Source organism: Scomber scombrus, chromosome 18 (assembly GCF_963691925.1).
Source record: "Scomber scombrus chromosome 18, fScoSco1.1, whole genome shotgun sequence".
In the NCBI taxonomy this organism is placed as follows: domain Eukaryota; kingdom Metazoa; phylum Chordata; class Actinopteri; order Scombriformes; family Scombridae; genus Scomber; species Scomber scombrus.
Window position 1 is genome coordinate 24,652,530 of NC_084987.1, and position 72,089 is coordinate 24,724,618.

The 72,089-nt window shown below is 36.9% G+C and overlaps 5 protein-coding genes and 1 pseudogene across 6 annotated transcripts in view; all 6 read left to right on the plus strand.

Annotated features, from left to right (window-relative positions):
* Positions 1–5,651, plus strand: part of mpp2a (MAGUK p55 scaffold protein 2a) — a 7,165-nt gene extending 1,514 nt beyond the window's left edge. For both annotated transcript variants that reach the window (XM_062439099.1, XM_062439100.1), the window contains exons 5-13: positions 1–101; positions 629–748; positions 835–966; positions 1,123–1,225; positions 1,666–1,734; positions 1,841–2,002; positions 3,139–3,341; positions 5,169–5,297; positions 5,475–5,651. The exon at positions 1–101 is cut by the window's left edge and continues 7 nt beyond it. In XM_062439099.1, the coding sequence (XP_062295083.1) occupies positions 1–101; positions 629–748; positions 835–966; positions 1,123–1,225; positions 1,666–1,734; positions 1,841–2,002; positions 3,139–3,341; positions 5,169–5,297; positions 5,475–5,651 (1,196 nt within the window). The remainder of the gene's footprint in view (positions 102–628; positions 749–834; positions 967–1,122; positions 1,226–1,665; positions 1,735–1,840; positions 2,003–3,138; positions 3,342–5,168; positions 5,298–5,474) is intronic.
* A 7,404-nt stretch (positions 5,652–13,055) lies between these two features.
* Positions 13,056–20,379, plus strand: LOC134000056 (all-trans-retinol 13,14-reductase-like). Its single transcript, XM_062439363.1, has 12 exons — positions 13,056–13,221; positions 14,706–14,888; positions 16,235–16,373; positions 16,588–16,690; positions 17,337–17,532; positions 17,624–17,821; positions 18,175–18,294; positions 18,445–18,583; positions 18,853–18,962; positions 19,214–19,380; positions 19,982–20,141; positions 20,231–20,379. Exons 1-12 carry the CDS (start codon positions 13,056–13,058, stop codon positions 20,377–20,379), a joined length of 1,830 nt encoding a protein of 609 aa, XP_062295347.1.
* A 7,450-nt stretch (positions 20,380–27,829) lies between these two features.
* LOC134000057 (uncharacterized) lies at positions 27,830–28,523 on the plus strand. The gene is made up of 2 exons (XM_062439364.1): positions 27,830–28,013; positions 28,103–28,523. Exons 1-2 carry the CDS (start codon positions 27,868–27,870, stop codon positions 28,521–28,523), a joined length of 567 nt encoding a protein of 188 aa, XP_062295348.1. The 5' UTR covers positions 27,830–27,867.
* Positions 28,524–30,458: 1,935 nt separating this feature from the next.
* LOC133999800 (echotoxin-2-like) lies at positions 30,459–33,862 on the plus strand. Its single transcript, XM_062439116.1, has 3 exons — positions 30,459–30,567; positions 32,757–32,938; positions 33,028–33,862. Exons 2-3 carry the CDS (start codon positions 32,793–32,795, stop codon positions 33,446–33,448), a joined length of 567 nt encoding a protein of 188 aa, XP_062295100.1. The 5' UTR covers positions 30,459–30,567; positions 32,757–32,792; the 3' UTR covers positions 33,449–33,862.
* A 2,326-nt stretch (positions 33,863–36,188) lies between these two features.
* LOC134000058 (interferon-induced very large GTPase 1-like) lies at positions 36,189–40,511 on the plus strand (annotated as a pseudogene).
* Positions 40,512–62,424: 21,913 nt separating this feature from the next.
* On the plus strand, positions 62,425–67,281 carry LOC133999777 (interferon-induced very large GTPase 1-like). Its single transcript, XM_062439083.1, has one exon. It carries the CDS (start codon positions 62,454–62,456, stop codon positions 67,215–67,217), a length of 4,764 nt encoding a protein of 1,587 aa, XP_062295067.1. The 5' UTR covers positions 62,425–62,453; the 3' UTR covers positions 67,218–67,281.
* Positions 67,282–72,089: the final 4,808 nt, after the last annotated feature.

A 72,089-nucleotide genomic window follows, 5' to 3' on the forward strand; every position in this document is an offset into this window, starting at 1 on the left:
CATTCAAGGTAGAGGGTGGTGAGCTGGTGATAGCCCGTATCCTCCATGGAGGAATGATAGATCAGCAAGGACTGCTGCATGTTGGTGATATCATCAAAGAGGTAAGGAAGACTATTAAAGGTACTCTGTGGAGGGTAGCATCCTGTCACAGTATTCTGCTAATAGACAGTTGGTTGCAATAATGCACCAACAAACGTAGCACCAACAAAGGCGGTGAAGAAGAAGACAGATACTGAACAGAAACACTGAATGTAAATATAGCCTAACTTTACCTTGTATGACTTTTATTTACCAAGAAGTTTTGATCTGCCATCAAACACTATATTTCCATAATCAAGTGTTTTTAGATGAATAGTTCAAGGTTGGCGGGGAAAGATGCTTATTTGCTTTGTTGTTGAGAGTTCGATAAGAAGACTGACACCACTATAATGCCACTATTAAGCTAACCCTAACTCTAACCCTAAACCATAAATACTGGAAGCAGGGAGAGACAGCTGGCCTGTGTCTGTCCTAAGTCCACTATTAACTATGAAGTATACCAAGGCACTGTCCTGGGCCTTGGGTAAACTGTCGCCTGCCATTGAATCTGGCGTGGCAATTCATAAAATTTCGTCCACTGTGCCGGCAGGTGAATGGCCGAGATGTGGGCCAAGACCCCAGAGTGTTACAGGAGGAGCTACAAGCAACCAGTGGAAGTGTGGTATTGAAGATACTGCCCAGTTACCATGAAGCAATACCACCAAGACAGGTGACACATACAAACACCACAGACACATAGTAGCCACACATGGTCATACTCCAAGGCATAAATTATGAATCTTCACTTTTTTCCAGGTGTTCTTTAAGTGTCACTACGACTACGATCCGGCCAACGACAACCTGATCCCTTGTAAGGAGGCGGGGTTAAGGTTTGAGACAGGAGACATCCTTCAGATAGTCAACCAGGACGATGTCAACTGGTGGCAGGTGGAGTACAGAAGCAGCATGTGTGCCATTTTCACTTCTTTGTGTTATTTTGAGGATTCTACAGCAGATAGAAAGCAAATTCAGATTTTCTTTTGATTCGAATGCAAATGCTTGTTATGAATATGTACAGTATGTGTGTGTTTGTGTGTTATTCAGGCACGTCATGTGGAGGGTGGAAGTGCGGGGCTGATACCCAGTCAGATGCTGGAGGAGAAGAGGAAAGCATTTGTAAAGAGAGATGTGGAACTGGCACCTGCAGGTGACCGAACTAGAACAGTTCAAAGACACTGATAATGAATTAAAAAAAGAATATTTAATAATGGAGAGACTTTTAAGTAAAACAGACTATACATATAGTAATGATATGCACAAGTGACACCAAAAGCCCTTTTCAGCTTCAACTTGACAAATATAGTTGACCTGAGTAGCCTCTGGTTTTAGCAACTATGTTATAATGATTTCTTCCCTACAGTGTGTGCCACATCTTTAGTTTTCTGCTGTTTTACACTGCCATCTGGTGGTAAAAGCCAGGTCTGCAACTAAATGTCTGGGAAAATATATAAGTCAAAGCACCTAGAACACCAGTCAGTTTAAGCTCAAAGCTCAAAGTTTTAGCTTTCAAATTAATCTTGCTAATAATAACCACTTATAATAATAAAACTAGCCTTTTTATATCTTTTTTATGAATTTATGTGACAGGAAATCTGTGTACGGGTGTTGGAGTTAAGAAGAAGAAAAAGATGATGTATGTGACCACCAAAAATGCAGGTAACAAAACCTACATTTCTACAGCCCTGTAGTCTAAGTAGGTGCTTATAGTCCTTATATTGCTTTCCTGTTTCTGTAATCCCTCCTGCCTTTTTTCCTTTCTCAGAGTTCGACAGACATGAGATCTTGCTCTACGAGGAGGTGGCCAAGGTCCCACCTTTCAAGAGGAAAACTTTGATTTTGATTGGCGCCCAGGGTGTGGGGCGCCGAAGACTGAAGAACAATCTTCTTCTGAGGGATCCACAGCTCTTTGGCACCACTATTCCATGTATGAAATCTAAATATATATAAGTAGTCCATCACTAGAATCATGGTTAGAAAGGCTTTAAAAGACATTAATTGCCTAACATTTTTTTCCTTTTTATAGTTTTTACATTGTAACTGTTTTACATCGTAAATTACTCAAACAGTAAACATAACTGTGATGTTTTTTTCTAGGAATTCCAGTTGAGCATGACTTAGTTTCTGTGTTTACTGTGTTAGATAGCCATTACATTGTGTAATTACTAGAAAATATAAAATGAATCATTAATTTGTACTGGAGGGAATTTGAAGTCCTTTCAGACAGGTTCAAGTTTTGATGATCTGTCAAACAGACACAGCTACTATAAATCCTTTGTTTCAGATGTTTGCTTTAGTTTTGGTGCAGTGTTGCTCAAAGTTTGGATTATTCAAAACAAACATTTTGAATTTTTGTGGAGATCCAAAAGTTCCTAAAGATACCATATATAGGACAGCTTCCACTGCGGGAACTTTGGGGTATTTTTACGGGCCATGACCGTTGGTGCGTGTCTCCATAGCAGGAAATGCCCCTAAAGGGCAATCTCCCAGAACTTTTACGGGGGCAAAATGAGTCCCTGCCCTGGGGTACGTAATCTGTGCAGCCCTGAAAAATTCCTGGGTGTAGATTATGGTTGACTCTGCGCTGATTGGGTATACTCAAAGCGGGATGTGACAGCAACAGAAAGCGCCAAAATAAGCGCCTATAAACTGTTGCAGAATGATTATGTCACCTCCAGAGTCCGGTGGGTCCTATCAAGGTCCTAGTCGGCAATGGAGACACAATGGCTGAGAGGACTGAGTGAGAGGACATTCCTGTAAAGTTCCTGCCTCCTAAATTTTACCTGGAACTTCTTTAATGGAAACAGGACTCATTTTATCATAAAATCTGTATACAATTATACACATAAGACATCCAAAATATTTATATTTGATGTAATAATGCAACCATAAAAACATGGTTTTGGACATGGACATGGTCTTGAATATTTTTCTCTCCGTAAACAACCTGCAGCTTTACTTAAGAGCAGGAACATGCTAACACAGGTAATATGTGTGAGGCTGACAGATAAAGACTAAACAGAAGGGAAAGCGTGGCATAACTGGGTTTTTGTGTCTGTCCAGACACCTCCAGAAAGCCCAAAAAGGGGGAGCGCGATAGTCGGATGTACGCCTTCACCAGCCGCAGCAAGATGGATGCTGACATCAAGAACGGGCGCTTTCTTGAACATGGCGAGTACGACGGCAACCTGTACGGAATCAAGATTGACTCTATACATGAGGTGGTGGAGGCAGGACGCGTCTGTATACTGGATGCCAATCCTCAGGTAAAACACATACAAACACATATAGTTGTAAGGAATCACCAAAAAGACTAAATAGAATGTAAATGTGTTTTTACAACTTCGGTCAATTTTTTCTACATCTGGCTTCTGTCTATTAGTTACATTAACAGTTTACCACTGGTTTCATTATATAGAATATGGATATATCTATTTTAACTACCAGACAAGTCTAAACAACTATTTTGTGAGGGAGGTTTGGTGGCTGCCACATTGTAATTAATACTACAACTTTGGAGCACTGAATTTAGTTCAAATCCTTACACGCAGCTTTAAAGCTACAATGATTGATTTTCGGCCACAGGAGGGCAGCAGAACATACTAAACACAACATAATAGTAATATGTAATAACTGTTATTCATATAGCAGTTCAAAAAAACTGGTTTCTGAAGTGCTTTACAGACATAAAAACAGAAAGTATACAGTGTGATAGCATAATCCTTAATACATCTCCTTATGAAAGAGAATGAAATGAAATCATATTGCAGGATGTTGCCATTACTCTTATTCATTAGATTTTTGATTTATTGATGAGATATAACAAAACAAAAGTGTCTTTAGTTTCTTTATCGCAGAATGAGTCAGTTTGACATTACAATTAAAAACAAAATGAATACAGTGTTGTTTCAATTACACATGGTCTGCATGGTACAGTGGCTTGACAGCGAAACTAAAGAACAAGATGCAGGTTATACAAATAGCCAGTTGCCTGTTGCCAGTACAGCTCAGGGTGCAACACCTTAAACTCAACCACATATCAACTACTGGAGCTTGCAGATAGTCATTGCCTATGATGGGGAAATTCCAATGAGAAGTACCTACAGTAAATAAACGTAAATAACAAGAAACTTATTTATTGCAAAGAACCAAAGTATCAAAGAATCAAGCATCAAACTATCAGTATACAAAAGCAGAGTCAAACATGCTCCTAACACAAAGGTTCAGAGAGTGACAAAGAGAAGTAACAAAGCTATTTTTATCCTTCAGATTGCTTCCCCCTATTTCATTTACCAGAAGTTCTTAGTTCCATTTAGAGTTTTATCTTTAGATCTTAAAGTGTGATAGTTGCAACATTTGGGTGCAGTATGTTTCTTTCTTGGTATTTCTACCGTCACTGCCTGTCTGGAAAATTAACACATTATGTTCCAAGCACATCTTCCTGTTTTCAGGAACATTGCACATTTATAAAAATATCAAGTAGCAAGTTAATATAAGGCAATGAGTTAATATAATGCAGAAGAGCATATAAACTGTACAGATCAGATATGTACAATTGATTAAACATTTGATTAGGTACAAAACTCAATAAGTGATGAATCTGACACTACAGTCACAACAATAGCAGGACTAGTGTATGCCCATGCAAGATGCCATGAGTGGAAGGCTGTTCCCTACTATGGAACAGCCTTCCATTCAGCATCCAACTGTCAAAATCCAGAAGGGATTTTTAAAGATCAGGTCTGGGCTCATCTCTGGGATAAGATGACCAGTTAGATAATGACAGGTAGTTCCTATGTGTTCCTATGGCAGTTTTCAAGCCTTTAGTTTGTGGTGTTTTTTTAGGTATGATATTTTTGATCCTTCAAAAACAGCACACAACATTTTAAGTATGGTTGTATTTATTTGGTGTCATGTGCCTTGCTCAAGGGCATCTTAACAATAGACACTGTAGCTGAGCACAATGTTACTCATTCAATGTCACAAACCAGGAATGTCCAGCCAGTTGGTTAACCTAAACCCAGTTGTTCAAACTCTCTAAAACACTCTTTCTGTAATTCTAATATGTGTGTGTATCCATGTGCTCATTCTAGTCTCTCAAAGTGCTGAGGACCTCTGAGTTCTTGCCATATGTGGTGTTCCTTCAGTCTCCTGACTTCGAGGTCCTCAAGGCGATGAATCACTCAGCTGTAGAGGCAGAGGTGGTTGATAGGAATCTTACGGTAAGAAGCATTTACTGTATGTTCATACACCTGTATAGTAAAGTAACAATTTTAGCTCAGCCGATTCAGGAAGCTGCAAGGAATTAGAAATAGTTCAAAGATGAATCCCTATGATTTCTGTCTTTTTTCACACTCACATACTCAGCAGTGGGTAAAGTCATGTGTTTTCTGTCTCAGGATGAAGAGCTAAAGAGGACGTGCAACGACAGTGCTAAAATCCAGGCGGCCTACGGTCAGTACTTTGACCTCACCATCATCAATGACAACTTGGATGAGACCTACCGCACCGTCAAAGCCGCACTGGAGACAGTTTCTAAAAACCCCCAGTGGGTCCCCGTCACCTGGGTTTTCTAGAAAGAGGCTATGGAGAGCAGAGGAGGGAGGGAACGTCAGGAACAAGAAAGAAGCATTTAAAATATAACCCTGTGTAAATAATTGATATTCTTATTTAGATTTTCAGATGTTTCGATAGTGATGACATCTACCTTTAACAGTAGTTTAGCATCAGAACAAAACTAATTTCTTGCTATAAAGTAACAGCGTTGCAGGATAACATACAGAATACTTTCTTGTTTTTATCTATTATTTAAACAGGGTTATATTTTTCGGTACAGAAAGTACAGGGAGACTACAATAGAGAATAGAACAAAAAATCTAATTAATTCCTGAATGTCAGAAATTCGCAGATTTTACCTGGATGCATCAGGTGTGTGTGTGTGTGTGTGTGTGTGTGAGTGTGTGTGTGAGTGAGTGTATATGTGTCCCTGTCTGTGGCTGAACTTTGTAGCGAATACTTTTGTATGTTTCTAAATGAGTTGTGCCATTACTGTTGATCATCAGCAGACTTTGTCATTGTTTACATTTCATGAGACAGATCAGCACACTTAATCTGCAAGTTATCGGGGGCGTAGTATTAATAAGCATACCTGAGGTGAGGGTTGTTATTAATGATTGTTTTTATTCAACACTGATCTACTTACCAACTCTTAAACCTAAAAAATGTTTCAAATAATGACAAAAACCAACCATAAAAGCCCAAAACAGATGTTCTAAAACTGTCTATTTGTGGGTCTGACAGTCCAAACCCCTAAAGGTATTCCTTTTTTATAATAGGAAATAAATAAGGCAAGCTACAGTATTTGATAAAAATTTTTAACAATTGCTGAATTTACGCATGCAACACTGTGCATGTGAACAATTGCTTGTTTCTACAACACAATCATGCAGAAGACACAGGAATGTAAAATTAGGTTTTATTGGAGAATGTTTTACTTGACAAACTAAGTGTGAGTGAGTGAGTGACACAAAACAACATACAGAGGTAATTAAAAAGACAAAAAACACTCCAATATGCAGATTAATATTAGTAATAATAGTAATTAGAGGGGGGAAAGCCACATCTAGAACCATCTTGGTGGTCTAATTTGATATATGGAAGTACTGTGATGACAACCAGGTACAGTGGGAGAAAAATCTGTATCATTATAACCAAGACTGTGTGAGAGTTATTCGCGAAAATGTATTGTCAACTTAATTCTCTAGGTCTATCTCATCCCTCATTCAGTGTCTTTGTTTGCCTTTTCTAACTAACTATCTAGCAAGTACACAACTGACAATTTCTTGCTAGCTATGTATCTCCCTAATAAGAACTGACAGTTACTGATACCAATTTAATCATCAGTTACTAGCAGCTACAACTACAGCGACATATGTCAGCTAATGTGCAAATCACAATGATGATAGATGATTAGCTGACTCAGGCTAGGCTGTTTCAGTCAACCCATTCCTTACGTCAATGTTTTACAACCTGTACATATTTCTGCATCACAAAATGGTTTATTTTCTTCTAGTCTCCTAACTTATTTTTAAATTGTACTACCTCAACAAAATGATTAATATAAACCAATGACAAAATCACAATTGGTAGACGAATGCAGACATTAATGAGCTTGTTTTGTTTTTAATGGTCATAAGCCAAAAACATTGCCACTGCTAACAGTTAGCTTTTACTTCAGGCTCTCACCAACCACGTAATGGTTTTAAAAATTATGAAACGTAAATTAGCATCTCGTGGAATACCCAAAGCCTTCATTTAAGTAACATACGTTCTTTAATTAGTGCTGAGGCAGTCAGCCATGAAGCAATCAAACAACAACATGTTGAAACAAAACTACCTACCAAGTGTGAAACAGCAGATTCTGAGGTTATGTAGCATCTCACAAGCTTAGAATATCTAAACGTGAAATCAGTCAGATAAGTTGAAAAGAGATCAGTTTATACTCGTGAACACAGTCCGTTTTTTTGCCAAGTTCTGAGGACCGCCAATATGGTTTATAGAGGTGGCATTACAGTACATAGTTTCATACCCCTCAATATTAAAACACACATACACGCACATAGAAACTTTGTAGAGAAGCTCTATTTTATTACAACGTTGTATTTCAGAAATAATTCTGTTCAACACACATCTTTTTATTTTGTAGTAATTATAAACCTCTTTGTTGTATTTATTAACTCAGTTGTAAACAGTTTGTAGATAGCATGTAGATACACAGCGATATATAGATACTGATATAGTAGGTTCTTGCCTAGTATTTACAGTATGTGACACTTAAGTGATAACTTTGAGAATGTCATTAGTAAAAACATGTGCATGGTATCCCTTGAGTGAACAACACAGCAATCATGGAGAAGGAAAAGACATTTTAGAAAAGGCAATATAGTGCTAGAAACTGACTAAACTGAAGCAAATAAAAAAGTACGAAAGAAATTAAATTTCAACAAATTTTCTTTTATCAGATGTCGTGTTGTACACTCTTAGGCCGCCATACATGTAACACTGTCTATGGTGCCAACTGCAGAAAGCTCCTTGAGCAGCTTATTTGTACTTTTATTGTGGCAGCTACTGAATACTTTTGATGCAAAATGAATTGTTTTAGCGATTAATGTAACTACTGACAAATACCGTACACTTAGACCAGTTGTTTTAATTCATATCTGATGACAACCTTTGGTCATTTTTAGTCAATCAGTGTTTCTAAACCTTAATTTTTTTTTAAGTGGCTTGAAAATAGCATATCATTGTCTGGCAGCTATATTTGAATCTCTGTAACCTGGAGTGTTTGGTATTGAGATATGCCACGTTTGTTAATCTCTCGAGGACATTCCAAAAACTCAACCTTTTTCTATGAAATCTCATGAATGCAATAAAACCATTTTAGTCACGGTATCTTTACAAAATGATGTATATTTAAGTACAACAGTTACAAAGATGTTGTCTTTACCTGTTTTTATTCACTCCCTAAAAACATGGCACACTGACAATTTACTTTTTGAATAAATGGCTGCTCATGTAGATGTAGAACATGTAGCCAACAGAGCAGGGTTAGGTTTACTGTACATATGTTCATTGTGTATGTACTAAATATGTACCACTGAAGGGTTTCATTCCAAAATGCTGGGGTTAGAAATTGATACTTTAAATAGGTACTCCAGTAATTTAGTACTGCTCTTTATATTTGTAGTGACTCACAAGATACTTTACAAACATTTAAAAAGTATGATCAAAAGTATAGCATGATTGAAGCAGCAGAGGCTGAGTTATCCTGACTTGTAGGAGCTAGTATGGGTTAAGCTACAGAAGCAATGCATCCTACATTTCCCATAATACAGCTCAGTAGCATCTCTTCATTAAACACCTCCATGCCTGCTAAATGCTGTCTTTTAAACTGGACAGCCCCAGTTTTTAATGTAAGCCTACTGTTTTAACTCATCTATAAGCCAAGATTACCCTGATAACATCACAATGACATCATCTGGGTTATTTTTCTTTTGACTTTAAAAAAAAAAAAAACTCACCTCAGAGCAAAAAAGTCATTATGCAACTGTTTTCACAGACTGAATAGTAATCCCCATGAGAAATAACTTGTTCTTGAGGTGTAACATTTGTGGAGTTCTCCTTTAAATGTAAAGGTCTGTTTGGTTTTTTTTCAAATATAGCTTAGTCCTATCACTGTTAATGGACTCAGTTTCAAATGTCTAATTGGAATGTAACTCTGTGGTCAACAATAAAAACTTTTACCTTGTGACCTTTTTCTCACTTTTGGTCCGTTGGGCGATTGACTGAGATCCTCAGAAAGCTCTTCTGTACAATGATGGGTATTGTTTTTAACTAGTTGTGCAGAAAAACCATGGCACTTGTGCTTGGCATATGATTAGTAAACTCTCTGCAAAGTGAAATTGTTGGTTGCAGAATCAGACTTTATTGATGCTTGTGTCTGTACTTAATAAATGAACAATTTGCAAATTGAATTAAATAAGTCATGATTTTCTGCGTCTTTTCACAAAAATAATTTTCTGAATGTAGTTACACTTATGTTATGTAAAAGTTCAAATCACAAAATAAAATATATAGAGCTGTCAAGAGATGCTCACAGTGACTTTATCTCCTCAGGAAACTGAGCAGCCTTGGAGTCAGTCAGCAGATTTTAAAACTGGTGTATAAAAGAAATTGTTGAAAGCGTTATAACTTTTCAACTTCCTGTCTGATACTGTCACGATGAAAATTCCACCTTGGTGAACAATAAAGCTTTATTCTATAGGCAGTGAAACAAAATAAATCAAAATAACTGCTAACATTACACATTCATATGAAGATGTACCCTGACCTGAGTAGCTAGGACGGTGGTAGAAGGCAGACTCAGACTCTGGTTTGAATGAGTAAAAAACTGATTTATTCAGTCTGGTGTAATAAAAAAGAATGTGTGACCTAAAAGTGAAAAGTTAACTGGCTTAACTCAAAATACCCCAAATAAGGCACGCTCATGTGCACACAGCTACACCATCATACTCTAAATTCTGCTCTGAATCTCCATCTCACCCCTTAAATAGGCCCTTCACTCTATTAGGCAGAACTATATCTATTGCAGGTGTCCTTTACCTTTTACCAACTGGCACTTAACAATGCTACTTATATCAGTCAACAATGTTGACTGCACACACACCATTCACAGAATACCCCTCATAAGCCAAAACAAGAACACATCATATAGATACCAAACCAAATATTTAGCTAAGTAAAATAAATCCCCTGATACTTAGTCTAACCCACTGACACCACTGATCATGTCACCAGTGTATAAATACAGGAAGTAGTTGGGTGTTTCTTACTTTTGTTTGTTGAGCACATGGTGGGTAAGTAACAAAGAAAGACAATGCTAAACTTATGACACTCAGAACTAAACCAATAAACAATAACTGAACTTAATACATACAATACATACTAACAAACCTATGATAGTGTGTGTCTACAAATGATTGGTTTCTGATAAAATAATGGCTTAACAATTAACAAGCATAGTTCAATTAATTAATAATTAGTTGGTGTTGATGGTGAAAATGGGGACAAATGGTGTGTGCCATGATAATATTGGATAAAACGTACTCGTTAGCTTTCTGTTAACAAGCTAATTTTACATAAACAGGTCCTTTGTATATGGTCCTTATGAGCTGCGAGCTTGGTAACATTTGTCCCATGTAGCTATAAAAGAGTGAAGTCACCCTAGTCTATTAACATTGAATTAGTTAACCCTAATGTTCAATTATACAACCCCAGACGTCACCCATTTGTCAAGAAATTTTGCTGTGACACGGATGTTTCCTCTTATTTTGCAGCCCAAGTATGAATGTGCCAAAATGTGCCGAAATCTGTCAGGTAAAATATCATTCAACACATTGCTAAAGTCTGTGATGGGCTGTTATGTTACTGAAAGACTGACAAAGACAGAATTACTGTAAGAATGTGAAGTCATCTTAATGTATGCATACATTCCTGCTACGTTTTTATAATTCAATTAATGTATTTTGTTTATAAGTGGTTGTTGTTTTACATAGGGATTTCCTTAAAAGAACTGCCCCATTTAAATCCAAAAATCCTATTTTTCCCTAAATGTTAATCATCCATTTATCATTGTCAACTTTATGTTGAATTGTTTGTTTGCATATAGACAACGTTTTGCCAAAGGCATGTGTACATGCACTAACAGACTGTAGGTTAATGGGTCAGTGACAAATAACGGTTGGCAAGATGAGCGATTCAAAAATATCTCAATCATTTTTAAAAGCAGCATCAGGTTTGTTAAAATGTTGTAAAATGTCAAATGTTTTGTATTTTTGTTGGTTTTGTCATTTGAAATGACATTTGCACCATTACACCTACAGTGTATTTATGCAAATAATTACTTTATTTAAAAACAAACATTTAAATGTTTCTTGATTGATGATTCCCCAGATTAAATGTAATATTTAGAACAATTGTATTCCATTACCTTTATTTAATATAAAAAAGTTATAATGTAAGATCATGCCAACTAGTTGATATGGTGTTTTATTGAGAATTTACTGTTTTTAAGCAAGTTGAATTATTTGGTCCAAAGTTTTTATAGACATTTTTGCCATAATCCTCTAATATATTCTCTCAAAATGGATTAAAAGCAGACATTTTATACTGGGTCCACAAAAAAAGAATGTGTGCAAGTTATTCATATGTTTATTTTCACATTTTAACCGCTTTGAATTTGACTAAACCCCATGGACACAATAAACATCATTAACCCTAATATAGATAAAAAATTAACTAAGAATGTAACAATAAGATACTGTCTCCATTTCCACTGTAATCAGTACTAAATTACATAGTGCATTTCCAGGAACCTACCAGTCACATGTCAATTCCTATCTAGCATATTATAGGAATATATATAGGATTTTGCACCCGTGAAAATAAAGTGTTAATTAGATATTTTACATTTTTATACACTGGAAATAGCCCACCAACACAGTGGGCCATTACACACTAATACAATTTTATACCTTACACATATTTTAATATTTCATGTATCTTTGCCTTACTCTCCTTTTTACTGTAATTTCTATTTTTCTTTTAGCTCACACTCACAGGTTGGCCACTGCATTTCACTGAACATCTTTTATGGGCATGTGACCTTTTTAAATTTTGAAAAATATTTCGACATTGTGCTTTTCTCTGAAATATCCACCCTCATGGCTTCTGGAAGGCTGAACTGAAAGTCATACTAACATACATGCACCCACCTCAGCTAACCCGGAAAGCCAAGTGGCCCTTTCACAGCATCTAAGCTCTGAAAGCATCTTTGTTCACAAGCATGCAGTTAGAGTGAGACAGTAAGATGTTAAGAGGAGACAAATTCATCCTCAGGCTATTCAATAATGAGCAGCAAATTAGCGCTGGTTGTGCACACCGCTATGAGTCGAGTGTGATTAATTGATGAACAACCAGTTCTCTCTTCTCTGGTAGTCTCATGTCTTCGGTGTGGAGAATGTGCAATCTGCTCTCTTCTTTGTGAAATCAAAATTTCCAAAATGTCATGTGTTGTATGTCCTTTTAAATTTTCAATCATAACCTTAACAACCATCTATCCCCCTTTTCCTTGGCTCCACCCCTCACTTCAACACTCTCCGTATGCAGTTAAACACATTCTTTTTGATGGAATGTCTTGTTGGAGGACAGCTTTATTTATTCTTCTCTTAACGACTGTCTTCTTCATCCTTCACTCATACATTCTCCTCATCCCTTTTCAATCTAGACTAGACCTCCAATCTACCTTTTTTCCTGTTGGTTTCCTTTCTGCTCTGCCATTTGTTCCCCTCCTTACCCTCCTGCTGTCTCCAAATAGCCACCTCAGTTCCCAATAGTGCTTTATAGTACATCTCTCCTCCGCCATGTGGTGGTGGCTGCTGGGTATATTGAGCTGTGTGCTGCTGGCGTTGATCGTCATCTTCTTCTTGACCACCGGGCAACGCCACAAGGTGTTCAGTGAGAAGTGCCTAAGGCCACCAGGACCAATGGTCACTGACAGCAAACAGAGGGATGAAAGGCTGAAGAAAGGTAGGAAAGGTTTCTGATACTGTGTCTCCTGAGGAGGAATGGGTTCACATTCTCCCACAAAGCATTAGTCTGGTGCTCAAAGGAACAAAATTGATGGGGTCCAAGATCCACAGCCATCGTTTTGAACAAAAATGTATTTAAAGGCTTATCTGAACACATTATGAAACTTCAGCCATCTGATTTAGTCAAATTAAATGGATATCTTCCACAGTTAGTTTTTTAAAGGAAATTAAATACCTCCCTTGTATTTCGACAGTGTTTCCCTGTTGAGCTGTGGTGGAAGTATAGTAATAAAAAGAGGGACTTTGGCACTAAAAAGAATAACGTTAAAACATTGATTTGATTTGTCTCATTTGGACGGCTTAAGCTTAATATTAGCTTCAGATCAACTTTTAAATACATTTTTACACAGGAGGATTATGGATTTTGTCCGCCATCATTTACAATGTAAGTGCATTATGAAGGGATCTTCTAATGGTCAGTATGAACAGGAGGAATGATTACAGCAAGAAAGCTAAACAGGTTTTAATGTTCATTTGAGCACTTGACTACTGTTTAAGACTGACTTCAAAAAGTGTTATTCTGTCCTTTAATCTGTTTTAAAAGAGCTTTGTATGATCCTTCAACATCCAACTAATGAATGTTGAAGATTCACACCCGTTACTAAACACAGGTGTGGAACAAGGACATTAAATCTTTTCTGAAATCTCAGAAAAAGACTCCTACTTATAACTTGAGATCTTGGTTCATCAAATGTATGACTTTTTCTCTTGTAAAAGTGACTGGCTTAGTACAGGCGCTAAAGGAACCACCAGAGTATCTCGTAAATTACTCCACTAATAATGCCTGGATTGTTATCAAACTTCTACAGTAGTACAAATAGGGTCTTTGCTCATAAATCGATGCATTGGAAAGTTTTTAAGTACATCAGGAGTTTATTATATTAAACACTTACCTGATGGCTTTTACTCTGTTGCTACTGCTAAAGCTGTAAACATCTCGCACAGATCTCTAGATGTGCTGTGCGGGATCTCGCACGACCACACAGTATTTCAGTGGTCGCGCGATATTTCGACAATGTTTACAGCTTTAGCAGTAGCAGCAGAGTAAAAGCCATCAGGTAAGTGATATTAATAAACTCCTGGTGTATTTACAAACTTTCCAATGCATCGATTTATGAGCAAAGACCCTATTTGTACTACTGTAGAAGTTTGATAACAATCCAGGCATTATTAGTGGGATAATTTACGAGATACACTGGTGGTCCCGTTAGCCCAGAGGCCCATTGTGTCATAATCTGTCCATGCTCATATTAGAAAGCTCACTTAAATTCAGCCGTCACAGTATTTGAACATAATCAGTTCTCTGTTGGATCTTTTTGACTGCAGATATATTCTCTGACAGTTGTAATACAATTGAAAAAAAATCATGATACAAATCTTCCAAGACACTGATATTGAACTGTAACCTGTGCTCCCCTGCAGGATTTCGTGTGGACCGTGTTCCCCCTGCTCTGGATGCTGTGGTGATTGGCAGCGGTATTGGAGGTCTATCAGCAGCAGCGCTTTTGTCCAAAGCTGGGAAGAGAGTTTTAGTTCTGGAGCAACATGATCAGGCTGGAGGCTGCACACACACCTTCGAGAATAAGGGTTTTGAGTTTGATGTGGGTAAGATGCCGAAGTACACAAACAAATACCAACATACATATCTGATATTTTCTCTGCAGCTGCAGTGCATCCTTTCCAGCTGGTGGAAGATAGTTATACTGTTTTCAAATAAAGATCCATAGTCCCGTTTCCATTAAGGAAGTTCCAGGTCAAATTAAAGAGGCGGAACATTACAGGAACATTCCCTCTCACTCAGTCCTCTCAGCCATTGTCTCCTTTGCAGATTAAGACCTTGATAGGACCCACCGGACCCAAGCAATCATTCTACAACAGCTTTAATTATCGTAATTGCTCATTTTAGTGTTTTCTGTTGATGTCCCATATACCCGTATACCCAATCAGCACCGAGTCAACCTCTAGCCTCACCCAGGAATTCTTCAGGGCCGCATAGAGTACATACCCCGAAGCAGGGACTCGTTTTGCCCATGTAAAACTTCTGGGAGATTGTCCTTCAGGGATGGTTCCTGCTATGGTAACACGCGCCAACGGTCACAGCCCCGTAAAATTACCCTAGAAGTTCCCGCAGTGGAAACGGCCCTCATGATTCATGTTTTAACCTTGCCTTATATTCAAAAAAGACTGATAACAAAATAAAAGAATAATTGCAACATTTGACATTTTTATAAATTTGCATGACATCTAATTCCTCAAAGCAATGTTAACTAAAAGAGCACAACTGAACCTGAACACATACATTATTGTTGTGAGTTATATCTGAGCATAATGACCCATGACTGGGACGAGGACAGCAGCACAGTTCAAACCACAAATATGTGCTCTCACTACCATGATGTCCTTCAGTTCACTGTAATGTTTAACTGCTGCTACAATAATTTAGAGTTTATCATAGGGCAATAATTGCTTTCTACTTTATGGACACATAATTCATTTGTGCAAATAAACGATCTTGAGGAATGTTCATTCATTCATTCATTCACTATCTCACTCATTAACAATTAGCTTGTCTGCCCTCTGGTGGCCATTAGCAGACAAGGCTTTATCCCTGCAAAACCACAGCACTGACTAAGGTGCTCTATCACAGCTCTCACAGTGGGTGTCTTTGGTTGGTTGTTGAATAGTCTGAAAATTCAAAAAGTCTTGGAAAACATTATTGCTATATTCCAAAACACCAACACAAGTGTTGTTTAATGAATGTGCAGTAAAGGCAGATATTACCTCAATACACAAGGTAATGAATGTTATAACAACTTAACTTTACTGTCAGTTTGTCACATTAGACACTGAAAAGGAAACTCTGAAATAACAATATTCTACCCCTTAAGTTATCTAATACTTGGAACAAAGTTGTTTTAAAGCATTAACTATATGATATTAATTCAACCCAGGAATCCATTACCTGGGCCAGCTTCATGAGAACAGCCTGCTGAAGGTTTGCCTCGATCAGATCACTGAGGGACAGCTGCAGTTCACACGACTGGAGCAGCACTTTGATACACTGGTCTTGGGTCAGCCTGGACAGGGCAGGTAGGGTACATCTTACACTGGAGTGTTGCTGAGTTTCTGTCTTCATTCCTCCTCCTATCTTTGTTCTGAATCGGGAACTATATTCAAGTAATCAACTACAACAAATCCTAACTCATATACATTTTGATTGGTTAATATGTTTTTGCATTTCCACATTTCCTAATCAAAACAATTCACACCATCTCTAACCCATCCCATCCGGTTTCATTCTCAGGGAGTACCATATCCAAGCAGGGAAGACTGAGATGGCAGATAGCCTGAAGAAACAGTTCCCAGAGGAGGAGGTGGCCATTGATGAGTTCATGAGATTGATGAAGGTAGAGAGGGAGGGAGATAAATACAGATGGATATGTGATCAAAGGAGAAAGTAAGAGCTTGCTAAAGAACCATGTCAAAGCCATGGTAGCAGCTAGCTGATACTTAGAGTGGTGCTTTGAGCTAAATGCTAAACATTAACCATGTTTAATGCTTATCATGGTCACAATCTTAATTTAGCATGTAATTACACTAACTTCTACTACTTAGCACTAAACATAAACTGAGCCATCTGAGAATGACATTAGCTTTGCATGTATCTTTCCACAAATCAAAGTATTTGACAAATTAAAAATGTTACCCGCTGATGGAACTAGATGAGACTGAATGTGTGTACCAAATTTCATGGCAATGCATCCAATAGTTGTCAAAACTAGGATTAATATGTAAAGTCTCATATGTCTTAAATCTGGGTCCACTGTTCTTCAGTCTTTTAATGTTAGAACTATCATTACACAGTATTTTTCTCTCATATGCAGACAACATTCAGCTCTATATAGCTACCAATTTATATGCCTTTACTTTCTGATCATTTAAAGTTGTTTAAAACACTTCAAGCACCATATCTTATATAAAAGGTGTTATACAAGTAAAGTTTATCAGAATGTTTATGATTTTTAAATGTGCTTGTATGTTCTCTTTTTGCAGCTTGCTTCTCGTCGGACGCCACTTATCGCCACACTGAAGCTCATACCATACTGGCTGGTTAACTTCCTGATTCGAACTGGCCTATTATATCGCATATCTTCAGTGTTCCAGCTAGCAACAACCAGTCATTCAGAAATGATGTCCAGACTCACCCAGAACAAGGACCTGCAGGCACTATCAGCCTACCTGTTCTATGGTGCTGGACATACAGAAACACATGCGCATCATAGGTCACACACATATTGAACACCCTCTTCACTCTTTTGTATCATGTCATTTTCTTTAAGGTGTCCCTCCTAAAGAGTCCACCTTCCTCATCAACGCTCTCCTTCTTCACCATTACAAGCGTGGTGCGTACTACCCACGAGGGGGCGCCAGTGAGTTTGCGTTTCACATCATCCCTGTTATTCAGCAGGCAGGCGGTGCTGTACTGGTCAGGGCTCCTGTACAACGCATCCTGCTCAACCAGCAAGGGAAGACCTATGGTAAGAAAGGGGAATGGGGGCTGATTGTGGAAAGCAAAGTGTGCACAGCTCGTTATATTCATGGAAGTTGGCAGTGAGATGGTTGTAACTCCGTTTAGATCTTAGTCTTTTGGGGCAAGTCAAGTCAGAGTTACCACAGGTCTCTCTTATCTAAATACTAACACAGTCAACTCCTTTTAATGCATAGACCTTAGACCATAGGATTTGTCAAAAGTCAAACTTGGTTGCTTTTTGATTTGATTTCTTTTGGTTTGTCAAGTCTCATGCCTCAACTTTGTGACTTAAGTATGACTCAAAATGTTGACTTCCAACCTGACAATGCCAAATGTCTCCATTGTGTTTGTATGTGACAGGTGTGACAGTTCTTAAAGGAAAAGAAGAGATTGAGATCCATGCTCCTGTTGTTATTTCCAACGCTGGGATCTTCAACACCTTCCAGAAGTTTCTTCCTAAGCATATACAGGACCAACCAGGTACAGTATTTAACCATGGACTCATTTGACTGCAGCCACTGTTTTTTACACTGCAGTTTTTCCTCATTTGTTGTCTTTTTTAACACATATTTCCTGAAATGTCTCTCTGTTGGCCATTTCAATTTTCCCAAACTGTCTTTATGTGTATAGAGATCCATTCACTGTTGGGCATGGTGCGCCATGGTATGGGTTCCTTCTTGGTCTTTGTTGGTCTGGATGGAACCAAAGAGGAGCTTGGCATTGTTTCCACCAACTTTTGGATGTATAAAGACAATGACTTGGACTCACTGTAAGCTTTTTTTAATATTTGTTTTTATTCACTCCTCTCCTTGTATCCTCACACTCTTCATTTTCATTCCCAGTACAGACTTTCATGGGGTTTTTTTTGCTGAATTTATCCAGAAGTTTTAGTCAATCTACATCTGTCTTCATTTTCCTACCTTTTTATCTATTACCTAAACATATTTCATGTTTATTTAACACATTTTTGTCTCACTTTTAGTGCCTTTTTCTGTTTTTAGTAGCTCTTAATTTATGTATGTGTCTGTTTGTATGCAGAATGGAGAAATACTCTTCTCTGAGCAGAGAGGAGGTATTGGGGAACATTCCCATGATGTTCATCACATTTCCATCTGCCAAAGATCCCACATCCAACATCAGACACCCAGGTAACACACTTTCACATGTATGCAAATGCTACTGTAGTTAGCCATAATTGATGGGAAACACTGACCTGGTATAAGTTTTTGCATGTATTCAACTGTGTTACCAGACTATGCTAAACTCCTCTGCAGCAAGTTTACCCACAAATAATTTGCTGAAGGACAACTCTGTAGTTCTTTCAAGAAGATCAAAATATAAATATACTGAAACATTTGTATCACTTTTACCTTTATTGCTCTTCCCATCTCTACTACAGGTAAGTCCTGTATGACATTGCTAACCATGGCTCGCTATGAGTGGTTTGAGGAATGGGAGGGGACAAAGCTTGGCAAGAGGGGACAGGACTATGTGGATATGAAAAACAGCATGGCCCAAGAGTTGCTGGACTGGGCACTAACCATCTTCCCTCAACTGCGAGACAAGGTTTGTAGCCTTTTAGTGTATTTTCAGCCTTTTGTTTTGGTTTACAGCCCACATTTTTTAGTTTAGTTCAGCCTCACATTTCTCATCAACCTTGTTTTTAAACAGCAGCAGTCAGTAGTTTTCTGCAAAAAAGCTCTTATAAACTCACTGTACGCTATCTGTTCATCACCAGAAGAAGACAAATAAAGTTAGCAACTATAGCTAATGAGCACAGTGGAGCATTTAGCAGTTATAGAGCCAGATATTTCCCTCAGGAGTTATTGGAAACTAAAGCACAGCAAAAACAGGTGCGAATATTGGACTAACATTTTTCAGTTCGTCAGAACATATGATTGTAAATTAAATCTAATGTTGCCAAGTGTTTGCTGGATCTATATATGTATAAGCAATTGTTTGCTAGACAAGTTAATAGGGCTGTAATCAATGTCATGTTTTCGGTAATGCAATAAATTAAAACGAACAGAAGTTAACTATATCCACACTAAAACAATCCAAATCAAATCAAACCCAAATCAATGTGACACAGTAAGTAGTGTCTACAATTCTTGACTGATATCTATGGCACATTTTTTCTACAAATACTGTGTGTGTGTGTGTTCAGGTGGTGATGGTGGATGCAGCCACCCCTCTAACCAATGTCCACTACTTGGGCGCTCCAAGAGGTGAGATGTACGGTGCTGAACACAACTTGGAGCGCTTCAACCCAGAAACAGTTGCAAGGACGCGAGCTCAAACACCGATCAACGGTCTCTTCCTAACAGGTTACCTGACTAACGATCTCATCTGGTCTGATTGCTACCAAGATTAACCCACCTGCTCATTGTTTGTGTATGTGCTTGTTTGTGTGCAGGTCAGGATGTATTCTGTAACGGCATGGCCGGGGCTCTGCATGGTGGACTTCTCTGTGCCTCGGCTGTCCTCAATCAGATCCTCTATATTGACCTTCTAGCCCTGAAGAACCGCCTCAAAAACAAAAAAGCCAATCATAAGCTGAAATGAAAGTGACACCAATTTGTTCGCTAAACCCCTTACCCAAACAGCAATTGTCCATTCATAGTTTAGTAAGTGTAACTAGGCACATCAGACCTCAAGCTTTCTTGGAAAATGTGTCAAAATACAAATGTGCTAAGCAGCTACACAGGGTTATGTTAGAACAAGAAAACAGTCTGGTCTTACGTTACTTATATTTATAGTAACTGTCTCTACCAAACAAGAATATTGTTTCTTTATTTCATTGTCCTCTATATTGATCATGAGCTGGAGAGAATGTTGACTTAGCTTTTAGTGAAAAATCATGTATGTAACCATGAAGTGCATACTTGGGATGTCTTTTTACATGATTTTTGTTTTAAAATGAGCCAGTTGGAAATATTAGTTTCCAGAGACAGTATTTACAACCAATTCATGGTGCTAACACTACCATCCAGTGACCGCTTTTGTCTGTTAGTTAAAAATAACTTGTTAAATCTACCACCATAATCATCGTAAACTTTATATGTGCCATTTGAGAACTGAAAGCTTGACAGGCTTAGCAACAGAAACTAAGGGGTTTGGTGAATGGTCAGTTAATACCCTCATTTATGCTTTGATTTTACATTGTTACTCATTGTTTAAGTATAGCCTGTAGGAACTTAGAAAGTTTAAGTCTTGTAATGCATGTGCCAATGAAAGAGTCAAGCCAGGTTTCATGTCTGCTTTCATTTTGCAGTGTGTTTTTCATTGACTTCAGCATCATAATATGCATGCTGTTGTGGATGATAAAACACAGTTACATGGTTTGGTCGAGAGCCAAAATGAAGATGAAAGTATTCCGGTTTTTCTCAGCCTTGAATCTATTTAGCCCAAGTGAAAAAAAGTTTAGCCAACAATAGCTGCTAATGCAGTGATCAAAAAAAGGAATAAAACATAGGTGGTACAAGTTATGTTTGAATATAAATAAAGGTAATGAGATGAACAGAAAGAGTAAGTATGTGTTTAGTCTTCATTTTGAACTATAAGTGTTACCATCAGACCTCAGGGATATAATCTTTGTCTGTTAGCAAACAGGCCATTAATGGTCAACAAAATAATCCTGTTTACATGCTTTTCCAGGACTATCAACAGCAACTCATCTTCATCAGTGATATACCTTTTTAACGCAGCTGAAAGCTCCTGAAAGGTAGCTTCTGTACTGATGCGATAGTAAACGTTATTGTTTTTTCCACTTCACAATGTCAAGAATAAACTTTACACTCATGGCATTTTTCTGACTTGTGCATTCATTCATATACTATACAAAAATGTTGAATCCCAACATGAACATATGCAATCAAGACATCGACACTAAAATATTTTCTCTGCTATGTTACTGCAATGATACAACCAATGATATGATAAATGTTAAATGTATAGATACATCTCTATAACTATACACATCGCCACAGCACCACCAAAACAGATTTATTTTCAATGATATTGATACCCCTTAATACATAAAACCAACATTATCTGTATGGCTAAATACCACATGGAGCAAATGGGGAAATATATCTATACTGTATATTTATATTGTAATTTGGTTGAGCTCACTCCTTAAGAGATAAGATACAGAAACAGCCATTGACAGACTTTGTAAAACCTCTACTGTTTCTCTTTTACTTGCATGTAATCTGCAAAATGCCACAAGCTCTACATAGTTGGCTGAAGAGTTGGGCGTGTTCCAATCATAATGTTGACTGATTTATTTGTTTTTCTTTGGAATTACTCCAACTGCAAAACTGAGCTGGCCACATTACCGTAATAAAGCACATTTATTTCCTTGAACAGAATACGCAGATTGCTACTGGTTAGTTTATTCATCAGTCAGCTAGTTGCTTCTTGTTGACCTCTGTCATTTCCAATGTGATTACACAAAGAGTTTTCTTATAAACTCAAATTACTGTAATTAGGTGGTATCTTAATTACACTTATTCTTATTTTACTTTGTCATATAATCTTTTTTTTTATCAGGAAACTAAGGAAGCAGATGATAAACACACCGCTGACAATTTTGTTATTATTGGTATTTCAGATACCATAGAAAGAGGACTTGCCATTTCTCCTGGTTTCAATGAGATTGCCAATGACTGGATGTTATGCAAGTTTGTACTGGCTGCTGGTTGAAATACTTCGCCACTTTGCTAAGCCTTTAAGATACCAGTCACTATTAATCATTCGTACAATGTGACATTGGGTCACCACTGAACTGAGAAATTGTGCTGGAATTCCTTTAAACTTTAAAATCATTAAGTTGTACTGTGAAAACTGATTTTTACCAAAAAGGGTGAAATTACACACACATTTTAAATATAATGTTATATAAAACGAAGAGTTTAAGCAGCTCTTACAATCTGGTGTCATGTGTTACACACATTGGAGACATATGACTTATGATGAACATAGTTTTAGTATGTTAATATGTGTCATAGCTGTCATGTCCTTGTCAAACTTACTCTGGTAAAATTCCCTCACACAAATAGTTCTTCTATAAATGATCTGTTACATTTAATAGAAACTATGGTGATGTTATTGTTATTGAAACTTTTCAGTATTTATCAATCACAATATTGTTATTAATTAATGATAGAGGTAGATACATGAACATTATGTGCCATTTATTCATTATAGAGGCAATACAAATATGTGGATAGTTATTTTATTTCTATTGATACTGATGCATAATTACTTTACACCCAACAGCAATCGTGGTTTTGTAAATGTATCAAGAGTTTGACATTTTCCACAGAACTAATGTTGAGAGTTCCTGTACTGAACCAGGGCATGTATGAATATTTTCTGGGAAGCCAGCTAAGGAATCATAGAATGAAAGATTATATCACGGAAGTCATGTGATGTTTATATGACACAGTTTTCGTTTCACACAGTAATAACAATACAAAGACAAGAAGACAATATGAGACAAGACAAACATATCTACTGTATGTTCTATGATCATGACACTGAAGAGTAACAAGCAGTGAATCACCACCAAAATCTATAAAAAGAAAGCAGAATTAACATTGAAACCAAAAATGTTTTTCTCAGCTATCACTCACTTCCACCTTCATGTACGGTGTGTAGCAGTCGGACATGGTGGCCATGATGGTAACAGTGTCACTTTTATAGGTGAGACTGGGACCCTTTGCTTGACCTCTGACAAACATTTCGCTGGTGTTTTTGGACATGTCACGAAAAAGATCTCTATTGCACTCTGTGCTGATGTCAAAGATTCCCAGAGCGTATGCATTGAATTTCGCGTTGAGGTCAAAAGGCACCTTGAACAGGACAGCGATTTTGTTTGTGGACTCTTTTGTGGAATTATTGAGGAGATCGTAAGTGAAGATGCCGACAGCTCCGCATGCCATGTTTGGAACCTTCTTGAACAACGCTTCCCCGGTCGCATTCGGTTTAATAGCCGGTGGGAGCGGAACGTAGCAGCGTCCTCTCTCTGTGTACACCCTATAAATATAAATGATGAAATGAAATACCTTAATGAGGACACATTGTTAAATATGAAAGAAAGTACTTGAAACTAATTGGCAGTTACCTGGGGTTACAGAGCGTGTAGTTCGAGCACTCGTTCTTAATGTGAACTTCGCACTCACGATGTGTTGGTAAAGCCTTGGCAATACTGTTCCTAACTGTAAGTGAGTGTTCTAAAAGGTCAGAGGCTAACCCTGCACCATCCATGGCTTGATCCACCATCTCTGCAGTGAGACCACCTGGTCCGACACTAAACACAGGACAGTTAATAAGATCAGCAAATAGAGTGAAATGTAAAATGGAGTACACAGAATTTCCATGTGTTAGCTTGAAATGGAAATCGGGATGTAGAAAAGGTAATTGGTGCTTCTACTTTTATCATTACCACGAGTACCTAACAGTACAAAAAAATGCATTAGTATTTATTTATATGTCTATAATATTTAAACAGACAATAATGTTTATTGTAATATCTTAATTTGCAGTATTTGGACCTACCTGGTTGTCTTTACCTGGGATGAACGCCTCTGAGGGATGGCTGAAAGCTCTGTCTGTCTGGGGTTAAAATTCCTGTCTTATATAGCCTTTGGGAGGATAGAACCTGTTTGTGCAGGAAGTTTCCCTCGAAAACGAAATGACTATGAGTTTACACTCATCAAAACTCTCATCACTCTTACTCCTTTCGTATTCTGTAGGCACATGAAGTCACACTTGTTACAGCTCCTCAGTGACCTACAATTACAATATGTGTTGTTTGGTCTTGAAAGGTATGATGTCAAGCATGCAAACTATTTTGGCAGGTGTCACTTAATCATACATCATGTAACAAGCATGGATGAAATCCAACTAAAGTTGCACCAACTAGTTTGATGTCATTTTTTGGAGCTTGGTTTGTAGTCTGAGACTGTGGGCCTACTCTCATACAAAGCTTGGAAAAATGCACCTCTTAAACCCCCACCCCCTTAATTTACTTGCTTTGTTTTGCTCAGCTCCTGGATGCCTTGGGATCATGATTATGTTATTTGATCCCGTAGGTACTCAACAATAGCCAAGATAGCCTCGTTTTACATACTTTAGATTACACCAAATATATAAAAAGTCTGCTTTAAGGCATCTATTAGTTTATGACTCTTGGAAAATGGGGAAAAAAAACGTAAAATTCACCAAAACTACAGGTTCAGGCAACCTAAAACATCATAAATATCAGACAAAGGAAAGCAAGACACAGCGTTAGAGTTTTTTACTTGCAAGGAGAATGGACAGAGATATGCACAGTTACAATCTCCTACCGCTCTGAAAGCATATCTCTCCGAACCCTCTCTTTTTATTTCATTAGGGAGTTTCCTACAGTAGTTACATTACAGTTGCTGCTCTAACGAGGGGGTTTCACACTGCAGCAACGTAGTTAAGATAATATGTTTGCATAATAACACATGAACATTCTAGCACATGACGTTCTCTTTCTCGACATCGCCCTGAAAACCAGTTATTATCTGGTTTCGGTTGATATCGCGGTTAGGATGCAGTTCCTCTTTTGACACTTATAGCGGCTGAGTCATCGACCTGCAGTCACGTCAGCCAGGTGTGACATCCTGAAAAACAACTCAAGCATACAGCACCCTTGCACATTCAAATAGAAAAAGGTTAGTTGCAGTATAAAAGGTAAATATTAGATAACTTATGTACAATCATTCAATCAACATGTTCCACAGGTCATTAATTTTCTATCAGCAGTCGGTCATGACCTTTCTGCTTCAGAGCGACTCAGGCTGGGTTTGGTCAAGGGCACAATTGTACCCTAACCCCATTCCCCTCAATAGAACTTCAATAAATGTTCCTGCATAAGACATCCAGTTCTTCACCTTGATTTAAGCAGCTCCAGAATTTCTCAATCCTCTAATACATACAGTACAGCATTAATACAGTATATTTTGTCATGTCACAGCACAGGGTCATGTCAGGTATGATGAAGAGTTCTCAGTTTGTCTTATGAAGACATAAAAATAGCTAACAAAACCTTCCCCTTTTCATATTTTGTGTTGTGATGTTCTTACATCTCAATTACTTTAGTAAGAGAGATCACATCAGTACCTGGTGCTTTAGGTTAAACATCTTGGAGGCCCCATGGCAAAAGAGATACCTGTAAATGCATGTATGTATTTGGTTATATGTGTGAAAGGAAGGGGTATGGTGAGGGGTTTTGATTACCATAGACTGATATAAAATGTATTTGGAAGGATACTTCCTGCGGAAACAGGTAAATACATGACCATACAAAACAATTCCATGTTTTGGGATATTAGTATAATCTGAGTGCCTTGTATTGAATGTCTAATTCATTAATTTAAGGAACATTATTCTATAATTGTACCTCATATGTGCATTTATATTCAATTATGTATCTATGAGTAAAAATATATTGACATACAATGTATATGTATTTGTACCTACATACATGCAGACATGTGAGAGATGTGACAGATGCATTTGTGGATTGACTATAGAGCAGTTCTTGTTTCCTTTAGAGAAACAAGCCTATCATTGTCATTGCTGTCAGTCAAATTACAGATCAGTCTGTCCCATTCTTGGTGCTGCATAAATAACCTTCTTGACCTTAAGCAAATGTGTAATCATATTGTTTGCTCATGGCTCAGCATGAAACACTTAAGGGGCTGGCACTGGTCTGCAGAAAGGTTTTGATAATCATAAACTGATATGAAAAAACTTTGGATGGAGAAACAGGTTTTGCTCTACACCAGTTGTATAACAAAGCCTTACAGCCAGGGTTTGCAGCCATTCTTCAGAGGTGTTCACACCAGGTAAGCAAAATATTATAATAATGCAACATTTCATTTGTACTGCGCTTTTCATTCATAGTGAAACTTGGCATGCTACAGTATTAATAACATATAATACAACATAAAGAAAATACCAATAAAAATATTTACATTCAAGCATCAATGACAAATTTCAACCTGGCAACAACCTAAGAACAACTCACTACTACTACCATGAAATGCCTGCAAATTATTTTTTTGTTGCATCATTGTACAAAGAGCAAAACAGTAACACAACATGGCAAGCTGTACGCTTTTATCTCAAAATGACCAAACTACAAAAGTAACTGTAATGGAAGTGGAGTAGAGTAGTGGAAATTAAGAAAAATAGATCTTGTTTCTGTTTGCTGCTATTCGCTGGTCCAAACGTAACTGTGTGGATGGAGGTAAAGACAGAGGTGTTTATAGGATGCTTTTTCTTTAGTAAGAAAAGTTAAAGACCATTATCATAAAACACTTTTCATACCAGAACGATAGTTGAAATAGATAAACAATCTATATAAACGTGTTAGGACAAGCTCTTCATTTCCGCAAAACCAACATAGAGCTCTCATTTTGAATACCTCTCCTCTTTAGCACCAAAAATAAAGCAGATAATACTGATATCAGTCTGGATTTGAAGCTCCATGTGGAATTTGGCTCAAGGACAATTTGGATAAAAGGTCACAGTTTGCAGTTTACACCACAGATTAGAATAGGCATTAATGAGGGTCTAAAGTTGGGTCTCAACAAAAGTTAGGCTTTATGTTTAGTTTTTTGTGTTTTGGCTGTGTTTGATCATTCTAAGCTGATATTTGTCAAATCTGTAACACCAAGTAAATCTGTAAATTCAAAAAATTCTTGAATTTATGATTTTGCCAATCCTTATTTGTCACTGACCCTTATATATATAAGTCTATATATATTCAAAGATGAATATATATATATATATATATATATATGTATAACACACACACACACACACACACACACACACACACATATATATATATATATGTTGATGTAACATTAATGAACTTACTGTTGCTTTTTTTAACCGTATTAAGAAATTGTCAATGCTGTCGTTTTTCTGATTAATCTAACACTCAATCAACATCTGTCTGTTAAAACTAAGCTTAAGGGATCTACTCTGCATCTTTGAAGTGCTGTTATGGCAGAAGCAGTAGCAGCAGCAGCTGGAGTTATTGGGGCAGCAGCAGCAGTCGGTGGTGCAATTGGTGAAATTGCTCCCACACATCGCCAGTGCACCATTGAGATTAGAAATGAATGCAAGGACTTCAGCCTTTGTAATCCCAGGTACCTTGCACATTTTTATCACATATCTATCTTCAAATGAACAGTCAATAAAGGTCTCATAAGAATTGTTCTACTGTTTCTATAACTAGGATGCACTTTGACAGTGGAGGCTGTGCCATACCTCTGCTACCTTTAATCTTCCCTTCCAAATCTGACGTGGCGCAGTTTATCAAGACTCCAAACACAGCATGTGGATCTGTCGGCGTCTTCACTTATGATCTCCAGAAGACGGATGCAGACCAGCCCACTGAGAAGATAGCTGTCATGTTCTCTGTGCCCTATGACTTTAATATGTACTCAAACCTGTACGCAGTGGGAATCTTTGACAAGAGCAGAGAGTGTAATAATGATCTTTATCATGAGATGTGTTTTAAAACAGGCAGCTCATTTGTCAGAGGTAAAGCAAAGGACCCAGGACTGATTTATAAGGGTGATCATGTGACACTCATGGCTACAATGTCAGACTCTTACCAACCTGTCATTAAACTGCAAATCAGGACTAAAATGTAAAATGTCAATCAATTACAGAATGACTCATTTGTGTATTTTACCTGTTAGGATGTATTTTTAACCATGCTCCAGCATGTTGAACAAACATGTCAAAGAATGATTGATAATGACAAGAATAACTTTGGGTCCCACCAGAGAATATCCTATGTTACCCAAAATGGACATTGTACTATATTTAAAGTCAATGTATGGACGATATAAGAAGCTGTATTCTGTAAAGAATCCTTGTCAGTGTCTGAATGCATGTGGACGTGAACCGAGCTCGTATTAAAACATGCATTAAGCTGAACTCCTGATCTGATTGAATCATTGCCACAGTTTCGCACTATCATTACCACAATTATGTTGTCATTTTACACATGATTACACAGATGGTTTTAGGCTGTCAGAGTAACAAACTGATCTGGAAAAATCAAAACATTGTTCCAATGCGTTTAATAGCTGTAGGCTGACTGGTTGCTTTTTGCATTTATAATCATATATATTGAATTACAGCATTTTGAATGCCTCTTCTCTTTAGCACCAAAAATAAAGCAGATAATACTGATATCAGTCTGGGTTTAAGGCTCTATGTGAAATTTGGCTCAATCTGAACAAAAGGTAACAGTTTGCAGTTTACACCACAGATTTAGAACAGGCATTAATGAGGGTCTAAAGTTGGGTCTCAATATAAGTTTCGCTTTGTTTTGTTGTGTTTTGGCTGTGTTTGATCATTCTAAGCTGATCTCTGTCAAATCTGTAAGACCAAGTAAATCTGTAAATCCTGTCTATAATAACATAATATAATCAAGCAAAACATATAAATCATATGAAATAATATAAACAATTATGAATTAAAGCTTTAAATTTGATATTAAAGATATATTAAATATAATATGCAATCATGTGCAATTTTCAGTTTATTTCACTAAATAATTGAAATGAAATTTCTGAAGTATCTAAATAAAAAGTGATATAAAACTATTTCCCCTTGTTTGTTTTTTGTTTTATTGTTATTACATCAACAAACAAACATAATGTAGTTTTAAATACATGATCATACAGAACAATTCCATGTTATTGAATATTAATCAAACCTGACTGCCTGTTTGTACAGTGGTCACTACTTTTTCTTCACAACAAGAACATTGTGGTTTCATATTCAGTGGCCAGGAGGATGAATGAATGTCTAATTATATAATATAAGGAACATCATGCTATACCCATGCCTCATATATGATTTATATTCTAATATGATTGTACCAGCATAAATTGGCATACAATGTATAGTTTTTTGCTCTCACATGCATGCAGACATGTGGGAGATGTGACAGATATATTTATGGATTGACTATAGAGCAGTTGATGTTTGTTAGGGAATTGTCCATATTTAGGGTCAAATATGGGCTTTGAGGTCATAGTAAAGGCAGCACTATCATCTTGGCAGATAGACATACTGTGTCTCTCTTTGACACAGTGAAGGCAACTGTCTGTGGTGTTTTGGGGAATGCAGGAGTCACTCTACCTAAAACCCACAGATGGGTTGGCCCCGATCTACCATACGGGCAATCTAGGTCCCCCGGGGCTCTTGATCAGTAAGGGGCCGTCCATAATGGGAGAAAAAAATATTCTTATTCTTTTTGTGTCGGACTTCACAGAAATAGAAACACTCGCTTGATGTTGATAATTATTATTGCTTTTATGCAAAGAAAATCAAGTCTCATGATTGACGGTTTCATTTCTCAGTTTGGCGATTGGGCAAGTGATGATTGGTCAACAGGTCACAATGTACTGTGGTTAGTTTGCATTAGCTGGTGTGTGGGAAAATCAATCACTTACAGGGATATGGACAGTGCCAGCTGTAACAAAAAGCCAAGTGGGAAAGCCCAAAGACAGAAAAAAAGGAAGAGAAAGAAGCGACTGTATTTAATAAATAGAAAGTCAGTAAGGAAGCTTTCTGTACTCTTTTCAGCTCTAGTCTGAGTTTGTGAAGGAGCTGGACTTTTAGTACCTCATCTCTGACTTTGAAGAAAAAGGCAAGAAAGAAAAACCTCTAATCTATTCTGTGAGTGCATTTAGTAGTATTATCTGTTGTGACTGGGTGTACACACACACACACACACACACACACACACACATATATGTATATACATATAGTGAATTGTGGATTCATTATTTCATAAGCTGTTTGCTTAACGTGTTTTGCATCACTGTAGTGTGATGCTGCTATAGGCCTACAGCACAGGAGTTGATTTGTCATGTGTATTATATGTTGGCTTTTGCAGTGTATGAAGTTGCCTCGCTCACTTAGTGACTCTTACTTTGTAACGTGAATTTAGCTGTGCTGTGTATATCTCAGGATGGCATTGTTGTATACTCAGTCACATGTATCAGTAATAACTGTTGTGCTGTGTGCTTGGTTGGTTTTCAGCGACACTGATATTACCATCATCTTGAGCCAAACACTGTCTTCAGATGATTTAATCCACTGTATCATTGTATTGTGATTTGTGAGTGCAGCAGTATTTTAGCACTTGGTTTATTGAAGTGTAGGCAGACCTGCGCTCAGCTCAGCTCAACTACTTATTCAGCTTTTGACCAACAGGTGTGTGATTGGACATGTCAGCTTGACTGGAAGCGCAAAATAATTAAGGTGGATTTTAATGGCCAGGGTGGGTAACATCAGCCAGCAAATCCTAACCATAAACCTAACTCCAAATGCAGATGTGTCAAGTTTAATTAAATCATTAGCAGTGCCGACTTTCCTCCCGCCTGTCGCTCAAAGCAATTCCACTTCTGACACCATGTTGTGTTGGAATAAAGACTGATTGCTGTGAGGATGACCGGCAGGGTAAAATGAAGGTTGGCTAACTACTCGTGGTTAAAATCTATAAACCTGCCCCGTGATATCCCTGGTATATCTGGTGGCAACAGATGACATTATGCTGCGTTCCATTTACCTCGTATATTGGAACTCTTAGCTGGGAATGATGTCACACGCAAGTTTGTGTCATTCCACTGTAGAAGACAGAAAAGCAGTTTTAGTCAGGTTAGCCACTGATAGCAATACTAGTTGATGAAAATGCATTTTGCTGTATTTTGTTCATACAAACAGCACAGCAACATGTCCACAGGTAGAAAGTGGACAGTGCTGTTTATATGACTGATTTAATGAGACACAAATAAGACAGAAGTGCTAATAAATAGGATGTTACTACAACTTCCACACTGTTGATGCACGGTGCAGCCACCTTGGATTTTGAAGTCGGGGCTGGTGGAGTACGTCAGACTCCTCAACTCTCTTAATTAATGTGTAATTCTCTTAAATTGCATCCACGTACTTACATCTTAGTCCCACCCACCGTGGATGCATGGAGAGACACAAGGAAACCACTGGAGAAGAGAGGAGACGAGGAGATATGATTTTAGAGAAAATGAGACCTCCTTTCCTCTGAACAGTCACCTGAAATTATATCTGTTTCTGATGACAACGGCCGCAGATCACAGCTAATTCAGCTGAACACAGCTGGATCAGGGTTAGGGTTAGGGTCAGTCGGCTTTGACAGCTGTAGCGACTTTTGACAGAGTTTGTCTACACAGATGTTCACTCTGCTGATAGTAACAAAGGTGCACAGTTATAACTGACACAGCAATAATTAATAAGAGTAATAATTGATTGCCAATCAGAATATCAATAAATACAGACACAATTAATAAGTAACATAAACGCATTCTCCCAGCATGCATGAATGCAGGTTTTTATCCATGTGCAGGTGTTTGTCAGATAGGTAATATATAATATAATATAATATGACATGCTGCAGAGAGAAAACACTGCTGCTCTCAGTTATAACTGTGCACCTTTGTTACTATCAGCACGGTGAACATCTGTGGAGACAAACTCTGTCAAAAGTCGTCATCACATCATTATCATAAAAAGCTTCTCATACCAGAACAATAGTGGAACTAGATAAACAATGTAGTTATTTGTCAAAGTTATTTGCTTCGTACAACAGACCACCAACTCCAAACTCCACTTCAACAGTTTGGAGATGCTGCAAGAAAGTCAAACTCATTCTTCTGTTTCTACTTAGAGAGGACAGCCATTATCCAAACAACTGCGATAGGTTATTTTTCAGTATAGAAAATTAACATACTGTTGCTTTTTTTAACTGTTTGGAGAAATTGTCAATGCTGTCATTATTCTGCTGAATCTAACACTCAATGAATCAACATCTGTCTGTTAACACAAAGCTTGAAGAATCTACTCTGCATCTTTGAAGTGCTGTTATGGCAGAAGACGTAGGAGCAGCAGCTGGAGTTATTGGGGCAGCAACAGCAGTCGGTGGTGCAATTGGTGAAATTGCTCCCACACATCGCCAGTGCACCATTGAGATTAGAAATGAATGCAAGGACTTCGGCCTTTGTAATCCCAGGTACCTTGCACATTTTTATCACATATCTATCTTCAAATTAACAGTCAATAAAGGTCTCATAAGAATTGTTCTACTGTTTCTATAACTAGGATGTTCATTGACAGTGGAGGCTGTGCCATACCTCTGCTACCTTTCATAAGGCCTTCCAAATCTGACGTGGCACAGTTTGTCAAGACTCCAAACACAGCACGTGGATCTGTCGGCGTCTTCACTTATGATCTCCTGAAGACGGATGCAGACCAGCCCACTGAGAAGATAGCTGTCATGTTCTCTGTGCCCTATGACTTTGATGTGTATTCAAATCTGTACGCAGTGGGAATCTTTGAAACCGGCAGAGAGTGTAATTATGATCTTTATTATGAGATGTATAATAACACAGACAGCTCATTTGTCAGAGGTGAAGCAAAGGACCCAGGACTGATTTATAAGGGTGATCATGTGACACTCATGGCTACAATGTCAGACTCTTACCAACCTGTCATTAAACTGCAAATCATGACTAAAATGTAACATGTCAATCAATTAATTGACTCATTTGTGTATTTTACCAGGATTGTGTGGTCATTTTACACATGATTACACAGATGGTTTTAGGCTGTCAGAGTAACAAACTGATCTGGAAAAATCAAAACATTGTTCCAATGCGTTTAATATCTGTAGGCTGACTGGTTGCTTTTTGCATTTATAATCATATATATTGAAATGCAGCATTTTGAATGCTTCTCCTCTTTAGCACCAAAAATAAAGCAGATAATACTGATATCAATCTGGGTTTAAAGCTCTATGTGAAATTTGGCTCAAGGACAATCTGAACAAAAGGTAACAGTTTGCAGTTTACACCACAGATTTAGAACAGGCAATAATGAGGGTCTAAAGTTGGGTCTCAACATAAGTTTTGCTTTGTGTTTTGTTGTGTTTTGGCTGTGTTTGATCATTCTAAGCTGATCTCTGTCAAATCTGTAACACCAAATAAATCTGTAAATCCTGTCTATAATAACATAATATAATCAAGCAAAACGTATAAATCATATGAAATAATATAAACAATTATGAATTAAATCTTTACATTTGATATTAAAGATATATTAAATATAATATGCAATCATGTGCAATTTTCAGTTTATTTCACTAAATAAATAAAGTGATATAAAACTATTTCCCCTTGTTTGTTTTTTGTTTTATTTCTTATTACATCAACAAACAAACATAATGTAGTTTTAAATACATGATCATACAGAACAATTCCATGTTATTGAATATTAATCAAACCTGACTGCCTGTTTGTACAGTGGTCACTACTTTTTCTTCACAACAAGAACATTGTGGTTTTATATTCAGTGGCCAGGAAGATGAATGAATGTCTAATTATATAATATAAGGAACATCATGCTATACCCATGCCTCATATATGCATTTATATTCTAATATGATTGTATCAGCAAAAATGTGCATACAATGTATAGTTTTTTGCTCTCACATGCATGCAGACATGTGGGAGATGTGACAGATATATTTATGGATTGACTATAGAGCAGTTGATGTTTGTAAGGGAATTGTCCATATTTAGGGTCAAATATGGGCTTTGAGGTCATAGTAAAGGCAGCACTATCATCTTAGCAGATAGACATACTGTCTCTCTCCTTGACACAATGAAGGCAACTGTCTGTGGTGTTTTGGGGAATGCAGGAGTCACTTTGATAACGGTGGTGCAGCATTGCTGTGGCACCTACAGTATAAGGTCAGAGGACATGACTGTCTGACTACCTAAAACCCACAGATGGGTTGGCCCCGATCTACCATAGGGGCAATCTAGGTCCCCCGGGGCTCTTGATCAGTAAGGGGCCGTCCATGATGGGAGAAAAAAATATTCTTATTCTTTTTGTGTCGGACTTCACAGAAATAGAAACACTCGCTTGATGTTGATAATTATTTTTGCTTTTATGCAAAGAAAATCAAGTCTCATGATTGACGGTTTCATTTCTCAGTTTGACGATTGGGCAAGTGATGATTGGTCAACAGGTCACAATGTACTGTGGAAAATCAATCGCTTAAGGGGATATGGACAGTGCCAGCTGTAACAAAAAGTCAAGTGGGGAAGCCCAAAGAAAGAAAAAAGGAAGAGAAAGAAGGGACTGCAATTTTTAAAAAAGAAAGTTTTTGTAACACTCATTTTGGTGATGTGCACCACTACAAACAAGATACATATACTGTGTTCCAGGAAGTTATGTAACATTATTCTCATGTCTTTCTTTTGGCTAGAAATGTATTTTAATCAGTGCTTCTTCACATTCTGTCAGCAGGATTTTAAAGATTCAGTACAGTAATAATCATGTATTTCAATCTCATTCCCTTCTGTAACAGAGGGCATGTTGATGTAAATTTGACCAACATTTTGGAACTGTTGTTATGAAAATGACATCCCACTGGATAGCCATAGAATCAATCAATAAACCAATCAACCAGTCAATCAAACTTTATTTGTATAGCACTTTTCATCCATTGTGATGTAACACAAAGTGCTTTACATAGAACAAACAAACAAAAGTTGTTGTTTTTAATCAATAACAATAGGGACTCAGGAAATGCTGTCATAACTCTCAAGAATCTGCAGTGAGGAAATACCAGAGGTAGGATGAAAATGTAAAAATAAATAAAATTATAAGGTAATACAAGATTAATAAAAAGATATAAAAGGTAAGAAACAATAATAAAAATAAATGAATAAATAAGACGAATAAAGTCACTTTAGAATAAAGTGGGTAAATCCAGAAATGTTAGGAGTAAAAGAGTAAAAGTAATGAAGTAAAACAGACATAAAAGGTGGGTTATGAAGAAGAAACTATAATAGAAGAAATGGAATAGTCCAAGTAGTAAAATAGGCTAAAATAGAAAATAAAAGACATTCATATATAAATAAAATTGATAGCCAAATTAAAAAGGTAGGTCTTAAGTTTGCTTTTAAAAATATCAACACTCTCTTCTGCCCTCAGGTTTTTTAGGAAGATCCAGAGATGATGACCATAGTAATAAAAAGACGCCTCTCCGTGGGTTTGTGTCTGGACTCCATACTGGGAATAATTAAAAGGCCCTCGTCAGAAGACCTGAGGAAAGCAAATCTGATAAAAAGGAAGGACTAAGACCATTAAGAGCTTTATAAACCAATAAAAGGATCTTAAAATCAATTCTGAAGCAAACAGGTAGCCAGTGCAGAGACTTTAAAATTGGTGTAATGTGTGCTCTCTTTCTTGAAATGAAAGAGGGAAAATACAAAATGGGTCTGAAAGACAAAAGCCAGTCAGATGTTTCTGAAGAACTGAAAGGAATCATTGGAAAAATCTTGTCTGGACCACATACATCCTTCCAGCTAAAAACCATGGCTGAGGTCTCTGGAATCAGAGTGGATGAAGATGACACATTCTGCCAAAACGGAAAATCTGCTGCTTTGAAAATAGTGGATTTACTTCGAGGGATGGATGTTTCAAAGATCAAACATAAATATCTCCCTTGTCAAGGCCAACTGTGGCATGACTGGTGCAAAATAAACAAGGAACAGTATCACCTCAAAGGGAACATTGAGATGGAGAAATGTAAAAAGCAGCAGAAATTGGAGAAAATACGTCAACAACAATGTTCTGCTCCCTGTAGTGAACTGATGAAGTTGTTCATTGAAAGCCTCTCATCTCTGCCATCAGAAGAAAAAGAATATTTCCTGAAATGGATTCAGATCTTACTGGATGCATTCTCCATAGATGATCTGTCCTCAATTCTCCAAAAGTATGATGAGAAGTGGTCTGAAGTCTTGACTTTGAAGAAGAAGCATGATACATCTGATCAGCTAACAAGTAAGCAAACTGAGCTTGAAGAAATATCAAAAAAACTGCAGTCAGCTACTTTTGGCTTAGAGCACATCTTTAGAGAAATTGGACAGATCTATGAAGCCCATACATCTCTGCAGGAACAAACAAAGATGGAAGAGACTGACTGGTCTAAATACCCTGAGCTGGCTGCAGAGCTGATGATATCAGGACACCCAATGGAGCTGATGGATGGTGATGCAGGTCATGTGCCTTTAACATGGATCTCTAGTCTTTTAGATCAAGTCAGCATACAGAAATACAGAAAAGTCAGCATACAGAAAACTTGAGGTCCAGTATGGGAACTGGACCTGGGCCCTGAGGAGCAACATGTTGACCATTGAGAACCAGCTTCATACCATAATTGAAAATGGAAAACTTGACAATGTTGAGCTTAATTATCTTTTTAAAGAAATTAGCAAAACATATGAAGAAACAAAAAAAGATATGAAAGTGTATTTTGATGATGAAAGAGACAAAGTAATGCTGGTTCAGTGGCGAGGCCGATTTGAAAGCAAAATCAAAGAGTTTCATGATGAACAGGTGAGAGGAGTTAAAAGAAAACTGGATGAGGTCATCCAGCAGAAGAAGGCTTGTAAAAAGATGGATGACAAGAAGACAGAGTTTGAGAACAAGCTGCTACAAAATAGCAAAGAGCTTGCTCAGCAGTTAAAAGACAAGGACAAAGATGAAGAGGAACTCCAAAAGCAGTTCAACAGTGTTTGGAGAGTCTGGGTTAAAGAATTCACTAGAGACACAAAACCTATTGAGGACATCAACCTGGAACAAGACCTGTTTACTGTCCTGTATGACCTTGGTGTTGAATTGGCTCAAATAAATGACTCCAAACACAGCGGTAGCTACAAAAACATATCAGAGATTGGGAATTATTTTCATTACGTAACCCTAAAGAAGAACCGAAATATGTTAATTCAAGCAGCCCAAACAGTGAGACTTTAGGGATTCTCTTCCATATGAAGAACAACAATTGATCAGATCCCTCATTGAAGATGTTGAACAACAGTCTCTTCATAACATTAAGAGCAAACCTGTAGCTACAAGAGGCTACAGTCCAACTTACTTGCAAGAAGTCGCCAAAATTGTAACAAAAGAAGTGACAGAATTTGAATCAAATGGGAAACATGCTCTGAAGAAGGAGTTTACAGTTGATCTGTTACTGTATGTGTTTGACAAAGCATGAAGCTGGATTTCAGAGTCCCACAACAAATTCAGGAAGAGCAATGATGCTCTCACTTATTTAGAAAGCAAGAAAATGCAGTATTACAATATTTTCAAAAGTTTCTGCAAAGGAAACTCATCTGCTGTTGTGCTTGGAGAACTGATCTGTGAAAAACTGAAAGTTTCTACTGTTGAAGCTGTCTGTAACAAAACTGCCATAGATCTCGCTGGAGAGATGATGTGCAGTTTCCCAGCATTCAATGGGAACAGGTTGAACTTGGAGAAACATGTGTTGAAGTCACTAGCTGAGAAAGAAGACTTTGATGGTTTCATCAACTACATCCGACACCCAAGGAGCCATGTTAAGAGTTTCATAAAGGAGGAAGTAGAGAAATACATCCTCACAGACAACAAAGATAAAGCACAGAAAATACTCAAGAAAAATGTTGAAGACGTCAATAAACTTGTGAGTCAAGCTTTGTTTGATGCAACAGAGAAAGTCAAAACTCAGAGAGGAAACACAGACATGTGGCTGGAGGAATTTTCCAGTCTGATAAAAGACGTGCTGACATTTGACACCATTAGTTCTGAAAATTTCAGTGACATAAACAAATTTGACTTTCTTAAAGAAGAGATAGAGAAAGGACTTACATCCATCATTAAAGAGTTGAGCAGCCTCTCATTGGATAAGATGAAGGAATTCAGGCAGAAGCCAGATCAAATCCTCATTGATCAGCTGTGTAACTGCTGCTGGGTAATGTGTCCATTCTGTGCAGCTGTTTGTACAAACACCATCAAAGATCACAGTCCTGATGATCACAGTGTGCCTTTTCATCGATCAACTGCAGTCACTGGTAAACACTATAAAGACACAGATGAGATGAGCATCCATTTCTGCACAACCAATGTTGCAAGTGATCGCAGTTTTTACCCTTGTCATGATACAGATGAGACCATTCCCTATAAACTGTACCGGATTGCTGGTCCAACATATGCTAACTGGAGAATTATCCCTGATGAGTCTAAGCTGACGTACTGGAAATGGTTTGTATGTCAATTTCAAAAGCAGCTGGAAGACCACTATAACTATAAATTCAAGGGCAGAGGTGAAATTCCCAAAGAGTGGAAAACATCTGAAGAAGAAGCGATTAAAAGTCTGGATGAAATGTGTTAGTGAGCCGACACAACACAACTACAACCCTGCTGAAAATAATGACACTGTTTTGTTTTCAAGAACCAAAATAATACAAAACAGTGTTTTCAGATTTATGCTGATTTATAGTTGACAGGTGAATTAGTGTGTGAGTAATACATGTAAACAGTCAGTGAACTCATACATACAGAAGACTTTTTGACTGTTGAACACACATCTGGTTGCTTGATTGAAATCAACACAAAACTAAAGAGGACACAATAACAAAGTGATTTAAAGGATGTTTGTTTCATAAAAACTTAAAATCAATTTTTCATCTACAAAGTCAGTTAGAGGATTTCTGGAAATGCAGATAGTTTAAATAAATGTAAAAGCAGAACACAATATGTTGTCTGTTTGTTTTTCAAAGAAAGAGAATTCATGTAACTACTTTGTGTTATATGTAAGATGAGACAAAGGATGGATATTTTAATTTCAATTAAATCAGAATACATGAAGTTTAAAGTGTGAAGTTCAATTATCGAAATCTAAATTCAAAGACGTATTTTCTGTTTGTAGAAACTTACAACATAAAAACACAGTTGAAGTTGAGTCATGTTAGAGAACATATCAACCATATGATTTAAAGTATTTGACATGTTCAGTTGTGTAATGTTTATCTCTTTTCAACCATTCTGTTATTATTTACACATGAGTGTTTTTGTAGTTTAGTTGAAGTGAACTTGTGCTCTGTCTCAGCTCTTCAGATATCCACAGTTCATGTAAACAGTGTCATTCATCTGAAGAGAACGTTTCTAAAAGATTTCATCATTTATTCAATTCATCAGTCAGTGACAGTGAGTCATACTTCATATGTAGTGAAGGTTTCTTAATGTTTCTGTAATAACAGTCTCTATTAACACATGTAACACCTGCCATAGAACACAATGCATTTATGTTTTATTCTATTTTATTGAGGTCTGAATCAAGAGAATGACATCAAACATTTTCTCTAAAATAAAAATATAAAATGGAGATAGTATCATGATGGCTCTCTGTCTAAATATTATAAATTAACAGTTGTGTTATTTTCTTTGTTGTTATTTGATCTAGTCGACTTTTTATAGAAGGATGTTAAGACCTCATTTATGTTCAAGAATTTAAATTTCTTCTTTATTTTTTCTTACTTATTACAACATATAGTTGATGTAGATTCTTATATATGTGATGATGAATCTGATATAATGTTTCTATATAAGATGTTTGATCATTTGAAGTATGACTTTTGTGTTCCTGCTTTTTAATTATATTTTTCTATGTACTTTATTGAAGTGTTAATTGTTTTGGATGATTAATCTCACCTGTCATCATAGAGCTTGTCAGACTATTAGTGTGCATGATATATAAATATGAGCATGTTTTGCATTTATTAAACATTTTGACCTGATGAAGATTCATGTAGAAATATTTTCATCAATAAACTTTTGTGGCTTGGAGTAAATGTGCAGGTGTTTCTTTTTTCATTGTATTTTTCACACATTCAGGTGTTTTTTATAGTATCATTTGATGTTATACATCTCAAAAACCAATAAATCTGATAACATGGTGCATCACCTTTGACTGTATCAATATCATATTATTCAATACAAATTTGACATATTGTGTAATGGAGGATATTTTAGCATTTCTTAAACATTTAAAGGTTTGAGAAATGCTGAGGATGTTATGATGTTGTCCAGCTGTATTTTTCCCTCGTCTTGTTTGATGGGTCAGATTAATCACCAGTGGTGCTCAAATACTTCAGCCACAGATTTCACATCCAGGTTACCATTTATTTTCTGTTTAGTGAATAAATTAAAACATTCATTCTTAAGAACTGAAACTTTACTTCTCACCATGAGACAGAATTATTTCCTTCACCTTTAGCTGTTTTTCAATTCAACTTCCTGAGAAAAAATAGTTTAAAGTAAAGCAGTTTAAAGTTATAGGAGACACAATGTGGTTTAAATGGAAAGTGTTATACCCAGCTTGTTTAAGAGCATAACAAAGAAGGGAGGACCACACAGTAATAGCTCAAATTAAAGAAGTCATTTATTAAAGATAGCAAATTCAATAACCATGGGGCTGATTTCCTGGACAGGGATTAAGTCAAGTCCAAAACTACAGTAGTTTCTCCATGGATATTTTCACAGAATCCTGTATTTAGTCTAGAACTAGTCTTAATCTCTCTGGACCAAAGAGTTTTAAAGTAAAAAAGAACATGAACCAAGGCTACATTCAACACATTCAACACAATCTAAAACCAAAACCACATAGATTGCCTGAAAGGCACCAGCCTTCCAGGAGGACGAGATACAGAGAGAGAGAGGACACCATCTTGAAATACCCTTTTAAAAAGGCTCCCAACAGGTGACCTCAATCCCTTGATGAGGTGGGAGGGACCAGACCATCTGGGAGGAGAGAAGCAAAGGCACGAAGTAGAAGTAGTTAGTATTGAGGCCTAGGGCCATCAAACAAGTTACACTTTTTACTGAAAAGTACATTTTATCTGATGTGAAGATTTGTCATGTTACTTTGACCTCACATCATCATTACCAATGTTTTCACTAACTGTTGTTAAAATCTGTAATATTTACAGTATTTACATTGACGAAAATGAGCTGAGCTTTAAATCAGGATCAGGCTTCAATTAGTGAAAACTGACATTCAAAGACTATTTGAATGTAAACCTTTTATTTTCTGAAGCACAACAGTAAATATTGAAGTAAGGAAATGACCTCTGCATCACAGCCGAGGTCGATCTGGAATCTGAGCGGATCAGAGACTATCTAATAAATGTAATCTTAATGTTTGTGTTTGTAGAGCTCAGAATATTAGACACATATTCACATTCAGAATATTAATAAAAACATGAATGCTCCACGCAGAATGAAAGTACACATTGTTCAAGACTTATAATTATTACATAGATAACTTTACATTAGTTTATTCCATTGAGGGGCTGCTATAGAATAAATGTAAGTCTTTGTTTAGCTTACCTATCAGCATCATGGTGAATTAGCCTCTATATTTTCAGCTGATCTCCAGCTTTCAGCTCCACATTGTTCAATTCAAGTTGTTGTGAAGTTCAGAGTTTCAACCAGTTTAATTAAAAAATGAAAGATTACATTTAGTAATTTTTACACTGAGTAAATCTATCATTTATAAAAGCAGAAACAAAGCAGTTCATCTTACCATGTTCATATTGGATGCTGGTGTTGGTGAAGAGCCCTGGAGCTAATAAGATGGAAGATGGTTCTCTGTCCTGAGACAACAAGTAAGTAGTGTGATGGTGAAATTTCACTTAATCTATAAGCACAAATTATTCAATTCAATGACTTTTATCATCACAGTTTGGTCCAATTATCATCATCACAATTAAGCAGTCTATTCTATGCAAAGGAAGCTCTACATGTAATCATTGCTGTTGAACTCTGCACAGTGTTGACTTTGTATTCCTAAATTCCTCTCACTGCATTCAGTGAAAAGGTGAGGCAGCAGACACTCTGAGACTGTCACTCTCATTTTAGTCCACCAGGTGGTGCTGCTGGGCTTTACAACACTGAACCTAAATAACTAACAAGTCAATTATTTCTAAACCATTGAAATGAGATGGTCTGGTCACAGGTAGTAAAATGTTGAAGTTGAAGTGTTTTAATTGGTATATGAGTGTGAGAGTAAAGCGGCACTGATTCATATTCAGCAAATCAGCAAATGTTTATTATTATTATTATTATTATTATTATTATTATTATTATTATTATTATTATTATTTGGATTATACAAACAAATCTATTTTATCATCTTTTTATTTATTTTAACTTTGCTGTTGTGCAATCTGTTCTTACATGATTCTGAGGAGTTGGAGGAAAATGCAGCTGTGTCACATGTGAATAAACAGTTCACATGTTTAATCAGTGGTTCACCACTTTCAGTTGTTGATCATCGGTGTCATATCTTTACCTTGTAGCTGTTTTATGACTGTTAACACGACAAAGAAATGATTAATCTCAAATTCTCCATGTAAATGAAATCAGCTTTTCTTAAGATATCTATGCAACACTCTACAACATCTTTAAACTCCATCTCTTTATAACCCTGTCAGATTCAGAGAAACTTCTCCGTGTCTTTATCTCCTCAGGACTGGACTACTGCAATGTGTTCTTCACAGAGATCTCTGGCAGGAGCATTTAAAGGTTCCAGTTCATTCAGAGCAGGGCTGCCAGGATCCTGATGAGATCATGAAAAGACAAACATAGAACACCAATTCAGTTTTCATTGCACTGGCTCTCTGTCTCCTTCAGGATTAACTACAACTCCTGCTACTTACATACAAATCCATCAGCTGACATGAACCTCCCTACCTGCAGGAACTGATCCCACCACAAACGTCCACCTGCACCCTCTAACCTGCCAGCTGTTCTATGTTATTAATACTGTAGCACTATTCATTTCACTATGAATTAAATACTACTATCATTATTATTGTTGTTGTTTTCCTCCACCTGCTCTGTGATGACATTACTACTGTTTCATCTTTTTCTTACATGTATTACTGTCATTTTCTTTCTGTTATATAACGGTACATATAGTGACTTTTCAAAATAAATGTTTTTGTTTACTGGAAACAAAACAAAAAAAAACAGGGAATAAAATCCATAGTCCTCATCTTGAAGTTCATATGAATTTTTTGTACCTTGAAGAACACTGTTTCACTGTTTTATTGCAGTAGAAAGATAATGATGGAATTTGGCAGTAAAAACACTGTAATACAGGAAGATATAAACTTGATTTGACTCATGGATGACTAAAGCCTCATAATAGATTCTTAAATAAGGTGGGTGGAGGCTTTTGACCACATCACTAACATTGAAAGTGCATTATAAAGGGGTCCTTTATGGCCAGTATGAACAGAAGAATGATTACGGCAAGAAAAACATGATCATTTGAGACAGACATGAGACATGAAAAGTTGTGAGCCTGGCCTTTAATGAATTAATGATTTCACGACTGTTACGAACCCCAGCTCGTAGGGGAAAAGGGAAAGTTACACTCAACCCGGTGGAATGGATTCTGAAATAAGGGGGTATTTATTACAGTTAATGTTGACACGTGGTGACAAATAATAAATGCAACCGAAAAGGGCCGCCAGGTGCTGATAAATAAATAAACAAAGATAACGAAAAGAGAACTCCTTACAAATGAAACAGAGCTTAATGCCTAATGACTTATACACAACAAATAGAATAATTCTAAACAAAAACCTAACTACCTACTCTATGTCAAATGAAAACCAAAATACAAAGGATCAGCACCCCTAAACCTAGCAGAAGATAATACAATGGAAAACAATGCAGCCAAAGGTACCTTACCCTTGCCCAACTCTGGGTACTCTGGACTTACTCCTTACATTGTTAAAACAGACTCGTTACTTGTTTCAACCTCAGTGACTTTATAAAAAGAAGACATGACGTACAAATAAGTGATAGAAAACCGATTTATTTATTTTATTGTGGTGTGTGCTCCGGTAAGATGCTGCCCTTCCGGCTGTTCATATCAAAATCTACTAGTCTAACAATGTGCAGACTGCAGGAATATGACAGCAGCAGGAAGACTCCTACCATATGAACACATGCTGTGCACTGTGCACAGTGAGGTCCATTATAACAGCAATCTGTGACAGTGAGTGAGTCAGTGAGGAGCGATTTAAAAAATCACATCATGCTTAACGCGTTAACGCTGACAGCCCAAATATTTATATTATATATTATATATTTATATATATTCTGTCTGAAATGTTTCTTGCAGCAAAACCAGACTGTGTCCAGTGATTTTTTTTCTGTGCAGGTTGTTAACAAAAGAGGAAAACTATCCTTTTTTCTTGTGCCGAGAACTTTTTTCATTTTGTCGAGTTATCAAAAGAGGTATTGTGTATCATTGACTGTCATTTTTTTTGACTTTTTTAAATTATTTTTTTTATAGTCTATACTTACAATTAAGTACATAATGTGAGTACTTTTGCCACCTGGGCATAGATTTGCGTATCGACGGTGGTACTAGCAATTTCAAGGTGTTGAACTAGGGATTGAATTGTCTCTACCAATATTTGTACTGATCTCAGACCATCAAGCTGTTTTAACTCGATATAACATTGATAGTATGATCTCTGCAGAGTTGCCAGGTTTGTGTGAAAACTGGGTTAAATATGATGAATAGTGGAATATGAAGAATACTTGATATGATTAAATTCAAACTGTGTGACATATTGACAGCTGCAGCCTGACAGCAGCAGTAGTGGAGTCAGTAATGAACAGTGAAGAATTTAAAATGAATAGTAGCCTATTCATGGTTTAAACATTTGAAATATCACAGAATTGAAAATGACTTCACTGGCCAAAACTAACATAAGCTGATATTATATTTAAATTTCAGGTGTTGAGTGTTGTTAGCTTTTTATCTTTACTTGTGTCTTTACTTTACTTAGTGTGTGTTGACACTGTGTGGTCTATAACTTGGCCTGTCTAGGAAAACTTTGAGGAGAACATATTGTGTTCACTACAAATAAACACAATATGTAAGATGTGTGATTTCTTCTACAGTAAAACCATGTTCATATTCAGCCTGTATTGTTATTAGAGCATACCATTACGTAATAGCCTACCTATAATGACAACAGTTATATTAACCAGCTGTAAAATATGTATTTCACTATAGCTACAAAATAGTCTGTTTAGGCTGGTTAGAGTTTTACAGCTAAATTGTCATCAAATTATATTTGAAATCAAACTGACTTCAAATTTGATTATTGTGGATGTGTAGACAATAGAAACTACATAAATGCAGCAGTAGTGTTAGATCAGTGGAGTTTAAGTGAAATTGTGTTCCTTGCTAAGCTATGTTTAGGCAGGTGAAAGACAAATAGACAAACAGACATAAATGACCAACTAACAGTATTGACATCTGTAGATATTTGTGTAAACAATCTGTTATTGATATCAAGAATCCCTCACTCAGTGCATCCCTCACTTTTTGTCTGTTTTCCCCACTGCACGTATGAAAATGATGTACTGTAATTCATTGTGAACAGCAATGGTTTGTATCTGATACATCTAGGTCTCTGAAGTAGTACTAAAGTAATTCAATCAGGGTTGGCAGGTCTAGTATCTGCATTTCTTTTAAATGAGGGATGACAACGTAAAGTGAAAGTAGGACAGCTGTAACTCATGATTTCTCTGATAAGTTGTGACAATACTGTGAACACTAAATGAAACATTAACCAGTTAGTGGAGTTTGGGTTTCACATAAGATTAAAAAAAGACAGATAACACATTTAATGGAGGTAAAGGTCGTATTTTATGAGTTTTAATATATTATTATGTACGTAGGTATAAGATATCACTGATGTTTATCTATAACACACACATAAAGTCCAACACAGTAATCTGTGCTCATCAGTTTAGAAATGGTCCTGATCACTCTTGAAGTTCATTTTTATCTGACTATTTTAAAAATCAGATGTTTCTCACAAAAGCTTCAATTTGTTTGTATGTGCAAGTTTGAATGTGTGTAAAGCTGCAATGAACAACTCTTCTGCTAACTAATCTGCTCATTATTATCTTGATAAATTGTTTTGTCTTTATTATTAAATGTCAGATAACTGTAGTTATTTCTTAGACCTCATGGTGATGTCTTTAAATGTCTTATTGTGTCTGATCTATCATCCAAAATTCAAAGATGTTCTATTTACTATAATGTCAAAGCTTCAAGTCCTCACATTTGAGAAGCTGTTGTGTGATCTGTTTTTTCTTTCATGACTTTCCAATAGAAGAGTTGGAGGTGAATGTAGCTGAAATCAAGGTTAAAAAAACAGCTTTTGCTTTCTAAACTACTCATTTATTTCTGAGAACTTTGATTGTAATGTAACATTATATTGTAGTAAAATTATATTTACTAAATTACAAACAAATTAAAATTCAAAGATCTCAGAAGAATGATGTAAATGACCCAATACACACATTTAAGTTTGCATTTGTACTGTATTCTTTTTATTGCTTTGATTTTTTTTATTTCAGTGAAGACGGAATTTTAATTTGAAAAGACACTATATGTATATAACAGAAAGAAACTGACAATAAGAAAGGAAATAAAAAGATTAAACAGTGCAGTGATGTCATCACAGAGCATGATGAGGGAAACAACAACAATAATAATTATTAAAATAATGGTAATAATAATAATTTCTTCTAAATGTTCCTAGAAAGGCCAAGTTATAGACCACACAGTGCCAACACACACTAAGTAAAGTAAAGATACTAAACACACCCAACACCTGAAATGTAAATATAATATCAGCTTATGTTAGTTTTGACCAGTGAGGTCATTTTCAATTCTGTGATATTTCAAATGTTTAAACCATGAATAAGCTACTATTCATTTTAAATTCATCACTGTTCATCACTGACTCCACTTCTGCTGCTGTCAGGCTGCAGCGCTCATTAATATGTCACACAGTTTAAATTTGAGTGTTGCCATATAATCATATCAAGTATTCATCATATCCAACTTTTCAATCTTTATCATATTCAACCCAGTTTTCACAGAAAACACACAAACCTAGCAACTATGCAGAGATCATCTTACTAATAACCAGTGGCGGCTGGTGACAAAAATGTTTGGGGGGGCGCAGTTTGATGGTTGGTGGTCCTAGGGTTAGTGTCAAATAAGCCGTAGCACCACTTCATACCGCAGCAAAAAAATATAATTAAGAAAGAAAAACTAATCTAAAATCAACACAACACACTATAATGTCCCCTGGTTTGTCCCAGTATAGTATCTCAGACCCACAGAGAGAGGAATAAAAAATTATAACCAGACATGATAAAATGCCCATTTCACTCACATCACCTAAAGATACCATCAGTTAAAGCAGAGTTACCAATAACGTAATATGCTTAAAAAGAGACACCACCTATATTTTAGTTATTGTGTCTTCAGTCCTGATTTCACTGTAATCTGTTAGTTGTTGCAATACCTAAAGATGACAATAGATGGCGCATTAAGCACTATACACTGCTGTGATTAGGCATAATTTATTTAACTTATTTTAATAATGAAATGTACCCAAATCAACTGTAATAGTCAAAATTACTTTCATCATTTCTTATCCTGCATTTATGCATTTTAGTTTTTTACACTTCATAGATATGTCTTTTATAAAGTATTTTTTTTAACACTTTACAATATTAATAACAGTAATGCAGCTACTACCTGATCTTTTATATGTCCTGTTGGAGCTGCTGGATGCAGCCACTGACTGAATCTATGTTCCTCTTCTGGAGCTTGGCATAGCGGAGGTCTACATGTGGCCAGATGTGGTGAAACAGCTGCAGAAAGAGCTCAGCAATGCTAAGTCTGCTAAAAACAACTTAGCTCCATGCTATTGTCTCGATGGCTGCAGCTTTCTGTTTGATTTTTTTCAGAGAGATGTTTTAGGTCTCGTTCCCCTGTCATTGTCCACAACGCTTCGGTGCTGACACTTTGAAACAGCAAACAGATTAAGCAATAAAAGGAATAACTCACAAAACATCCAGCTAGCCAGCTCCGTTTATCATTTCATCAGCAGGAGAAACTCTCAGCTCCTCCATCACCTGCTGCTGCTTTATCCTCTTTCTCTCTTCTAGTTAAAGTCTTGTGAAATTAGGTTTTTGTAGAGAAATTACAAAATAATCTTCTTTAATTTCCGCGGCTCCACTTTAACGTCATCTCCTGAACCTACCGTCAGCAGGAGTTTGGGTGACAGCAGCTGACGGGAGGGCGTGAATGACAGCCGGAACTGTCCAATCACAGTAGATTAAAAAACATGAAACAACAACAATTCGCTGCCAATAAAAGTGGGCGTGTCCGGGGCGCACTGAGCTGCGCCCCGTGGGAAACGTGATGCAGGCCAATGAGAGAGCAGCCTCAGGTCATGTGCTTGTCAAAAGTTTGAGGGCTTGCATTGACTTCCATTAGTCCGGCGCCCCGCATACAGGAAGTACATATAGAAATTAATAAAATACCATTTGGAATCGATTTATAATGAATAATGACAGGTGCTTAGAGGCTAACAGGACCATCTTGCTAACAAATACTATTTATTTCATAATTATTTAGCATTTTCTAATTCATTTATGTTTAATATGTTTAAGTAGATTTTGGCCAGATATTTGATGGGGGCGGCGCCCCAGCGCCCCGCATTGACCGGCCGCCACTGCTAATAACATTATTTAACATGTGGAGTTAAAACAGCTAAAATGGCCTGAAATCAATGTTGATAGGGACACATCAGCAACACCTTGACATTGTTAGCCTATTCATGGTTTAAACATTTGAAATATCGCAATATTGAAAATGACTTCACTGGTCAAAACGAACATAAGCTATATTATATTTATATAATAAAACTTTTTTCGGCTTCAAAAAGCCAGTTCAGCTTAACTCTGAGTCAGTTACCCTGGCAACATACTCCGTGAACGTAACCTGCTCGCTGGCAGGTTTTCTAGAACTAACTCTGAGTTTCTCTTCCTTTTTAGTTGAAGCCTGCAGACTGAAGGAGCTGTCAGACATGGTGTCCTTTTCTTAAAGAGCCAGTTGATATTGAAGCACAAATACTGAGCAGAAATCTCTGTCAGAGGGTGATCAGACCCCGCTGGGATGTTTTATCAGCTGATGATTTTCTGTTCGAGTGTTTCCGTTTTTCTGTACAATCGATCATTAATCTGAATATTCTCAGCCCTCGTATCGTCTGTTCGACACATCGTGGACATGCTCTCAGTTCAGAACTAATTCTTTGTGTTGCACTTTGTTTTTGTTTTGCCAATGGCAGTTTTATGTAACAGCGGTGACACTGAGCATGTTTCTAAGGCAACGGTCTGTCGGCTGTCAGAAATGCAATAGTTGAAGGGTATTGAAAGCCAAGTGGTTACTGCGCATGCCTCATAGTGACCGTGTCGCTGGTTCGATACCAGCGAGGAACTTTTGCTGCAGGGCTCTCTCTCTCTCTCTCTCTCTCTCTCTCTCTCTCTCTCTCTCTCTCTCTCTCTCTCTCTCTCTCTCTCTCTCCTGTCCCCCTCTAAACCAGCTACTGTTAAATTAAGGTGAAAGTGCCCAAACATAAATCTCAAAAAAACAAAATTTGACTCTTGCACTGAAGATGATGATTTATCAAGATAAATTAGCAGAGAGTCATTGGTTGCAGCCCTATGCAGATTAAAACTTGCGCATACAAACAAAATGAACACACAAAAGTCAGTTGAATCAACATTGTTTATCTGTAAAATGTTCATAAGAACAGATTTAGAGCTGCATTGAAACGCTTTGAAAAAAGCGTTCGACACAATTAATCATGATATCCTAATACAAAAACTGGAAAGGTATGGGATCAGAGCGGTAGGGCTACAGTGGTTAAGAAGTTACATTGAAAACAGAAAACAGTTTGTGCAAGTGCAGGATACAAAATCGTCTCTTTAAAGTATCACTTGTGGGGTACCACAGGGGTCGATTTTAGGACCAAAACTTTTCATATTGTACATAAATGACATATGCAATGTTTCCAAAATATTTAAATATGTAATGTTTGCTAATGATACAAATATTTTTTGTACAGGTGAGAATCTTCAGCAGCTGTTAGAGACTGCTGCAGCAGAATTGGGGAAGCTAAAGTTGTGGTTCGTTGCAAATAAATTATCATTAAATAAAAAAAAAAACCAAATTCATGGTGTTTGGGAATACGAATAAACAACTGAATACTTCGATTGAATTAATGATTGATAGTGTTAAATTGGAAAGAGTAAATGAGAGCACATTTTTAGGATTAATTATCGACCATAACTTCAGCTGGAAACCACATATCAAATATATTAGGTCTAAATGAATGCGCTCGGTAGGGATTCTCTGCAAAACAAGGTATATATTAAATAATAAATCTTTACAAACACTGTATTGTACACTTGTGTTACCAAATATGACTTATTGTGTTGAAGTATGGGGAAACACCTACAGAAGCAACCTACAGCCAATATACAATATGCAAAAGAGAAAAATAAGAATAGTGAACAAAGCAGGTTATTATGATCACACCAATGCAATGTTCATAAAATCACAGACACTGAAATTTTGGGATCTAGTACAGTTCAAAACCGCACAAATTCTGCATAAAGCACATTATAAATTACTTCCTGGCCATATACAAAAACACTTTAGTGATAGAGAAGGGAAATACGATCTAAGAGGGAGATGGAATTTTAAACAACCAATTGTTCACACTACTCTGAAAAGCATGTGTGTATCTGTCTGTGGGGTGAAGCTGTGGAACAAGTTAACTGATGAGATCAAAAAAAGTACAAATCTGTTGCAATTTAAAAATAAGTTCAAAAAAATTTATTTTGGAAAGATACAGTCTTGACGGTGGCGAATGATTTTTGGGATTAATATTAAATATTTATTTTGCTTGATATTTGCTGAGTATGTTCATGTAGGTGTATGTATATCTGTGTAGATGCCATGTATGCTTGTTTGTTTATGTATAGGTAATGTATATACATATATTTACATGTATGGTTTAAAGGTTAGGGCATTAATAAGCTTGTAGCTTCAGCCCTGACCCTATCGAACAGCCATGTAGCCCTGTTAGAGGGATGTGTTACTGTTTTCTTTTTTGTGGTTTTATTTTTTATTTTTTTTGCTGATCGAAATAAAATAAACTCAAACTCAAACTCAAACACACAAACACACATACACAGTATATTGCGCATATTGCACTTATGCCTATGTAACCTGAGGTAGGTGTTGAATACTGTAGTGTATAGAAGGTGCTGAGTTGAGGTGCTGGGGGTGGGGGGTGGGTGGTTAACTGTTCAGGAGCCTGATAGCCCAGAGATAGAAAGTGTTTCTGAGCCCGTTTGTGCGGATCTTCAGGACCCTGTATCTTCTGCCAGAGAGCAGAAGTTTGAAGAGGGGTGAGATGGGTCAGACAGGATCTTCCTTGCCCTGTTTAGCCCCCGAGAGTCTGCAATGTCCTCCAGGGAGGGCAGGGGGCAGCCAATGATATTTTGTGCCGACTTGATGACCCCCTGCAGGGCTTTTCTGTCCTTGGCTGTGCAGCCGGCATACATCACCGTGATGCAGTACGCCAGCACGCTTTCTATCATGGAGCGATAGAAGGTCTGCAGCAGCTTTGCCTCAAGGTGGCATTTTTTCAGTAGTCTTAAGAAGTGCAGTCTCTGCTGAGCCTTGCCCACAACCGCTGATGTGTTGGTGTGCCATGTTATCGTCAGCCACATGCACACCGAGAAACCTGAAAGAAGAGACTCTCTCCACACAGACACTGTCTATCTGTAGTGGGGTGGGGTCTACTCTCTTCCTCCTCCAGTCCATCACCATCTCCTTGGTTTTGCTAGTGTTCAGCAACAGGTTGTTTGCTGAACAACAGGCTATGAGCCTCTGGACGAAGGGTTGTTAATTGCAGCACACACAAACAAATTGAAACTTTGTCAGATGCACCTGATTTCTAAAATGGTCAGAGAAGAACAAACTCAGGATCATTTGCTTATCAACCTGATAAGCACAGATTACTGTTGGACTTTATGTGTGGGCTGTAGATAAGTAAGAAACCAAAGCTTCAATAACAGGTTAATGTTTAATTTAGTGTTCACAGTATCTTGAATACATATCAGAGAAGTCATGAGTCACAGCTGTCCTACTTTCACTTTACGTTGTCATCCCTCATTTAAAAGAAATGCAGATGCTAAGAAATCTGGGCATCAGTGATTTATAACACCTACGTGATGGATATGAGACTGTTCATCAAAATGTTAATGTTTAATATTAAAACTCATAAAATAGGACCTTTACCTCCGTTTAATGTGTTTATTGCCTTTCTGATCTTGTTATGTGAAACCCAAACTCCACTAAATGTGAAATGCAGATACAGAAATCAGACCTGCCAAGATGCATCAGAATCACTACTGTTCACAAAGAATTATTGTAAGTAATTTGCATACATATTCATTACAGTACATCATTTTCATACGTGCAACAGGGAAATCACACACAAACGTGAGGAATGCACTGAAGCAAAAATTCTTGGTACCAGTAACAGATTGTTTACACAAATATCAGCAGATGCTAATACTGTTACTTAGTCATTTCTGCCTGTTTGTCTATTTGTCTTTCACCTGCCTAAACATAGCTTAGCAAGGAACACAATTTCACTTAAACTCCACTGATCTACCACTACTGCTGCATTTATATGCATGTTTATATGATCTACACCTCCACAATAATCAAAGTAAAATCACTTACAGACCACACTACCAACACACACACACACACACACACACACACACACACACACACACACACACACACACACACACACACTCCCTTAATAATCTATGTAGACTGTATTTTCTAAATTGTTTTTATTTTTATTCCTGCCGAAAACTGTATAATAATATATTGTAGCTGTGTAGTAGCTAGCTACATACTTAATCATCTCTATAATAAATATTTGGTACTAACTAGAACACAACCTTGTGTTGCCATAAAATCTTTAAGGAAATCATTAGAGTATTTTCAAAATGTGTTTACTGAATGCCAAAAACAGAAAACTGGAGACAATACAAAGGGAACTGCAAAGTGCAGCAGACAGTAAGGGGGGAGGGGGGGTTTAAGGTCTCAGGGTCAAAGGTGACTATGGGCAGATGATGTTCAGCCGTATGTCCGCTACAATGACAATGGCAGGAGAAATAGTGCAAATCTATTGTTGTATGTCAGTCAGTGCCTTACTGCCCCAAGTAACTGGAAAGACAGGACAAATAACAGAGCTGCCCAGTCTTTCAAGATTGTTTGTAATTCAGTACTGTCACTGAACTTAACTCCTCCAAAGAAATGCTGCATTGCCAGTTGTTGGTGAAATATTTGTGCTCCCCGCCTCGGGTCATTCTCTGGTCATTTTCTATGCTGGGAGCTGAAGGCCATGACCTGTCTCTTTCAGAGCAGTTAATCTCTCTGCCTACTGAGGTTGGCTGGCATAAGTAGCTGGTTGGGAGGAGATATTCTGTGCTTTGTGCAGATGATCAGACTGGTCTCCTCTCAGAACGGATAGCAAGTTATCTGTGTACAGACAACATGACTTCAGTTAACTTTAATCAATATTGTGTCTTGTTTATAGTTCAGTAACCAGTGGAGCCACAGATGTGTGAAGAATAAACTTATGTTTAGGTGGTTAGGTTGAGGATTTGGTGAAGGGTTTAGATATTCTTGTCCAGAAGCAGACTGCAGAATTCAGTGGCATCGCAGTGTTTCACTTGTACTGTAACTTGATCAAGCTTCAATAGATGTTCCTACATAAGACATTCTGGTCTCCTGACAAGTTCTTTACTTTGGGTTAACTAGCTCTGCATCAATTCTTTGACACCACTGACAACTGCATCAGTTCTCCAAACTTATGTTCAACAAGACAAATTTAGAAACAGACATGGAGAAGGAAGGCTGTCAGATGTTCTGCTGCTTTCTATTCAGATGGACATCCCAACTGATCAGAACAAGGTTAAATACTCATGGTCAAAAGAATGCTTCCTTTATTTCATCAATCTTGCTTCTCACTTCCCAGACATAATGTTAATAGTTCCATGTTTTTACTACAGATGTGTTTGTTAAACATTTCAAATGTTACCCATTACCCTGTATTTTATTACAGAAATGCTTGCAAAATAAATGTTTAAAAAGAAAATCCTATTTAACACAAAGGTGTTGTTTCCTTATAGTCTGAGTCACTGTATAAAATATTCAAGGAAACCTTTTTTTTATCAAACATGCATCATTTTCTCTACTGATGGAGGCCCATTGAATGTACTGTATCAGAGGCCCTTTATATATTTTTTCCTGTGTCCCTCGTGCAGACTGAGTCCGCCCGTGTTTACCAGTCTAATGACTTTCCTCTAAACCACACCATGTCCGAGAAATCACATGATACAACTCTCTTACTTTCACTTTTCACTTTCAGAATAACTCAGGCTGTTATCACACCACATAAAGTTTGTTCAGAGCTGGTAGGAGGAGTTTGTGATGGGTACACCCAGAACAAATACTGTGATCCTCAGACATCTACAGTATATAAAGGATGCTGACTGGTAAAGCTGGTACAGAGGAGGAAGACACATCCACACAGGTCAGCAAGATTTCTGACATCGAGAAACAAAGGTGAGATTGTACATTTTTACAATATGTTTGTATAAATACCTTGTCAAATCTGTACATGGGTCAATGACGTATAAAGATTTGGAACAACTCAACTGTAGAATAATAAAAACCAGCATATCTAAAGCAGTAGTTCAAACATTCAGAATGTTGTGTACCTGAAGATATTATACATTTGAAATTAAGTGATTATAGTGGGGGGGTTTTCAAGATTAATTGGCGCTGGCCTTAAAAAAAGTCATGTGGTGCGACCATGATTCATCTTGAAATAAATCAATTTACTTAACACGCTTCACTTTTTTTTTTTTTTTTACAAGTTTTCAGTAATATAACATAAAGTGTTTGGAAACAAAGTATTTGCATTTTTTTTTTTTTTTTGTAAATGATGATCTTTTATTTATATAAGATATTTCAAGATGAATCATGGTCGCACCACATGACTTTTTTTTAAGGCCAGTGCCAATTAATCTTGAAAAACCCACTAAAATCACTTTCAAATTGTAATATGAATTTTCAGGTACACAACATTCTGAATGTTTGAACTACTGCATTAGATATGCTTGTTTTTATTATTCTAAAATTGAGTTGTTGAAAATCCTTATACGTCATTGACCCACATATACAGTTTTTTTGTCGCAGGCTTTAACATTTCAAAGAAAAACTTCAGTTTCATGCCTTGATATTTCTTCTTTAAGCTTTGCCTGTTCTGGCTAGTGAGGGAGAGGTTTTGTTAAATGGGTTTTGTTGCTGTGCAGCTTTGCAGCCATACACACAAAAACACTTATTTGATGTTTTTTTCTCCATGATCGTCTATGACACCAGGGGCCCGTTTCAGAAAGCAGGTTTAGTGAAAACTCTGAGTTAGTTAACCCTGAGATGAGGGAAACTCTGGTTTTTCGGTTTCACAAAGCCAGTTCAGCTTAACTCTGAGTCAGTTACCATGGCAACATACTCCGTGAACCTAACCTGCTCGCTGGCAGGTTTTTTCAACTAACCCTGAGTTTCTCCTCCTTTTTACTGAAGCCTGCAGACTGAAGAATCTGTCAGACATTTCTTAGTTAGTTAATATTGAAGCACAAATACGAAGCAGAAATCTCTGTCAGAGGGTGATCAGACCCCGCTTGGATGTTTTATCATTCTCTGATGATGTTCTGTTTGAGTGTTTCCGTTTTTCTGTACAATCGATCATTAATCTGAATATTTTCAGCCCTCGTATCGTCTGTTCGACACATCGTGGACATGCTCTCAGTTCAGAACTAATTCTTTGTGTTGCACTTTGTTTTTGTTCTTTGCCAATGACAGTTTTATATGTAACATCTGTGATGCTTTGCATGTTACCAAGGCAACCTTCTGTCAGGCTGTCAGACACGTGATATTTGAAAGTTATTGATAGCCAAGTGGTTACTGCGCATGCCTCATAATGACAGTGTCCCTGGTTCGATGCCAGCGAGGACCTGCGATTCTTGCAGGTCTTTCCCCTCTTTCTCTCTCCCTGTTTCCTGTCAACCTCTATACCAGCTAATGTTAAATTAAGGTGAAAGTGCCCAAACATAAATTTTTTTTTTTTAAAGAAAAAAGAAATGTGACTCTTGCACTGAAACGTTTACACTTTGGTAGTGTTGTATGTATAAAGGCATTTAGGTGTTGCTTTCAAATATACAATATTAAATACTGGCAGTGTTGGGATGGCTGAAAAATTGACTTTCTTTTTTGCTTAGAAGATTTCACTAACTATTGAAATATATCACATGTTGAATGTAGCCACTGAATGCTGTTTAATGAGGGCATGCTAAACAACATCACAACTGCTTGTAATGAATACCTTATCCTACTTTTTTAAGCTATATTTTTATATTTCATATTCAGTTGCTGCCAAGTAGGCCTGCGTTTTGTACCTGTTGGGGTCTGCATGAATATTAAATGTGCCGTACACACATACATAGAATATAAATGTTGAATAAGTGGACCACTCGAGACAAAACTTTTATACTCGGTTGGTAATTTTCTGCCACATCAGCTCAAGTTCTTTTGCTGCTGCTACTGTATTGCTTGTTTTCTTGAGTATATACTCATCATCTGCATGCATTCATTAATATTTCTGACTCCACTGGGGAGAAGTAGGAGGACTGAGCCCTTTGTTTCACCTGTTGCCATGGTGAATCATGTTATCTGTGCTCCATTGATGAGGGCTTGGTATCTACTCATGCACGAGCTTCACTCAGTTACTTTGAGTTGATTGAACTAACTGTTATCAGCTGTTCTGAAACCGAAAACTTTGACAGCTCAGAGTCGGTCAACCTAGAGTTAAGGTTTTAACTCAGAGTTAGTTAAACCTACTTCCTGAAACAGGCCCCAGCTCAATAAATACCCCAAAACAACAAACACACACTTACACACATCCTGAGTACTGAAAATAAACGTCTTGACATAAGGAGTGGAGTGTGGGATTTGTTAATGGGTACATCAAAAGATGTGCAAACCTGTATGAAAGCATCATCAACAGATAATGTAGTTCTATTGCTTAGATGAGGGTAGTGCTGGTGACCTAGTACATGTTTCACTGCATATATTGAACAATTGTGTTACTTGTTAAGATAAATGTATATTCATATTATGAATGGTATTTCAGGTGATACAATATACATTTATGTGTTTGAGAAACCATTAAAAAAATGTTTAAATAATAATTTGGCCTTCAAGGAAAAGCTTGCTGTATCGCTCCTCACATCACAGCTATGATAATGAAATACTGCACTCTGACAATAAGTAATGAGGGGGAGTCTAATCCAAGTACCCTGGACAGCTCCTGTAATCATGGCCTTGGCAAGATCAGCACCTTGAACAGTGGATGTGACACTTTGCAGAAAGTTAAAAAGATCCAACAGCTTAAAATGTACTCAGTCCAATTCATCCTATAAATTTTATCCAGTGTTGTAAAGTTACCTGTTACATTTCTTTGTGCATCTGAAATGACGAATATCCTCATAATGAAAGATGCAAACATTTGCAGCTTCCAGGCATGAATACAAGCACTTAAATTACAGTCTGTTTAGTTAGCCTGTTAGTAAAGATACTCATGCCATTTCCCTCTACTATCATTTGCCTTTTTTCAAAATATGCCATGTTTTCTCACCTTGAATTAACATTTGCAACAAAATACATCACTTACATTTAATGGACCTGTGAATTTTTCATTGGTAATATTTCAAATTGTAACAGTTTACTAGCAGTAAAATCTTTATGATGTTTACCAAAATGTTTGATGTTGTAGATGAACTTTTACAAAGATGAATGTGGCTCAGTAAAGACGAAGAGCAGATGAGATGGAGTCAAAGAACCATGACAACACAGAACCTGGAGGAGAAGGAGAGCATGAAATCAAACCTGTAATAGCATCTGTGACAAATGATGAAGGGAATTTTAAAAGACTGAAAATACAAACATGCACAATCTGCGGATGGTTAGCAAACCGATACTAACCACATGATCATATGCAACTTTTTTTCTTACATGAACTTCCAGTAGACAAGTCGGAGGAGAGTGCAGCTAAAAAGAAGGTAAAATATGTTCAACTTATTTATCATGTTACAAGTTACATCAGTATTTGAAATAAGAAGATAATACAATTTAAAAAGCAGGTTCTATACTACAAGATCAAATCCCTTTCAATTATGTTTTGACTAGTGATGAACAGTTTCTGATTTCATTACCTTTTTTTTCTGATAGCAAAAAAACATTCACTTTTCATTTGAATATAATTACATGTAACTGTTCTTAGTATGTACTGCTCTCTTTATTTTCCTCTGAATTGGCACAACACTTTGTGTTGTTAAGCTTCAACTTTTATATTTATGTTGATGCTGTTTTCTTGGTTTTGGATTCCAAATAGAAAAATAATTAATAATTCATTGTCTTCATAGTGTGATCCAGTGAGTGAAACTGGTGAAGTTCAACAGTCAGAAAAGAATGCCACAGAGGAAGAGTCTGAAATCAAGTCTGAACTGTCTACAGCCAATGAGAAAGGTAATATTTTAATCAAGAACTAAAATAGACATCAAAGAGCATGAGAATCATTTTCTTGTATTAACTCTTAGGAAAAATTTGAGAGTGTTGTTTCAGTGATTATTATACTGATGTTGTCTATTTTGTTTCACTGACTCCTGAGATCACACTTGTGTTAGTTGGTGACACCAAATTCCACTGAGATCAGATTAAAAAACATCTTATTTGACCATGATGACCAAACAAATGTTGAACAGTTTTCATCCAAACTGTATGATTTGTGTGGTCGACACATATCTGTCATTAACATGCTTGGTCTTCAAAGCATTGACAAATTCCCATTAAACAGAGGAATCCATGCCTTTCTCTTACTGTTACCAAATGGTCTGCATAGCAGCCAGTACAGTTCAGGAGTGCAGTGGTTAGAAAAAGCTTTTGGGAAAGAATCACTTGCTTATTTAATGACAGTTGTGACTCATAAGTCAGATGAAACATGTGAAAGTGCAGTGACAGACCTGAAAGCCAACAGCAGTTTCACTGAAAAAAGGTGTCACACATGTAAAAACAGTATGATGGATGGAAATGAGATCATAGCTCTGTTGGAAAAAATAGATGTGATGGTCTCTGAGAATGATCCACACTGCTACAGTGGACTGATGTGTGATGACACTAAAGAGGAGAAAGACCTGCTGGACCATGAATACAACAACGCAGGAAAGATGGATTCTTCTGAGTCTCAGCAAAATCCAACAGGAGAAATTATAATGTTGGTAATCAAGAATTAACCTACTAACATAATACTTCAATTAAACGGCTAAAACTAACAACAATTAACTTAAATTCTAGCAGGATAAATGATCAATACTCACAACAATAAAACAGTCCACACAGAGAAACTGTTTCATTAATTGTCCAATAATAAGATAAAGTTGAGGATTATACTGAATGTTTTTCTCATTGTTAACAAATGTAATGTGCAGAGCCAAACCAACAGTGAATTGATCCTGTACTTAGAATTATTATGTGTCTATCCAAAGCCTGTTGTATTGTATTCTGTGCTGCAGACCCAGACATGTCTCCAGGAATTTTGGGCCCCATGAAAAGATCTCACATTGGACCCCACCACCAGGCACAGGCCCACTGACCCATTCAGAGCCTTAAATAACTCTGCCTGCAGGCTTGCAACTATCTTGCAGTCCACAACTCACTGTACAATATTTACAGACATTGAGCTGTGAAAAAATTAATTAAACTGTGCAGACAAGCATGCAATATTCTGCTACAGTGAAATGTACTATTTGATGCAAGACTGATACCCTTTATAAGAAATGTGCTTTACATTGTCTTTTACAGGCTAAATCTGATCTTAATGTTAACATTCTTAAATGGAAAATTCTCTTAACATTAATGAATGACATAAAATAAAGTTAAATATCAATTGACCTCAATTAAAAAATATAACATTAACATTTATAGAATGATATACCAAACAAATGAAGAAGTTTGGACTAAGTGTACTACCAATCCTTATCATTGAAAAGATGAATACTTCTTTCTTTCTTTCATAATGATAATAAAAATAAAGTTCCACAGACCCCTCAGTTATGCAGTTATGTCATTCAACACAATGCTGCTCACCTCCTCCTTCAGTTGAGTGTAGGGCTGGTTCATTATTATGAGGACAGGGAGAAGATGTATCTGTTGGTCCTTGCACCAGAGGAACAGACAACTGAGTTAGTATGAATAGCTGCTAAAAGTTTACCTGCATTGATTACATGTCAGCTGAAAGAGGAGTGAAATGCAAACACAATTATTTCTAAATATTGTAGCAGGAACTAATGTTTGGTCCTGTTTCACTATGGACTAAGCTTGGCTAAGAGGAGAAATCACGGTTAAAGGGAATCTACAGTACTTAATGTACAACGCAGATAAAAATAATAATAATAATAATAATAATAATAATAATAATAATAATAACGACAACAATAATAATAATAATAACTTATTATAATATATAATAATAAAGTATTAGTTCAACAGCAATAGAAAAAATAATAATAATAATAACAATAATAATAACTATTATCATTGTTGTTGGTGTCTCTGTTGTTGTTTATTTATTCATTTATAAACTTTCCTATTTGCAATCTGTTTTTTTCTGTTTCTGCAGTAGAAGAGTCAGAGAAGGAAGCAGCTGAAATCAAGTTTCAGGTAAAGAAAAAAATCATTGTAACAACATTTCCTTTCGGAAACTAACTAATTATTTATTATGATGGATCAGATTTAAAGTCTCACACCGGACTAACACTTCAAATTGTTAAAAAATGATTCATCATTGTGGGGTGTTTATCATCAGTCTCATATAATTGTCATGTTTATGTTTTTTTTGACTGAATCTAATTTCTCTAACCATGTGAATAAAATCACTTCTCGTAGAGCGATCCAAAGAATAAACCTGATGATGCTGAACATTCAGAGAAGAGTGATGACAACAAAACATCAGGAGGAGAAACTGAAGACAAGTCTGTAAAACCAACCAATGAGAAAGGTAAATTCTCTGAGAAAACTTTGATTGTACAGTAACATTATTTTACAGTGAAATTATAGATATTCAATTTAGGATTCATATAAGTTGTGTGACTTCTTGAAAAACTAAAATAAAACAAATATATAGATACTCAGTTTAGTATAAAGGAGATACATCTCATGAACATACATACCATTTTCTTTTCTTTTCTTTCTTTTTTTTTTACTTAGACAGAAATTGGGTAGTGGGCAGATAAGAGTCAAACAGAAAATTGAGGGAGAAAGATGAGCAGAGTATGCAACAAAGCTCTCTAAAATGGTGGAGGGTAATTATAGTGCTCTAGATAATAATTAGATAGTAATTTTGGGTACAGCCACAGTAAAAACAGAAAATTGTTAACAGTAACTACCACCACTATTGTATTATAGGTACCAATATGGATAAGACTGGAAACAAGGATAAGGTAAGAAACTCAATGTTCAATTCATAAGATTTTAAGGGATATTTATTAAGTATATAATTACATTTATATATTTTACATACATGAAATGGTTATCTGTCTTTTATTTACGGCAGCCAGTGGACATTTCTCAAAAGATCAACGGGAAGGATGAACATCAAACAGAAATTGAAGCACTGCTCAGCAGACTTCATCTTCAAGACAAATATAAACAAAAGTTGACACCAGCTGACTTTCTAAAGATAAGTCCACCTGTTAAACAGCAACATGACACAACTGAGAAAGATCTAGCTCACACTTTTCTTCAGAGGTTGATGATGTTAGACTACAGAGCCAGATATATTCCTGTAAAACAAGACAGTCCTGAAGTGAGCCACTCAAAGCCACAGAAAATAGAACCAGAAGATGATGACTTTGCTCTTTTTAGCGCCAGTGTAGACTCTGATCAGTCTAAAAAGTCTCACGTGCATCCAATGGATGTTCAAATGGCAGTATTTCACTGCTCAGACAGCTTTCTGAAGCAGAACATGATTACAAAGCTATCCCAGTCTCAGTACGCCTTACCTTTGCTTGTTCCTGACCCAGTCACAATGGATATTGAGTGTCCTCTGTGGACATTCAGACAAATAATGAAAAGCTGGAAGATAACACAAACCAAAGATGATTCAAACACTGTCACCATGAAGAGTATGCCCATTTACAAAGCTGAGACGTCCATGGTGTCATTTTTCCGTCTTGGTTCACTGTCACTGTCTAAATCTCAGCTGATGAACACTTTGATCAACGACCGTCACAGCACCTTCTTCCACAGAAACTGTCCAGGAAGCACCAAATCTCGCCATTTGATGGACGGTGTAGCAGAGATTGCCTGGTACTGCCCTGCTGGGAAACCCAATGATGCCTTCACTGACTGCATTGCCTTCTGTAATCTTCATGGTGATGCTCTGGAGATTAAAACACAGCGTGAAATACTGATGGAAAAATCTTCAGTTAATGTCGTTCTGGTACCAACTCTGGACAGAGGTGACAAAAGTTGGACAGTTATCTCAGCCCTTCTCAAGTCTCCTAAACCTCTGATTTGTCTCATTGTTGATAATGTTTGTGGTGCAGCTGAGATGACAGAGGGAAAATACAAAATGGGCCTTGAAGGCAAAAGTCAGTCAGATGTTTGTGAAGAACTGAAAGGAATCATTGGAAAAATCTTGTCTGGACCACATACATCCTTCCAGCTAGAAACCATGGCTGAGGTCTCTGGAATCAGAGTGGATGAAGATGACGCAGTCTGCCAAAAAGGAAAAACTGCTGCTATGGAAATAGCGAATTTACTTAAATTGATGGATGTTTCAAAGATCAAAGATAAATATCTTCCTTGTCAAGGCCAACTGTGGCATGATTGGTGCAAAAAAAACAAGGAACAGTATCCCTTCAAAGGACACATTGAGAAGGAGAAATGTGAAAAGCAACTGAAGAAAATACGTCAAGAACAATGTTCTGCTTCCTGTAGTGAACTGATTAAGTTGTTCATTGAAAGCCTCTCATCTCTGCCATCAGAAGAAAAAGAATATTTCCTGAAGTGGATTCAGATCTTACTGGATGCACTCTCCACAGATGATCTGTCTAAAATTCTCCAGGAATATGATGAGAAGTGGTCTGAGGTCTTGACTTTGAAGAAGAATCATGATAAATCTGATCTAATAAGCAAGCAAACTGAGCTTGAGAAAATATCAAAAAAACTGCAGTCAGCTACTTTTGGCTTAGAGCACATCTTTAGAGAAATTGGACAGATCTATGAAGCCCATAAATCACTCCAGAAACAATCAAAGATGGGAGAGACTGACTGGTCTAAATACCCTGAGCTGGCTGCAGAGCTGATGATATCAGGACACCCAATGGAGCTGATGGATGGTGATGCAGGTCATGTGACTTTAACATGGATCTCTAGTCTTTTAGATGAAGTCAAAAAGAAACTGGGTGACAAGAGAGTTTTTGTTCTGTCAGTTTTGGGCGTACAAAGCAGTGGAAAATCCACCATGCTGAATGCCATGTTTGGATTACAGTTTGCAGTAAGTGCTGGCAGGTGCACCAAGGGTGCCTTCATGCAGCTGGTCAAAGTGTCAGAGGAGAAGAAGAAAGACTTTAAGTTTGACTATGTTCTAGTGGTGGACACTGAAGGACTGCGTGCTCTTGAGCTGGCAGGTAACGACACTCTTCACGACAATGAACTGGCAACATTTGTCGTTGGTCTGGGAAACATGACGTTGATCAACATCTTTGGAGAGAATCCAGCTGACATGCAAGATGTGCTGCAGATTGTTGTTCAGGCTTTCATGAGGATGAAGAAAGTTCAACTTTCTCCAAGTTGTGTGTTTGTTCACCAGAATGTTACAGATATTACAGCTGCAGAGAAAAACATGGATGGAAAGAGACGACTGCAAGAAAAACTGGACCAGATGGCTAAACTAGCTGCCAAAGAGGAGGTTTGTGATGCTGAATGCTTCAGTGATGTCATCTCATTTGATGTGCAGAAAGACGTGAAATACTTTGCTCAACTGTGGGAGGGAAGTCCACCCATGGCTCCTCCAAATCCAGGTTATAGTGAGAGCGTCCAGGATTTAAAGAACATCATCCTCTCTAAAGCTTCACAGTCTGCTGGGACGACTCTCTCACAGTTCAAAAGCAAAATAAAGGACCTGTGGGATGCTCTACTGAACGAAAACTTTGTTTTCAGCTTCAAAAACACACATGAAATTGCAGTGTACAGAAAACTTGAGGTCCAATATGGGAACTGGACCTGGGCCCTGAGGAGCAAGATGTTGACCATTGAGCACCAGCTACATAACAGAATTAAAAATAAAAAACAAGAGAATGTTGAGCTCCACTATCTTTTTGAAGCAATTAGCGAAACATATGAAGAAATCAAAAAAGAGATGAAGAAGTTCTTTGATGATGAAAATGACAAAGACACATTGGTTCAGTGGCGAGGCCGATTTGAAAGCAAAATCGAAAACTTTAATGATGACCAGGTGAGAGGAGTTAAAAGAAAACTGGATGAGGTCATCCAGCAGAAGAAGACTTGTAAAAAGATGGATGACAAGAAGACAGAGTTTGAGAACAAGCTGCTACAAAAGAGCAAAGAGCTTGCTCAGCAGTTAAAAGACAAGGCCAAAGATGAAAGGGAACTCAAAAAGCAGTTCAACCGTGTTTGGAGTGGCTGGGTTACTGAATTAACTGGAGACATAAAACCTATTGAGGATATCAACCTGGAAAAAGACGAGTTTAGTGTTCTGCAAGGCATTGGTATTGAACCGGTTACTATAAATGACTGCAAAACCAGCGGCAAATACAAAAACATATCATCCATCAGGGATTATCATCATTATGTAACCCTAAAGAAGAAACAAAATATGATGATTCAAGCAGCAACAACAGTCATAAAGTACTTCAGGGATTCTCTTTCACCTGAAGAACAACAACTGATCAGTTCATTCATTGCAGAAGTTGAACAAGAGTCCCTTTGTAACATTGAGAGCAAACCTGTAGCTGCAACAGGCTACAATCCAACTTACTTGCAAGAAATTGCCAACAATGTCAAAGAAAAAGTGACAGATTTTGAATCAAAGAAGAAATATGTTCTGAAGAAGGAGTTTACAGTTGATCTGTTACTGTATGTGTTTGACAAGGCAGGAAGTTGGATTTCAGAGTCACACGAGATATTCAAGAAGAGCAATGATGCTCTCACTTATTTAGAAAGCAAGAAAGAGGAATATTACAACATTTTTAGAAGTTTCTGCAAAGGAAACTCATCTGCTGTTGTGCTTGGAGAACTGATCTGTGAAAAACTGAAGGTTTCTACTGTTGAAGCTGTCTGCAACAAAACTGCACATGATCTTGCTGGAGTGATGAGGTGCAGTCTTCCAGCATTCAATGGGAACAGGTTGGACTTGGAGAAACATGTGTTGACATCACTGGCAGAAAACGGAAAGTTTAATGGTTACATCAACTACATCCGACACCCAAGGAGCCAAGTAGAGAGTTTCATAAAGGAGGAAGTAGAGAAATATATTTACACAGACAACAAGGCTAAAGCACAGAATAAACTCAAGAAAAATGTTGAAGACATCAATAAACTTGTGAGTCAAGCTTTGTTTGATGCAACAGAGAAAGTCAAAAGTCAGAGAGGAAACACAGACATGTGGCTGAAGGAATTTTCCAATTTGCTACAAGAAAATGATAAGCTGACATTTGACACCATCAGTTCTGAAAATTTCAGTGACATAAACAAATTTGACTTTCTTAAAGAAGAGATAGAGAAAGGACTTCCATCCCTCATTAAAGAGATGAGCAGCCTCTTATCGCATAAGATGAAGGAATTCAGGCTGAAGCCAGATCAAATCCTCATTGATCAGCTGTGTGACTGCTGCTGGGTAACGTGTCCATTCTGTGCAGCTGTTTGTACAAACACCAAAAATCACAGTCCTGTAGAACACAGCGTGCCTTTTCACCGACCAGATGGGATCAGAGGTATGCACTTTAGAAAAACAGGTGACATGAGCATTGATTTTTGCACATCAAATGTTGCAAGTGATTATAGATTTTACCCTTCTCATGATCCAGACAAGCCCATTCCCTTTAAACACTACCGTACTGCTGGTCCAAAATATGCTAACTGGAGAATTACCCCTGATGGGTCAGAGCAGACGTACTGGAAATGGTTTGTAGGTAAATTTCAACAGGACCTGGAACACCACCATGGATTAAAATTCCAGGGCAAAGGTACAATTCCCCCCAAGTGGAAAAATTACTCTAAAGAAGAAGCTATTAAAAGTCTGGATGAAATGTGTCAGTGAACAAACACAACACAACTACAACCCTGCTGACAATTATGACCATGTTTTGTTTTCAAGAACCAAAATAATAATACAAAACAGTTTTTTCAGATTTATTCAGATTTTATAGTTGACAGATTAATGTATGTGAGACATACATGAAAACAGTCAGTGAACTCATACATACACAAGCCTTTTTGACCACTGAACACACATCTGGTTGCTTGATTGAAATCAACACATAAAACTAAAGAGGACACAAGAAGAAAGTAACTTGAAGGATGTTTGTTAAAATCAGTTAGTCATCTACAAATTCAGTTAGAGGATTTCTGGAAATGTAAAAGCAGAACACAATATGTTGTTTGTTTGGGGTTTTTTTCAAAGAAAGAGAATTGATTGTGTTATATGTAAGATGAGACGGAGAAGATTGGATTTTTTATTTTGAATTAAATCAGAATACATGAAGTTTAAAGTTGTGAAGTTCAATGAAAATGTAAAGAGTTGTGAGAGGGATGGTGAGACACATGTTGTAAGAAATGATTTTTACAATGAGGAACAGAATTTCTTTGTTAACCTGTTTAACATTCACATCTAAAATCATGTCAAAGACGTATTGTCTGTTTGTAGAAACTTACAATATAAAAAAACAGTTTAAGTTGAGTCATGTTAGAGAACATATCAAACATCATTAATGAAGGATGATTTATATATTAGTATTTGACATGTTCAGTTGTGTAATGTTTATCTCTTTTCAACCATTCTGTTATTATTTACACATGAGTGTTTTTGTAGTTTAGTTGAAGTGAACTTGTGCTCTGTCTCAGCTCTTCAGATATCCACAGTTCATGTAAACAGTGTCATTCATCTGAAGAGAACGTTTCTAAAAGATTTCATCATTTATTCAATTCATCATTCAGTGACAGTGAGTCATACTTCATATGTAGTGAAGGTTTCTTAATGTTTCTGTAATAACAGTCTCTATTAACACATGTAACACCTGCCATAGAACACAGTGCATTTATGTTTTATTCTATTTTATTGTTGTTATTTGATCTAGTTGACTTTTTATAGAAGGATGTTAAGACCCAATTTATGTTCAAGAATTTAAATTTCTTCTTTATTTTTTTTTAGTTAAAACAATATATTTTTGAATGTGGGTGATGTCGATTCTTATGTACTGATGAATCTGATATGTTTTTATATAAGATGTATGTTTGATAATTTGAAGTTTTACTTTTGTATTATTGCTTTTTATAGTTGTTTTTTTTCTTTTTCTTACTTCATATGTAGTGAAGGTTTCTTAATGTTTCTGTAATAACAGTCTCTATTAACACATGTAACACCTGCCATAGAACACAGTGCATTTATGTTTTATTGTATTTTTATTGAGGTCTGAATCAAGAGAATGACATCAAACATTTTCTCTAAAATAAAAAATATAAAATGGAGATAGTATCATGATGGCTCTCTCTAAATATTATAAATTAACAGTTGTGTTATTTTCTTTGTTGTTATTTGATCTAGTCGACTTTTTATAGAAGGATGTTAAGACCTCATTTATGTTCAAGAATTTAAGTTTCTTCTTTATTTTTTCTTACTTATTACAACATATAGTTGATGTAGATTCTTATATATGTGATGATGAATCTGATATAATGTTTCTATATAAGATGTTTGATCATTTGAAGTATGACTTTTGTGTTCCTGCTTTTTAATTATATTTTTCTATGTACTTTATTGAAGTGTTAATTGTTTTGGATGATTAATCTCACCTGTCATCATAGAGCTTGTCAGACTATTAGTGTGCATGATATATAAATATGAGCATGTTTTCCATTTATTAAACATTTTGACCTGATGAAGATTCATGTAGAAACATTTTCATCAATAAACTTTTGTGGCTTGGAGTAAATGTGCAGGTGTTTCTTTTTTCATTGTATTTTTCACACATTCAGGTGTTTTTTATAGTATCATTTGATGTTATACATCTCAAAAACCAATAAATCTGATAACATGGTGCATCACCTTTGACTGTATCAATATCATATTATTCAATACAAATTTGACATATTGTGTAATGGAGGATATTTTAGCATTTCTTAAACATTTAAAGGTTTGAGAAATGCTGAGGATGTTATGATGTTGTCCAGCTGTGTTTTTCCCTCGTCTTGTTTGATGGGTCAGATTAATCACCAGTGGTGCTCAAATACTTCAGCCACAGATTTCACATCCAGGTTACCATTTATTTTCTGTTTAGTGAATAAATTAAAACATTCATTCTTAAGAACTGAAACTTTACTTCTCACCATGAGACAGAATTATTTCCTTCACCTTTAGCTGTTTTTCAATTCAACTTCCTGAGAAAAAATAGTTTAAAGTAAAGCAGTTTAAAGTTATAGGAGACACAATGTGGTTTAAATGGAAAGTGTTATACCCAGCTTGTTTAAGAGCATAACAAAGAAGGGAGGACCACACAGTAATAGCTCAAATTAAAGAAGTCATTTATTAAAGATAGCAAATTCAATAACCATGGGGCTGATTTCCTGGACAGGGATTAAGTCAAGTCCAAAACTACAGTAGTTTCTCCATGGATATTTTCACAGAATCCTGTATTTAGTCTAGAACTAGTCTTAATCTCTCTGGACCAAAGAGTTTTAAAGTAAAAAAGAACATGAACCAAGGCTACATTCAACACATTCAACACAATCTAAAACCAAAACCACATAGAGTGCCTGAAAGGCACCAGCCTTCCAGGAGGACGAGATACAGAGAGAGAGAGGACACCATCTTGAAATACCCTTTTAAAAAGGCTCCCAACAGGTGACCTCAATCCCTTGATGAGGTGGGAGGGACCAGACCATCTGGGAGGAGAGAAGCAAAGGCACGAAGTAGAAGTAGTTAGTGTTGAGGCTAGTAGATATTGTAGAGCTCAGAATATTAGACACATATTCACATTCAGAATATTAATAAAAACATGAATGCTCCACGCAGAATGAAAGTACACATTGTTCAAGACTTATAATTATTACATAGATAACTTTACATTAGTTTATTCCATTGAGGGGCTGCTATAGAATAAATGTAAGTCTTTGTTTAGCTTACCTATCAGCATCATGGTGAATTAGCCTCTATATTTTCAGCTGATCTCCAGCTTTCAGCTCCACATTGTTCAATTCAAGTTGTTGTGAAGTTCAGAGTTTCAACCAGTTTAATTAAGAAATGAAAGATTACAGTTAGTCATTTTTACACTGAGTAATTCTATCATTTATAAAAGTAGAAACAAAGCAGTTAAACTTACCATGTTCATATTGGGTGCTGGTGTTGGTGAAGAGCCCTGGAGCTAATAAGATGGAAGATGGTTCTCTGTCCTGGGACAACAAGTAAGTAGTGTGATGGTGAAATTTCACTTAATCTATAAGCACAAATTATTCAATTCAATGACTTTTTTCATCACAGTTTGGTCCAATCATCATCATCACAATGAAGCAGTCTATTCTATGCAAAGGAAGCTCTACATGTAATCATTGCTGTTGAACTCTGCACAGTGTTGACTTTGTATTCCTAAATTCCTCTCACTGCATTCAGTGAAAAGGTGAGGCAGCAGACACTCTGAGACTGTCACTCTCATTTTAGTCCACCAGGTGGTGCTGCTGGGCTTTACAACACTGAACCTAAATAACTAACAAGTCAATTATTTCTAAACCATTGAAATGAGATGTGGCGCTTTTCCACTACACCGTTCCAGCACGACTCGCCTCGACTCGCCTCGGTTCTTTTTGCGTTTCCACTAGAGAAAGTACCTGGTACCTGGTACCTGGTGCTTTTTTAGTACCTGCTCTGGTGAGGTTGGTTGTAAGCCAAGCCGGTACTAAAATGTGACGTCGACACACTGCTGGCCGCTGATTGGTAGTTGTCGCTGGAAGCGTCATGAGCCGTCCCACACAAGAATCAAACCCGGCATTTTTAAATACCGGCAGCAGCGTTACAACCATAGTTACATCCATACGGCTCAATTTTCTTGCTTTGTGTGTGACAGAAAGCCTCATACAGCAGCAAGTACACCACTGCCTCAATGTCCTCCATTGTTTATGTGTTTTGTGTCGCGTATAAAACGAAGACACGGCAGTTTCGCGGAGCCGTGCTATGACGACCCGCCCACGTTGAGTAGGTACTTTTTTGTAATGGAAAAGGAACCGTGCCGAGTCGAGCTGAGGCGAGTCGAGCTGAAACTGTGTAGTGGAAAAGCGCCAATGGTCTGGTCACAGGTAGTAAAATGTTGAAGTTGAAGTGTTTTAATTGGTATATGAGTGTGAGAGTAAAGCAGCACTGATTCATATTCAGCAAATCAGCAAAGGTTTATTATTATTATTATTATTATTATTATTATTTGGATTATACAAACAAATCTATTTTATCATCTTTTTATTTATTTTAACTTTGCTGTTGTGCAATCTGTTCTTACATGATTCTGAGGAGTTGGAGGAAAATGCAGCTGAAATCAAGGTAATCATGATATAACAGCATTTCCTTTCTCAGATTTGAAGTGTCACATGTGAATAAACAGTTCACATGTTTAATCAGTGGTTCACCACTTTCAGTTGTTGATCATCGGTGTCATATCTTTACCTTGTAGCTGTTTTATGACTGTTAACACGACAAAGAAATGATTAATCTCAAATTCTCCATGTAAATGAAATCAGCTTTTCTTAAGATATCTATGCAACACTCTACAACATCTTTAAACTCCATCTCTTTATAACCCCGTCAGATTCAGAGAAACTTCTCCGTGTCTTTATCTCCTCAGGACTGGACTACTGCAATGTGTTCTTCACAGAGATCTTTGGCAGGAGCATCTAGAGGTTCCAGTTCATTCAGAGCAGGGCTGCCAGGATC

What these genes read in the sequence shown, in the direction of transcription:
- LOC133999777 (XM_062439083.1), top strand. Translation starts at nt 62,454, where the DNA reads ATGAAATGGTTATCTGTCTTTTATTTACGGCAGCCAGTGGACATTTCT.
- LOC134000057 (XM_062439364.1), top strand. Translation starts at nt 27,868, where the DNA reads ATGGCAGAAGCAGTAGCAGCAGCAGCTGGAGTTATTGGGGCAGCAGCA. An exon ending in TTCAGCCTTTGTAATCCCAG is followed by an intron (nt 28,014 to 28,102) that starts GTACCTTGCACA and finishes TTCTATAACTAG; the next exon opens with GATGCACTTTGACAGTGGAG.
- LOC134000056 (XM_062439363.1), top strand. Translation starts at nt 13,056, where the DNA reads ATGTGGTGGTGGCTGCTGGGTATATTGAGCTGTGTGCTGCTGGCGTTG. An exon ending in CCAGCAAGGGAAGACCTATG is followed by an intron (nt 17,822 to 18,174) that starts GTAAGAAAGGGG and finishes TGTATGTGACAG; the next exon opens with GTGTGACAGTTCTTAAAGGA. An exon ending in GCATATACAGGACCAACCAG is followed by an intron (nt 18,295 to 18,444) that starts GTACAGTATTTA and finishes TTATGTGTATAG; the next exon opens with AGATCCATTCACTGTTGGGC.
- LOC133999800 (XM_062439116.1), top strand. Translation starts at nt 32,793, where the DNA reads ATGGCAGAAGACGTAGGAGCAGCAGCTGGAGTTATTGGGGCAGCAACA. An exon ending in TTCGGCCTTTGTAATCCCAG is followed by an intron (nt 32,939 to 33,027) that starts GTACCTTGCACA and finishes TTCTATAACTAG; the next exon opens with GATGTTCATTGACAGTGGAG.